A 65867-nucleotide genomic window follows, 5' to 3' on the forward strand; every position below is an offset into this window, starting at 1 on the left:
TCAGGGCTTTGATGCTGCAAGTAGCAGAGGAGGAGGAGGAGGGAGTCATGAGGATGGGGAAGAGAGCCATTGCAACCCTTGCTGGAACACAAGGGAGCACAGCTGCTCTGTGGCACTAGGCAGCTTCCATCGCTGTTCCCAATTCCCCTAGTGGCTGCTCGGATATGTGGCCTAGGAATACCAGGGTACCTGCTGGGCATGGATGACCCAGAGGTCCAGAGTGGCAGAAGAAGGACAGAGGGATGGTGGGGGAGGTGGGATACACCCTTGGGAAGGTCTGCAGCAGGATGGACACAGCTACCTTTGTTTCTCAAGTGACTTTTGCTGTTCCACGTGCAGTCAGACCATGGGATACACCTTGAGACTGATGGAAGAAGTTGCCCATGCCCGTGTCTTTATTATACACATGCACACACAAATCCTTGAGGCACCACCCGGTCTAGTATCTCCTGCAGGACCTCCTGTTTGTACCCACCTGCTAAAAGGGGAAACCCAGGCAAGAAGCAGCAGGGACAACTAAAGAGGCCTTTGTGAGCTCTGTATCACCCATGCCAAACAGGGGAAGGCTTAGAGACTTTTGCAAGGAACTACTCAGAGCTGCTGAACACCTGGCTGGAACCTGCCTCTCCTGCATGGAGGCTGAAGGGGTCCACGGTGACCCATTGCTGGACTGAGTGAGCAGGTCCAGGGCAGGCTCTGCTTGGACACACAGTGCTCATAGTGTCCCTTTCCATGCACCATGCTCAGCTTGCCAGGCAGGCACAAAAGGCCTGTCCTTGCCATTTCCCAGCAACTTGCCGTGGGAAGCTCATTCCTGCTGGCCCTGGGCTGGGAATGGAGCCACCACTGGGACCTGCAGGGCTCTTTCTGTAAGGAAACAAAGTCGTGCTCCTTGCACAGGAGCCTGGGGACTCCCCAGCAGCCAGCCATGGCCCAGGGCACTGCTGTGTGAAGAGCTGTAAATGCCAATAAGGATGTCTGCTGTCCCAAAATGCTCCCCACCAGAGCCGGCTTTTGGGGCCAGGGCAGTGAGGTGCCCGCCCTCTGTTAGTGCAGTGCCCTTGGAGGCATCATGGGAAGAGATTTCAACCCTCTCCAGGGAGTTTTAAGAGGGACAGATGCTGGGGGTGGGTGAAGAGGCATCTGGGGAGAAGGGAGCATGCAGAAATATTCAGAAAGAGCAAGCAAGCCCACAGCTGGAACTGATGCATCATTAAAGCAGAGTGGAGCCTTAAATAAAAAAAACCCAACGAAAACACGAACCCCCCCAAAACCTCCATCTGAACACGCTCAGACCGTCTTTGTGACCTGCTGGGACCTTGCCTGGGGATGTCTGGGCTCGGGGCTCCCTCTAGAGGGTTTTGCACAGCCAGCAAATGGCCACTCCGTGGCCTTGGGAAGAGGACGGAACGGGCTCCAGGGCTCAGCCCTTCCTTCCCTTGGGGTCCTGCTTTGCTTGGGGTGGCCTTAAGAGCGTCCCCAAACTGCCCTGGTCCAGCATGAGCGTCCTCAGCTCTGCCAAGGGGTGTGGCAGGGGCAGACACTCGGTATGATCGCAAGGAAGTGTTTACAGGGATTATTTCAGCCAAGCAGGGTTTGGGGGAAGGGGTATTGGAAGTGACTTTGTGCTGTAGGTTCAGAGCTGAATCCCACCTTGGAGATCCTGCTGAGGGGCTGGAACCATTCAGGGCCAAGCAGCATATCCTGAGATGAGAGCAGGACTGTGAGCAGGAGTTGGATGAAGGCAGCTGGCCCTCACCTCTGGGCGAGGAAGGGGCCAGTCTACACAGGCAACAGAGCTCGGAGCAGGAGCTGCCACCAGGAGACACGTCCCACCAGGAGGATCCCAATTACAGACACCAGGATGAACTCCTCATCAGAGCAGCGCTGCCGTGAAGGAGCAGCCTTGGAAGAAGACCCAGCCAGCAACCCATGGGGCAGCTCATCATGGGACAGGCTGCTCCTGGCTGGGGCTGTTGGCAAGGATTTGCTGTCATAGACTTGTCCTCAGACATCTGCGACTGCTCTGGCACCAAAAGGCATTTTCACTTTCTAACACACCTGCTTGACAGCTCTCTGAGAGCTTTTTTTGTCATAAAGGGTGATTGTAAATCTTTAGGTTTCCTTGATAATAACTTAATTACAGCCCAGACTGGCCAAAGCAATGAGGCACTTCAAACACATCCAAAGCCATGTTAACTCATCCTTGAGGTTTTAATTAGAGCAGCTGCAGGGGTTGGTTCTCAGGTGGGAAGCATCTCACAGCCTTTTTGAGGGGATCTTGGCTCTCCACCTCTCAGGCCAAAGTCACAAACAGACAGAGATGTCACACAACAAAAAAGACGGCCAGGAAAGAGGGTTTGGGTGCTTTTAAGATTTTCTGAAGCAATTTGAAACAAAACAATTTGAGGTTCAAACACATGAAGCTGTAGGGAACTTGAAATTCTCCCCAGGCCCTTTGACAAAGGGCTCTGCTCAGCTGTGGCGTCAATTCCCAGCTCAGCTGTGCTCAACTATGAGCACATTCTGTTTCTTGCCTGCAAACAAATTCCAGCTGCCCTGATCCCTCCAGAAGGGACAGGAGAAAGCTGGGAAAGCACCACAAGAAGTTGCACTTGCTTCTAATTTCCATTTTTTCTGCTGGTGAGACAAATACTCTTTGTGCAAGCCCTGGGAGAAGACCAGCAGGATCCTGGTCAGTGCCTACCTAAGGGTGCAAGCAGTTACATCCCTACAGTTAAAGACAGAAAGGGCTCTTGAAGGGAAAGTCACATCTTACTAAACTAATATTCCCCACTGAAAGGGTGGTCAGACACTGGAACAGGCTGCTCAGGGATCTGGTAGAATCACTATCCTTGGAAGTGTTCAAAAAATGCATTGATGCGGCGGTAAGGGACATGGTTTAGTGGTGGGCTTGGCAGCGCTGGGTTAATGGTCGGACTCGATGATCTCACAGGTCCTTTCCCACCCAAACAATTCCGTGATTCCATGATTCCAGGACGCAGCCGGTCTCAGCCCGGTCACAGCCGGTCCCCAGGCTGGCTGATGGTCCCCTTGTTCCCATTAGATGGTGCTCTACGCCCTCCCAAAAAATCCCTTTTTACAGCCGGAGTCCGTTCCTCTGGTGCTGCATTTCCAGCTGCAGCCTCAGGTGGGAGGAGAACGGATATTTTCCTATTCGGGGGATGTTTTCCACAGCGGCAAAGCAGGATGGGCAGGGGGGTTTGAAGAACCCCAGGCTGCGTTGAAATGCAGTGGGAAATGCAGGAAGGAGAGGAGGTTGAGAAGATGGAGCAAAAGGCACGGTCATTTTCCCCCTGCCTGGAAGGTCCTTTTTTGCACTCATTTCCCTCCACAGAGGAATCATGAAATGGCAGAGGATGTCCAAACTTTCCCTGGCCAGGACTGAAGGAGGACGCTTTTCCCCTCTCCAACCATGTGGGCGCAGGGTTTATGAGCAAACACTTCCAAAAGTGTCCTGGGAGCTTCAGCACCTGCGGGCACGGCAAGAGACCGGAGCTCTTGTATGGATGCTAACTATGAAGCAGGGAGCACAGTGCCTGTGGAACAGCAGGCTGCATAACTTTCTCAGTGTCCTCTGAGAAAGTGGCCTGAGAAATCATAAGAAGGAATTAAAACAACCCTCAGAGACAGAAGACAGTCTTGCAGGTGCTGTTTGTCAGTTTCTTGTTTTCTTACAAGAGAAAGTTGAAGAGTAGTGTACCCCACTGACCAATGATGGTGATGTGTTAGTTTACAAGATATAATATACAATAAGAGCTTTACTTTTCTGTGCTTTCACATATCAGTCTATAAAATCAGATCTGAAGTAATAAACCTTAGGAAGGGAGAGAGAGAAAGAACTCTCCTGTTCAACTCACAAGAGGGTCTGTCGTTCTTCTCGCCGTTCCCAACAGAGTGACATTCTTGCGCCTCCTCCATCACCCCTTCAAAAGCCAAGTGCCAGCCCCAGCCAGCCCTGCCCTCCCTTGGGCTCAGGCAGGTTGTACCATCAAGCAAAAGGCACCCTCAGCCAGAGCTTGTGGAGCTGCAGGGAGCTGAAGCTCTGGGTGGGCTGAGTGACAGATCTGGCTCTGGGGAGCACCAGACACACTCCAGCACCCTCCTGGCCTCGGGAGGGAGGATTCCTCTTTAGGACTCAGCAAACTAAGCTCTTAAGCGGCGCTTGTCAGCCAACAGATAAACACACTTAGAGTTAAAAGTGTGTTTATCACCCTCTGATGGGGAATATGGCATGTGTTTATGTACAGCATGGAAGTGGAGAGGCTTTCTAACTGTGCAAGAGAGCTACCCATGGACAGACGTGGGCTGCTTTGGCTGGAAAAAGGATTTTCATGGTTTTCTTGCCTGATTATCTTCTGTGTTTTCTTCTCAAAATGTTTGTGGGGGTCTAATCTTGAAGCCTCCAACCCATGAATCAGCTGATGGGTTTTTGCACTTGTTGCTCTTTATGAAGCCTGTTCAACCCCCTGTGGTGAAGACAGAAACCATTGCCCAACAAGCCTTTCCTGAAATCCAGTTTTGCAGGACAAATCCCCTAGAGAGGCTTGTACTCTGCGTGAGGGATAACTTCAGTGTACACAGCGTCTCCTTTGACAAGCTGTCAAGAGGTCTCAAGATGATCTTTATTGCTTTACACACCCTGGTTGGGAAAGCTTGAGCAAAGAGACTGGCTTTGCAGGAGTCAAAAGCCAGGCCTCTTCTCAGATGTGGCATTTTGGGCACTGCCACCCTTTCAAAACTTTGTTAGCATCATTTCAGTGTAATCCAGAGCATGGATAATGTCCGCTGGAGATGCTGCTCACAACAAGTGCTGTTCCAGAAGGTAAAAACCCAGCACTGCTTTGATTTGTGATCGATCAGTGTTGAAAGACACGAGATCCCATCCTGGCTGAGGAAAAGAGTTGCCTTTCTATGAGGAGAGGGAAAGGGGAAAAAAAGATTCTTGTTTCACCAGCTGAGTTGGAATCAATTCCCTGACCATCTCCATCCCAATGCCATTGAAGGCAGCGTACTGGCAGCTGCTCCAGCCCTGCCTCACACCAAATGTATTTGCCTTTTGAGAGATGTTTGAAGATGAAGAGGTTTATAGGAGGAGTGTGAGGAGATGAGTAATGAGGAAACAGCCTTTAGGAAGCTGCTGGGGCCAGTGAGGAAGCCCAACCCTTTATGCCAAGCCTTGCATCTCTCAAGAGGCTCAACTGCTTCTGCATCTGGACAACATCAGTGCAAGAGGGCAAGAAATGGAGGCTCCTTTTCCCCCATGGGCTTCTCTGATCGACACATCAAAAGCAACATCATAGGAAGCCCCACAAGTGGGTCTCATCCTAGAGATGCTTTAGGGCCTTCCCAGTGTGGACTCTCTTTATGCCAGCCCCAGGTCACAGCCTTGCTGTGAGTTGTTTTCCTGCCCTCAGGCACTGGATAGCCCCATCGGCTGGCTGAGCTGCTGAAGTTGTTGTCTGCCCATTCAGCAACACATCTGCAATCCCTGAGTGGGTGGGAGCAAAGCATTTTTTAAACTTAACACTGGAGCTTTGTGGTAGGACTGAAGTTCATCTCTCAAGAGCCTGAGTTTCGTGTAGTGTGAGGGCTGGTGTAAGGCAGCCCCAGGACACCTCGTGCTGCTCACTTCCTCCCATTTAACAGAATGAAACGTATAAGGGTTCATTAATATTGAAAAAAACCTATCTCACTGCGCCCTCATGCCAGCTGAAATCATCTCAGCTGACTGCAGCAAGCTCTCTGCACCCATGAGTGGATGCCTACGTGCAGGTTGCCCTCAGTACTGAGAGAGCAGATTAAAACTTGGCCGGGTTTTAGCGCAGGCTTTGTGCAGTGATGCTTCGGGCACACACCCCAGGGCCTGGGCTGCAATTCCTGACTGCTTAAGAAGCGCACATTTGTAACTTGTCAACGTCTCTGCCTGGTTTATACCCTCGGGGGAAGCCCCAGGGACAGGTTTTCAGGCAGAAAATGGGGTGGTGAGCAGGGCTGGCATCCCACACAGGGACATGGACACAGGGTCTGAGTGAGGTCACCAGGCACAGCAGCACAAAGGGCAGTATCACGGGCATTTTTGGGATGGCTTTTCACTTTGTTTCAGATCCTCCCTGCCCAAGCTGATAATGTGGAACTGATACTGCACTCAAAAACTTGCTACAGAGAGCAAAGAAATCCACAAGCAGCCGTGGCTGGCTCTGCAGGGTTTGGATTTGCTGCAGGATCAAGCAGCAGGTGCTGCCTAACATCAGTGTCCCCACTGCCACTGTAGGCTGGAGCAGCTCCAGCACTGGGGACCTGTCTGGCAGCAGCCACGAGACCAAATTTCCCAAAGGGCACCATGGATCCTCCCTGCCCTCAGCCTGGAATTTGGGCAGGAACATCACATTCCCCTCCTTCATGCCATGCCAGAGCTGGAAGAAGAGGGAAAAGGATCAGATGCTGCAGAAGTCCTGACCTCATTCCTACCCTGCCTGCATATGTTTTATGGTAATGCTGTGATAGTTCTCAAATGCTTCCTTTACATTTTCCCAGCCAGGCACCAACATCACTGCCATCACCCCGTCTCCTTGTCTCTGCAGGAGTGTCCTCAAGGAACACCTTTGCATTTGGCTGAACAAGATGTTCTTGTCTGAGGAACCACAACAGTGTTTTTCCTGGTTTTCCATCCATCCTATTAAACCACACTAGCAGCTTTTCTTCCTACAGTTTAGAGTAGGACTCCTGTGGCTAGTGTTATGTGGACAGTATGTCTGCCATTTCCTATTGTCTTTTGGTCAGGTGAGCTCCAGGTGGGGGAGATGGTCTTCCTGATGGAGTGATAATGTAAAGAGATATATAAATACAGTGTCCAAAATCAGATTGGGTTGTGTCTTTCCAAGGAGATGTCAGAAGCATCCAAGCAGTGGTTTGGTGCATCAGGGTAGGAATGTGCCTGGCATGACTGGTGTATAGGGCCTGTCCTGGGTGTCAAGGAGCCATCAGACAAAAATGCTTCATGGAACATCTCCACCTGCTCCAGAGTGATGGAGGACATGTGCAGCCCTAAGCCACAACTTTGACCTTGCTGCTGGTATCAGGCACACAATGGGTGTCTCCTCATGATTTCTGGTCATCCCTAAGTGCATCTGTGGTGAACTTCAGTCTGATGGGGCTTTTCTCACCAAATACATTTGCCACTCCTGGAGGGAACTAGGATTGGACAGAAATATATTTGCAGGGGGAAAGGCACCCCATAAACAAGGGGAAACACAGTGGGTCTCCCAGGAGGCTGCATTTTTGACCATTTCAGACCACAACCCAAAACAACAATGGCATGCAGATGTTTTGTCTGTGCCATTTTTAACGGGCTTAAGGTGAAGCATTAGGACAAGGAAACCCAGACTGGCTCCCAAGCTGGTCTGACATTGCTCTCAGATGTCTTTGCTCAATCCCTGTGCTCTTCTCTCAGCCCTGAGACCATTTCACAACAAAATATTCCTCTAATCTGTTCTTGTGAAATAGGTGGCAAAATATGCATTGCCACCAGGATAAGCAACGGCAACCACAGGCCCAAACACAATTATTTTATTTTACCTCTTGGATAAAAATATGTCATGGATCACTTACTTAAGCTAAATACTTTTCAGTAATGCCCATTTTTTTTTTAAGCTAATGTTTCTTTTACTAGAACAGTGTTGAGACAACCCAAGTTACCAGCTAATGTCACTGTCATTTCCAGCACTACCCAATCGGTCCCATCCTGAGCAGGCAACAGCCCTTCTTGATTGACTAAATATCACATTTTTCCAGTTTCTTGGCCAAAGGCCTTCAAGACCCTTGCTTCCCAAAGAGGAGGGAGAAAACACAGCGCCCTTGTGTGGCTATTCAAAGGTTTTGAGTCATATTTTCCAGCAGGGAAAGCCCATGGCGCTATCGCACAGCCAATCCATGTTCTGAGCAGTGTCCCAGCTCTGCTGGGAGCAGGGTCAGGCTCCGAGGCTGCTCCAGCATTTTTTCCCACAGGTTCAGTTCATGCATGAGTCCTGCCCCAGCCCATGTGTCTTTGCTGAGATGCCTTTGACAGAGGGAGGGAGTGAGCTGATCTCCTGACACGGGGCTGTCCCAGCAGATAAAATAAATATTTAGCTGGAAAACATCTAACAGTTTTCAAAGAGCCCAGGATGGCCCAGCGTGTTTAGACTGCGTGCATAGCAAAGGGCGCTGCTGTCTTTAATCATCCTCGTATGTATTCCACACTTTTATCTGGAGTTCTTCACAGTCCTCTGCAGAGAGGTTTGTCTTGTTCATCTCTGCATCACAGATAAGGAAATGGAGGTGCAGCCAGTGAGGGCTTGGCTTGGGGTGCTTGGGGTGCCACGTTTCGAGCCACCCTTCTTTGCGTTTCCTCTCCAAGGCTGGCACGCCTCCGACAAGATGACATGAGAAGTGTTTTCCTGTTTCCAGGTTTTCCTGCTGGTGGTGGTGGCCCTTGTGGCTGGTGCCACTTGTGCCCATATCTCAGCAACAGTCCCTGTATCCCACTGTGCCCCTTGCCCCTGGATGCAGCCAGGAGATGGGTTTGCAAACTGGCTCTGAATTGCAGAGGAAAAGCAATGCTGCTTTCTGTTCTGGCACTTTGCATCATGGAGTAACATCTCTTCTCTCCAGCAGACTCAGATTTATTTATTTATTACTCCATTTCACAGATGCTTTAATATAAAGTAATTAGTCCTGAGGGTAGCATTAAGCCAAGAACAAATTAGGTTGTAACACAGCGTCTCCTCTGCCTGGGTGCTCTGTTTTTTGGGAGCCCAGCAGGCGAGGCTCCTGCCTGGGCTCTGCCTGAGCTCTGTAACCAAAAGCATCACGAGGGGGTGCAGTGTTCTGGGGTTGTGGGCAGGATGAAGTCCAGGGAGCGTTGCTCAGAGCAAGCTGCTGCTGGTGGGAGGTGTCAAAGGGAAGCTGCCCCGATCCCAGCCTCCCAGCAGCCCTCACCATGGCTGAAGAGGAGCCAGCTGAGTCCTAAGGCAAGAAATGAGGCATGGTTTTCTCTGGAAGCTGTGTGGGCTTTAATGAAAGCCTGACCCAGGGTCTTATAACCTCCTTTTTTAAAAAGAATTCCTTTTAAATTAGCACATTTGCTTTCTCAGCTCAAATGCATATTTCCCTTGCCCCACAACTTCTCCCATACAACATTCCTTTGAATCAGATTTTCACAGAAACTTTTACTGAAAACAACAGCCTAGCAGCCTCAGAACTATCCAGCCCAGCCAATACATCCCTATGGGAAAATGGTGATAAACTGATGGGTCATTCTCAGATGGAGGCTGCCTGAGCAGGAGCTGGCCCCAGACTGGGGAAGGAGCATCCCCAGACATAGTAGTGAAATTGTCCACCCAGTGGTGTTTTATAGATCACTCTGCTTTTCCGTATTTCCCTATTTTCTTTAGCCACAGAGGGAATCTCTGAGAGGATGAGAAGTCTAAACCCAGTTTTTGTATCAGAAAGCAAAGTATACCTTTGTGTTCTGGGAACCTCGTCATGCCTGGCTTTGCCAGCCCCATCCATCTTCCAGCCCCATGGGTCTAGGGGACTTGGGTCACATCCCAGGCTGGCCTACAAGGCACATGAACCTTTTCAGAACCACATTTTCACAAACTAAACTAATTTTTCAGGCCTTGCATTCTTAAGGCCGCCAGCTTTCCAAGAAATTTTAAATCCTGTAAAATTCACCCAAATCCCATAATCCCTCATGGAAACAAAGGCTGGGCTGATTATTTTTTGCTAAAAGGTTGGCAGGCTTCCAGCTTTCTGAAATGCAGCTCTGCTGAAAGAAAAATCTTTTGTGGGCAGAATCATGCACTGGTGGTTTTGGAAAGACAAGTCAAAATAAGGCATTTCAGGGAAAAAAAGTTTAAAAATCTTTAAAAATAGTCTTGAAGCTATCTTTATCCCCAAGCCTGGAAGAAGAAGGGTCACACTTATTTTTCATCTGCTTTTCCCCCTGTCTACTGATAGAGAAAGGGGCAGGTGGTTTATTTTTAGGCTCCTGTTCCTGCTGCAGATGCAAGAAAAGCCATTTTTCCCAAAGCTGGCTGGAGCTTTGTGTGCTGGGACGGCTGTGGGAACCTCTGTCTACACCAGATATGGGAAAATAGGGCTTGGAGAGGGTTTTGGGGACCAGGAAATTATTTGTGGGTGGCCAGATGAGGGTTGAAGTAGCTCACCATTATCATTTCAGGGCAGTCATCAGGGGCTTTCTCACAGGGACATCAGCGAAGATTAAATTTGATACACCCCTGCAATGACTTCCGTCCTCTCTCAGTTCCATAACAGCTTTTTGCAATTCCCCAGTCTGCCCTCTCCTTTACCATCCTAAATAACTGGCCAGCATGAAGTAATCCCTTAATTTTTAGTGACCACCTTATCCAGCCCATGACACATGGTACCCACAACCCCCCTTCCTGGAGAAACACCCCCTCTGCTTCCCACCTTTAATCTCCAGCAGGAGGACTTTGATTTTTGTAACAAAAAAAATCTGTAGAAGCCAGTGGTTTATGAGACAGTCCACCCTTGACTGTGGTTTTTGAGCCCTTCAGAGGTTTATGAGACATAACTTCCCTTTGCAAAAGCCCTGTCAACCCTCCCCAGATAGTGAATTGCATTCTTTGATATGGGCATTTGATTCTGGTCATTTGGCCAGCACAGACATGAGGTACAGACACTAAGAAACCTCCTGAAGGCATTTTTTAAGGTCCTGTGGAAAATCAGTGCAGCTGCCCCAGTCCAGGAGCTGTTTGCAATTCTCTTGTTCAGGAGGATGCAACACCTTCCCATGCATTAACCGCTGCACAGCCTCACAGCAGCTTCTCACCTTGCCTGGACCCCTTAATCCCCATGCAAGTGGATTTAATACCTCTGTATTAAAGAAGGCAGCTTATGGAGAGGCTGCTGGGAATTTATTAGCTGGGCTCTTGGGAGGCAGAGCTTATAAAATAGAAACTTAATGAGCAGCGTGCTGGACAAAGGAGTTTAAATCATACCTAGCAGTCTACATCCTCCAACTCTTCATCTCTAAGCCTGATCATCAGTGGAAGCAGCTACATCCATGAGATCACGGCAAGGGACCAGAGTCACTCTGGAACCCTGGGCCTGAGTGAGGTGGGAGCCAGAACAGTTGCTTTAGACAATTTACAGAGTTAGTGGCAGTGGTGGAATTAGCTGATTTATTTGAAAATTAAAAAAAAAAACCACAGCAGAATGATGAGAGGAATTGCATTACACTGCTTTTGGTTTTTGCTAAATGTAAACAATAGCACATGTTATTTTAGAATTAAACGTTGTTAATAGTATTGCAAGATGCTCAACATCTGAAAGCACCTTCCTGGTGCAAAGACTTTCTAGACACCTGTGAGGCACCACCAACTCTTGATTAGGCACAGGAAGGAGAGGCAGTGGTCCAAAAATTCAGTCAATCCAGTTTTAGACTTCCTAATCCCAACTCAGAAGTGGTGAAGCCACATGAGAAAGCATGCTGAGGTTGAACTCGCTCTACCAGTTCAATTTTTTGTTTTTATTTTTTTAAAACAGGCTTCCTTTGAAGCATCAGGCTTCACCCCACATCAGGTACCAGCTCATCTGTACATCTAGCTGTACATCGAACCCTCCCCCAGTGAGAGATCCAGCCAGCCCAAGCAGTGCACAGGTCAGGGAAAAGCAACACACTTGTGTCAGAAATCTTCAGTCACTCCCCCTTCCCCCTTGAATATCAAACATCAGAGCTGAAACTGCAAAAGTAGATATCAAATTGTAGTATCTGTTCCTGTCACACTGAAGAGAAGCAGGAAAAGGAGCAGTGGCTGCCTGCAGGAGATCTGCTGACAGCACCAGGGCTTGAGGATGCTCAGCACTGATGGCCAATGGAGTGACAGACCTGCCACTGCTGCCCTGGAATTCCAGGGACAGTTCACTTGGATCTGCACTTCAAAGAAAGTGAGCTACCAAGGAAAGAACCAGAACTGTGTGTGCAAGCCTGCTGAGTGCCTGTTGGCAGCCCTCCTTGCACTGACAGGAGAAGAAAGCCACAGCGCAGCTGTCACAATGGTGCACAGGAGTGCACAGGACCTTTTCCTGAACTTTTCCAGCATAAAACCAAAGTAATTTAAGGCAGGGTTGTGAGTAGCTGATCCGAGAGGATGTGGGAACAAGACACATTTGCAGACATGCGATATCTGCATATGGAATGGAGAATAAGAGAGAAAAGCACAAGGAAATTGATGTAGGAAGGAGGGACCAGCACATGCCCAATTCTTTTTTCTCCCTTTCAAGTATTGGCTACAATGTGCCAGAGGTCTCAGGCCACTATGCCTGATGGACCTCGGGATGCTTCCAGTGGTCTCTTCCAGTGTCTCCATGTGACTAGTCCCAGCCGAACAGCAAACATCAAGCATGTCAGTGCCAGCAGAACAACTGGGGAAAAAACACAGAAGCATGTTGGAGCATAAAAAAGGCATTGCCTCTTGTCATACTTTAGCCCCCAGAACAGGGGGTATTCAGGGAAAGATTAAAAGAACCACAATCCCCCTGTACAGGATCCATTACCCCCAGGGCTGTCTCTCTCAGAGTTTTACTGCTATGCAATGAAACTTGTCCAGTGCTTCCAGGTCAAGGAATGTCTAAAAAGTTGGAGGCTTCCTGGACACAGGAGTTAAAATACATTACATTAACAAAATACTCCAAGAATAGTTGAACTATATAAAGAAACATGTACTAGTTTGGGAAAAGCACATTCTTGTCTTACCAGCCAAACAAGCTGAACCACTAAGAATGAAGTTTTGCTGGTAAGAAATGTACCTACTGCAGGAACAGAGCTGCCTGCCAGAGACCATGAACACCTCCACATTCCTGGTGGCCACAACCATCAGGAGACGAGCCTCCAGTGCCCCCATGGCTGTGGCAGACAAGCTTTGCCAAGTCCTGCTGAGTGCTTTCAGGCATGACCAGGCTCCAGCTGCACTTACAGCAAAGGGAACTGTACTGGAGCAGCTCCAATGGTGATGCCAGTCCAGAATTTAGCTTTAGCCACTGGTATTTGGCAGTGGGAAGGCTGGAGGGTGGGAACATGCTCCCTTCTGCTGACCCCTTGGTGGGAATACGCATCTCAAACTGTTCCAGCAGGATTCAGAGTTCACACAGCTCAGTCCCTTTCACGCCAGCATAAAACTGCTCATAATGGTACAGCTTCTGCCAGACTGTGATTGTACAGAATTTGGACAGCTTAAGCCCTTTTACCACGGATGACTACACTCAAGTCTGCTACAGTGGCTGGCAGCAACCAGATAATCCCAGGAAAACTTGTTAAGGCTAGCCTGAGCTCTGCACAGGAGAGGAGCATGTGCAGAGGTTTGCACTGTGAAGCCCTCTGTGGGTCAGATGCTCATGCCCTGCTCCAATATGCCCAACAGCACAGAGCCAATGGAAGTCCACAGCCTTCATCCCAGCCCTGCTTTTCCTTTGGCCTGCCCTACGTCAGATGGAGCTGCTGGAGGAGCCAAGTGGGTGATGGAGGATTGCAGGACAAACATATTGCACTGGGAAGTGAACTTGAGACAACACGAGGGTTGGGTTCAGCCCCAAGGCTCATGGGCAATGATTTCTGCTCTGCTCCTTCCTTAGCAAAATGAATACCTTCAAATATGTCCCTAGCTCTGCTTTTAACAAATAATGTTTTTCAATCTGCAAGTCTTTCTGACCTCAATACAGAGGAAGGATGTGAAGTGTTTACTACTGGCCTTCTTTTACAGGAGTTAGAAGGATTCACCTATAAAAGCATCGTTGGTTAGTGGGGACGAAAATGAGCCGTTCCTGAACGCGCTGCCCGTCAGAGCTGCTATGACCACTGGGTAGACTGTGAGGTTATAGCGGACATATTTGTCAAGCAAGTAGTTTTCTAGATAAAACCTGTGGAGAGAGAGAGAACAAAGTAAGAACTTTCTCTTTATTTTATTTCCATTCCCTAAGAAAGGAATTAGACAGAGAATGGAGGGTTTTGTGGGCCAACTGGGACAAGAGTCCAAAATTTTTCATTTACTAACATTCAAAAAATTAATAAGTAATTTATTTAAGGTAAGTTTAGGAAAAAATAAGGCCATATTTCATATGGTTTCTGTATCACACACTCACCTGTAAACCTAAAGCCGGTTGGGCTCATGCAAGTCACAAAAACATGTTCCTGGCCCACAATGCTTATTGGCATTGGATAAAAGCTCTGCCCAGACTCCCCGTTCATCTGCCATGAATTATAACAGAGGCCTTTCGGTGTTGGGACGGGGACCAAGTGATGAGTGAATTGGAACAGATGGCCACCATTGGTGGGAGGTGGAAGGGGCTTCTGAGGCTCAGTGGGGATCCTTGGGGTAGCTCACCATATCACCAGGCCGAGAGCCAGGATGCTCAGGGAAGCAGTGGTTGCTTTCTCATTGGGCACGTCCCACTTGTAGATCAGCACGACGGCAAAGTTCAGCAGCGTGGCGATGCTGGTCCACGTCACGTACAGTGCCAGCCCGTTCTGGACCTGCCACGCAGCACAGCAAGGGGACAAGAGTGACACACAGGTAATCTCTGTCTTTGGTGACATGTAGGTGCAGTTAAGCCAGCCTTCTGAACCTAGCTGCAGGAAAAGTCCCTCAACACAGAGAAAAGGTAAAGCCTTGGAGTCCCCAGGGGCTCTGGAAATCCAGCCCAGCAGTGTGTTATACTGGTGTTTCAGGAAGTGCAAAGAACAGAGCCCACTTCCAGTTTGTGCCAAGAGATGTAGATGCCATTCCAGAAGGGTTGTGAGGAACTTTTCTGTGCAGGGCAGAAATATTTCCTTAGCTATGTTCTGCCACTGGATCTTTCACTCTGATACCTCCAGCGCTGCACAGAGGTTGCTTTTTTTACCATTCACCCACAGAGCTTCTCAAAAGCCACCTACCAGAATGCGGATGAGCCAGAGCTCAGCTTTGTGACCCTTCACAAACCATGAGGAATGGATGCTCAAGGCTCGGTGGGAGACAAACAGGGAGGCACATGTGGTAAGAGAGAGGATTGCCAGGAACACCAGGGCTGGAAGGAGGAATCTAGGGCAAAGCACATGTACACACACAAAAGACATCACATTTTTCTCAGTGGTGTCACAATGCCCTAATTTGTAGCTTTAGTATTAGGTATTTACTGGCTTTAAGTCGATCAGCCTTTAATAAAGGTAATCACTACACGTAGCCCCTCATTTTGATATATTGCTCTTGCTGTTTTACTCTGTTAATCATGAGGTTGTTTTCCTGGCTGCAAGTGATTTCTTCACCTCTTGACAGTGGTGCTCTCATAAGCCCTTGATGTGACCATCATTATGGAAACAATCCATTTAGAAGAACAGTAGCTTTGAGGCAATCTTAGACTTCAGTGACCAATCTGGCTCATGGGCACGATGACAACATAATGCAAAACCCCCAAACTTTTATGAAGGCTACATTTTGTCCTGGCATAGAGTTTTACAGGTGTGATTAAGTATTCACACACAGAGGAAAAACCCAAAACAAAGGGGAAAAAAAAAGCACTGTGTTGACCCCATCAAGAGTGTTAGAAAGTATTTGTAACAAAAGACAACTTACTCTCGGTCCCACAAAAAGAGCCATCCAACATTGAGGCCATTATTCAGACACCACGCCACATAAAAAGGTATTGGCAGCAAGTCTGGCTTTATGAAGACATATCCAAGCTCATTCCTGCCAGGAAAAAGTGGATGTGGAGAAAGGAAAACAATACACGCATTGACCAAACAAACCTTTCTGGCCTCATTTTCCTTATATTAGGAGGGACTCTACATTGGAATTAAGCACTTTGGCTTAAACCAGACTATTTCTCTTCTGTGTCCTTCTGTGATACAATATAGATTTACCTGTGACTTTCCCTATCAGGCAGTTATTGATCTCATAGCCCCAGAAAAAGTTCCCAGTCCAGTTCAACAACCAAGAGACTCCCCAGTGCTGGTTGTTTGATCTCTAACAGAAAGTAAACTCAAAGAATTAGCTCAATAATCCATTAATTTTGCCCCTGTGGATTCTCAGCCTCTAGCAGTGAGTATGGGCAGGTAGTGGTTAAATCAGATTCCCCAAATTGTTGAAAATGTGGCCTCATAGAGGAGTTTACACACTTTGATACCTGTCCACACTTTAGAGGAGTTCATGTACCTCTCCAAACTGCTTCCCCACTTTGGATGCTGAACATAAGAGATGCTCCAGCCACAGAGCTTCATCATTTCAAGTCAAGATAAATGGCAATGAGTTTGCTCTTTCTAGAAACCCCTGAAAGGGAGGTAAGAGACTGAGCTACTCCAAAAGGGAAGAGTCACTGTCCCTTCTCATTTATACTGTAAACAGTAAATAGGGAAAATACCTTCGACAGATCCCTGACAGGGCGTAGAGAAGCCAGGCAAGCTGCCAGCCATAGATGACATTCCAGATGAGGAAAGTCCAACCAGCTGGTGTGAAATCAGTGCTGTACTTGGCTGAGATGTTTCCAGGGGTTGTCCTGAACAGACCTGTGGTGGTGAGTGTTATTGCAGGCAAAAGTGTTATTACATCCAGAGGATGGGGAAAGACTGCTGATTTTCCTCAACCTTTAGTCTTCCTCCCTTCCCAGTGGGTTCAGGGATGATGAGAGCCTGCCCTTGGTGTAACCCAGCCACAAGCTGCAGTTGGTTTAGACATCCATTATGGGATCACCATCCCCTAATGGGAACACCACACACCTTCCCTCTTACACAGAACCAGAAAAACCAGCTGTCTGTGTAATCCAGAGGGTAGCATGACGGCAGTTCCTGGCAGATTCAGCCAGGTAGTGCTCACACACAGCACCACTGTCATCTACAAACCCACAGCAGCAGCCTGAACACCTTCCACCAGGGATACCAGGGTGTGCAAAGACTGCTTTCCAGCCACCACTAGATCCAGGTTCAGTGGGAACATTTACTTGGATTCCAACAGGCTGGATAGAGTTCAGGCATTTGGCTGTAATACCTGGAGGATGGCCCAGCTACTTCCACCTTTCACAGAACGAGGTGTATTTGGAGAGTTGATGAGGTAGCAAACACATCTATCCCATCTAAGCCACCTCGTATCATTGCATGATATAAAGCGTGAAACCCATCTCTGAACAAAGAAAATTTGCTTGCATTACCTTTGAAAGTTCCAGTGGCATTTCCAGCATTCATTATCACCATGATCGTGAAAGTAGCCAGAGACAGAAACATCACCAAAATCTTCAACTTATGTAGAGCATCCATCTTACTCTGGAACACATTAGAGATATTGTTGGTTTATCCTAAAGGAAGCCTGGGTTGGTTCCACATCCTAGAGACTGTTTTAGAAATGATGTTGTAAATTCACAAACTTTAACTGCCAACTTTTATTTGTGGAGTTTTCATTAGAACTAAGGTGGCCGTTGCATGGGTTAGGAGCATGTCCATTTGAAGAGGTCTCATGAGGTTGCAGAATGGAAATGGGAAGCTTTGGCTCTGCCATCCTCCATTGCAATAGTGATAGCTTAGGTTTGCCTAAGGTTTTCACAAAGGCCTAAATAATTAGCCCACAAAATTAGTTTAGCTGGCATCACTGTTGCAGTTTCACTGAAGCAAACAAACTTATCAATTTTTCCCACTCTAGGAAGCATATATGAAAATGTTGAAGTCTTTGCTTTGCAGCCAAGTGCCTTTTAGTTCAACTTAACTTCTCACATTTACCTCTCTAATCCTATAACTCCGACAAATTAACATCCTTACATGGTGGTATTACCTCCTCATCTACTGGCTGCAAATAAGCTTTAAATGCTTTAGCACGTCTCAAGAACTTTACAGACTATAAAACCCACATTCTTCAATTTTTCAAGGTTAGTAAGTAGTGACTTGAGCTTTCCCAAGTGATCTCCGTTAGTCCAGCATTTATTCTATCCCAGAAAATTCAGTGCTATGAGTAAGCACACATGCACCCAACTACAGGCAACAGCTTTATTTCTCCTCACAGCTCAGCACTTGAGCTGCTTTCTCTCTACAGTGGCACTTCAATGCTTTCCAGGGTTGGCAGGAGCAACGATTGAGTTGTTTCACATTTCTCAGTCTTGAACAATAAATTCCAGTTCCCACTTCAGTGGATTGTTTTATAGTTCCAGGCTTTGTTCACAGAAAGTGCTCCATCCAGACACGTCAAAAGGAAGTGGGAAAGGAAATTCTGTTTTCTGTGAATCTATACATGTTGTTTTTTTCCTTTTCATTTCTATCTTAACAGAAAAAAACACCCTTTTAAAAAATAGAAATTAAAATCCTATGTGGAAGAATGCAAGATATGAAATCCCAACTAAATTTATGTCAGCCAAATCACAGAACAACGTGTTGTCTTCAACAGATACACTGGATTAGCAAATTCTGAAAAGAAAAATCCACTATTGTACTATTGTGTTGTGCTATTGCATTGTAATATCAGACATATATAATTCCTGGCTCAGGAAATAACTGACATGCAGATTTCTGAAAGCCATGAAAATGTAGGAGAAAAATATCACTGTACACTTGTCAGTGATCAAGGAAAGAATACAAGAATAGGACATTTGTCTGCTCCAAACCAGTACACTGGACTAGATGGTCCTGTGATCTCCTTGTCAGGCCAAAACTCTGTCCTCCCACAGTCCTGTAGTTGACTTCAGCACCACACTTCTTTTTCACTAGCATATTTGGAAGAACCTTGGTTGCACAGCTTCAAAGAAACCCATGCTTGCTTATGGAAGTCTAGGAGGAAAGCCTTATTAAACAGGTCAATAGTTTCACTAGTGTCTCTCACCTCCTGCCTCCAACCTACTGCTTGCAATAAACGTCTGCAACATTTCCTGCCTGCAGTCTCCAGTCACAAACACCCATTAGAAGAATCAGAAATATTACTCACAGCAATCCACACAGGCTTTATGGCAGCGTTTTACAGCTGTGGTTCAGCTACAAGCAGCTCTGGGGAGTCTCCGCCTCCTAACCTTATCTAAAGAGATTTCATACAACTCTCAGCAGATTAATAATCACTTATTATTAAAAGAAAAATAAAAATTCACAGAGGTTAGACATACTTTCTGCCTGTGTGCTGCTGCTGCAGCCTCCAATTAGCTAAAGCCTCCCAAAAACAAGCACTTATGCAAGAGAAATGTGATTACTTAACCAAAGCCTTTTATAACAGCCAGACATTTCGTATAACATTGCATGTTTCCAACTTGTTGGCAGACAGAAGCTGATGAGTGCATGCTCTGGGCTTTTGCCTGCTTTGTCCTTCCCTATGCCTGCCAAGAGGGGGGAAACTGAGCACTTGATGCAAAACACTGCATCTCAAAATCCTAGTGCTCCCCAGTGGGAGAGGCTGGCAGGGGGTGCTGGAGAAACAGATTGGATTTGGGGTAAATGGAGATAAAAATGGTTTGAATTGGAAAGGACCTGAAAGATCCTGTGGCTCCAACAACCCCCCCTGCCATGGGCAGGGACACCTTCCACTAGACCAAGTCACTCAAAGCCCCATCCTGCCTGGCCTTGAACATTTCCAGGGATAGACACAGATGTAATACACAGAACAGTTTAGGTTGGAAAAGAACTCAAAGAACCCATAAATAACATAGATCCATAACCTGGATCCCATGAGCATCTTCAGATCTTCCTATTGCCCCAGATGAAGATTGAGTCACAAGTAAATTTTTTGTTCTTTGATATAGAAAAGGCTCCTGTCCCCCAATGCAAGCCCACCCCACAGAAGCAGTGCAAGCTGAGCAGTCTCCACCTGTACCTCTGTCTGCTACTGAACCACAATCTCACCACATCCATTCCTTCCATTTTATATTTCTGCTTGTTTCCTCTCAAATTTAAACTCCTATAGCCAATCTAAAATATTCTTCAGCATTGAAATGTTATTTACCTTGTGCAGCCACAGTGGTTACCAAGCAGACAGTCTGGCTGGGAACTGCCCCATGTGAAATATAAAGGCAGTGAATTAACTAGCACCTATCTTCACCCATTGGAAACAACATCATGGGACTGGGAATTAACCCAGCTGGAGCTTCCTTGGCCATTGAGATAGGGGTGGAAAGCCTATATGAACATGGATTTGCCAGCTGTGGGAAGTGCAAGGCATCCAGCCAGTACTGTTGCTGTCTATTTATCAGTGTAGGTGTGAGGTCCACCCTTTGAAGGCATTCTCAGGTCCACCCTGTGGAGGTATTCTGATGTGGAAACCGGTGGTTTAAGTACAATTATTTCTTATTAGCCAGATGATATGTTGTGCTCAACACATGGATCAAAAACAAGAGCTGTTTGTGAATAGCATATTCCTTGAAGAGGATAAAGGCCTGAGCTCACAGCATGGTGGCATTGGCATTTTTCTCTCTGTTTTTCATATTGTGAATCCCCTAGATATGTTCACAGTGACTCTGCCCATGTCCTAGAAGCTGCTTTCAAGTCACAAGTTTATAAGCACTTGTTGCAGCAAGCATGGGCTGACATACAGGCAGAACCATTACAAACATTGAATGGCCTCTCCTCCTAGTAGATTAAAATCTACAATGCACCTTTTCCCACCCTAGACCACGTCTTATTTACAGCCCTCTTATATATACCTAGTGTGTATAGCCATATATATGTCTTTACTCATTACACAGCCCAAATTACCTCAGCATGAGGTCAGACACTACATTTTCATCCCACAAATGAGTGGCCTGAAATTCTTCACTGAATACAGGCCACTTTGTCATACATGTGCCTGTTAGGCACAGCTGGTCAGCCAGGTCCATGCTGGCCTAAATCTAGGGAAAGTTCTGCATGCAGGAAACACTGGACAAAAGGAAAAAACAAAATACATTCACCTCCCCTCCTCCACACACCTTGCTGTCCCATGCTCTTGCTGGGTATTCCACAATGCATCTCTTGTTGCAGTGAAACAACTGGAAGCAATGCCACCACAGTGGTGGCCTTGTCCTCTGGCCACACTGTAATCCAGGCAGAAACTTTAAGCCCACCTTCTGGTTTCAGAAGGTTTTGGGTTTTTTTAGAATAAATCACAACACAGGCCTTGGATAAAATATTCAAAATTATTTTATCATGCAGCAAAAATCCCTGCAAATACATTCGTAAAACACAGAGCAATGTACTTGGTGCTTGTAAAGTTATTAAAATTGAACATCTCTTGCTTCACTAGGCTGCACAGCATTCCCAAAAGTGGGAATGCTCAGGACAGCTATAGCTTTAAGATACCAGAGTTAAACTCAAGGGAAGCTTTTATGGAAAGCCCCTACCTTTCTACAGTGTAACTTCTCTGAGAGAACTTTTAGGCTTATTTCTTTGACACAGGTTTGAATATCTTTGCTGGCCTGCTGAGGAAATAAAATTATATTTTCAGAGGGGTGGCAAATGCAGTTGTATTAATTTCCAACAAGAAATGGTTGCTAATGTTTGTATGCACTAAGAAGCACGATACAATCCATGTTTACAAGAGGATGTGTCTTGAAATCCAGATATGCTGCCGGATGAAATCACTGGAACCAATTCCATGACACAGAGAGAGCTTGGTACTTTTCAAGACAAGTTGTTTTGAATCAAATATAAGTTTGTATTCATCTGGCTCATGATAGAGAAAAAGTTTCCAACTAACAGTTATTTTACCATCAGGGCAGTTTTCCACTGATAAACAGAGGAAAATACAGGCTCCTCCTGTATTACCAAAAATCTTTAAAGGGTCTATCTTTAGACTCTTCAGAGCCCTAATTTCTTTTAACAGAAGAAGAAAATAAATAGGAATAAAAGGTGCTTTTCAAGAAGGAGATCTACCATGCCTATCCCTCCCCATGCACACTCCCTGCAGCACCAAGACATGTTCCACCAGGAGCAGGGCACCTCAGACACCAGCGCACACAGCACAGCAGGACTGGTTGCACCGGGACCACAGCTCCACTGGAAAGCCATGTAAGCATTTACAAGGTGATGAGCTAGCATGAGGGGACTTTGTGCTGGTATTAATGCCCTGCTGACAAGAGGAAGATCCTATATTTTTTTAAAAAACCCTCAACATGAATCCTCTTGCTAGTAGCTGAAATAAAACATGAGCACAGACAGCTTGAGTCCCAGAACAGAAAGCGGAAGCCAATTGCTTTCTACCTAGAGATGTCCCTGTGGAGACCCTGTCCTCAAAATAAACTCATTTTGCACTGTGCAGGAACTGAGAAAAGTTCATCTGTGGGCAGCTCACCCACCTAATGGCACGCACCAACATCAGCAGGAAACTCCAGAAAGCAAAGCCCCAGAAACACCTCCCCAGCAAGGCAGGAGCTCAGATATTATTATCAGTCTGCCAGAGCCTTTTGTTCCCGCCAGCAGCAAAGACAGGTTTAAATCCTAAAGATATTCTGCACACTCAGTGCTCCAGTTTAATCCTTACAGCCACTTGCTTTAACTCCAGGCTTTCCCAGCGTGCTGGGCAAACTGGCACCCACGAGTCAGCGACCTCATTGGAAATCATTTCCAGGCCAAGTTCAGCAAGTGTTGACAACCAAATATACTAATCTTCTAACAACAGCTCAAGCATCCTAATCCTGCAGTGGGTTAATCTGGGTGCCCTCAATGCCAGGGATTTGCCTTTCCTTGCTGCTAGAAGGGATGGGATTTGGCTGTGCACATTAGGATGGGCACACAGTGGAGAGGATCTGTGTTTAGCAATCCCCTTTGGGCATTTTAGGAAGGAAAATCATCTGCTTTTTATTGTTGGAGAGCAAAACAGATCCACCCTTCGGCAGCAGAGAAATATCCCTACATTTGAAGGAATAAGAAGAGTAAGGAACTCACTACCCTCATATTTTCAACTAGACTTTAAATTGCTATGCTAAAAAATCAATGACTGATCTCCAAGTCTTTTCATTGAACTCTAGATTAAGGATATTATTGCAAACATTTAAGTAACTCAGACTAAGCCCTGCCAAGTCTTCTGAGAGAAAGAGGGTAAAAGACAATGCACTTCTTTCTCTGAGCTGAACTTCTAAGAAGTAATAAAAAACATTATCCCCAGATGTTCTCACTTACTGGTTAAGGACTGGCAAGCTTGCCTTCTTCAAAGGCAGCCCAAGAGGCTGCCTGCAGCAGTGTCCAGTGTCTGGCAGACAACATCCACAGCATCAGATCAGCAGCAGCAGGAAGGCACAATGAACTAAAAACTCATCTGCGCTGAACCCACCCCTTCGAACAGGATGGCTGTGAAGAGATGAGGAAAACAGCAGAGCCGAGCAGCAATGAACAAAGACACATTTATATGGCTGGATATCTCCAATTTATAAACTTCTTCACTGCATAAAGGTTATTTTATTCAATCCCATGGCATTACTATCATTCACAGGACTCTTCCATGTCCTCCTCCACCACTGAAGGAATGACAAAACCAAGAGCACTCATTCAGTGCTCTGCTCAGTGTCACTTCTCTGTACTTACTGATTTTAAGAACACAGACATATTATTATCCTGGATACCTCATCACTATCACCTGGGAATGCTTCACAAGCATTTAATTGTTTCTCTCCCTACAATTCCACGTCAAAAGCAAAAGCCAGCCCCTTGCATTGGCAGCAGTGGAGTTGTCTCTAAGCCCTCTCTGGCTACAGGTGGCTGTTTTGCAGAGCTCACATGGCTACCAACATGGCCAGGAACAGATAGGAAGGGAGGAAAGGCACCTGGATGGTGGTCACAGCACAAGTTTTTCTTACTTCTGTGGGAGCAGAGAGCTGCCTTCATTTATAGCTGCAGCATCCAGGTCAGCCAGAACCTCTCATGCAGAAAGCCTGCTTGAGAGGAACTCGGGTGGCCTGATTTTCTTTGTGGTGTTTTTTTTGTGGCACTTTATATGCTTCAATGCAGTAGTGTCACCTATAATTGGCAGCATTCAATGCATCTCTCAAGATGAGCATTTAGGAAATGAGAAACATTTGGATGGCAGCAGCTTACCTACAAGAGGGCAGCATGAAGATTAAACAGATGACTTCTATTCACAGCAGCTGAGTGCCTCACTTTAGTAGGAATACTACTTTAACATAGCAACTTTGCAATCTAATTATCTAGGTATTTTTTAAAGGCAATTGGGGTTTACATGAAATATCATAGTATGGCTATATAGCACCTCCTACATGAACTATTAGCAGGACTAGAATATTCAGTCTCATTACTGTGGGAAATTAATGGAACAAAACTCATTACAAGACCTTAGAGATAGGGAAGGTGATTTTTTATTAAGAAGATACTAGTAAGTTGGTCCTACCCACTCCCACTCTCCCATCAACATACTCACATGCACAGGATTGTATGCATCAATGTGCTCAGGATCAGCCAAGTACAGCAGGAAGCACCGAGGATAACACCACCACTCCCCTGCAACTCTGGATGGGCTCTTCTTCATTTTTGTATGCATCTTTTATACCCTTCAGCAGTGGATATGATCATCTTGTGTCTCACCCTTCATGAGTTTCAGGCAAAACTGAGTCTTTTGTTACCTTTCTTCTAGGCACTTCACAGTCTCTCTGCTGTGGGTCATCATCTTGTCACCTTATCTCTAAAGGCTCTGGTTTGGATTTTTGTCCTCTGCTTATTTATTTGCATGAAACACATGGTGTGGTTCTGCAGCAATTAATACATGCCACACCTTTAACCCTTCATCTGCTGTTTTTCTGTTGTCTTCAGCCAGGTGGTTCCATTCACATCAGTACTGGTATTTCTGCTGAAAACCTCCACATCAAGCAGGTCTCAACCACGTGAGATCCTGGCACAATTTGGAAGCCGTCAACTTCCTGTGAACCAGGGCAGGGAACAACATGGCAACAAATTACACAGCTTCTGGCTGGCCATACAGAAATGCAGAGGTTGAAAATGTCTGTGTATTGTGGCAAATTTTAGGTAGCACTCCCTTGAAGTGATTCTCTTGTTTATTTGCTACCACACAAGCTTCATTCACTTTCCTTCCCACTTCCCTTATCCTTGCTTCTCCATCTGCTCATCTGTCTCAATCTCAGTATTCCATACAATTGCTCCCATCCCCTTTTCCTTAGAGGAAATACCACTTCCAAAGGCTGGTTTCTGCCAATGTCTACCCTCTCCTCTTCTGCAAGGATGTGCAAAAGTTCTTTCAGACCTATAACTCAACAGAATCATTTGGCTACTTCCTGAACACAAAAAAAGCACACCCTTTACTCCATGTTCATCTTCCAGACAAATTTCCAGGCTGCCTCTCTGAACATGGAAGTGTTCAAATAATGAAAAAATTCAGACAAATTTAAGATAAAACATCAGTTCCCTTCTAAATTTAGTCAAAACCATTGAGACCTCTTGTACTGTCACTTGGCAGAAACAAACTAAGCCTGAGGCAAGAAAAAAAGACAATGGAAAATTTCAGCAACAAGGGAAAACTATAGCCAAAGTGGGAATTTTGGTGAAGTCAGAAGAGAAAAAAGGGAGCTCTAGCAGGAAGAATAAGGAAGTCATAACTGCAAACAATGGTGTAGTTTTTGCCTACAGTAAATGCACATGTTACTGAAGACATGCACACCCATATATCCAGATTCTCACTTTGCAGCCTCCCCAGAGTCATGCAGTAGGTGTTTTTATTCCTCCAAGCTGGAGACCAGCTATGTCCATGGAAAGCCAGCTGAACACAAGGGCTTTACATCTCAAGAAGGTGAAATGCAGTTTCTCACAGAAGCCTTTTTCAACACACAAATGTTCCCAGGCCCTGCCACCCACCACTGGAGCCTGCCTGCTCCTGCAGATGTAGGTGAGGACCTATCCCCAGTGCACCCCAGTGCAGCTGGTGATTTGTGCTAAGCTGTGTTTTGGACCTGAGGTGCCTTATCTTGTCCTTTGGCTTGTTCTTTGAAGGGACTGGAATCCTTCCCTTGGGCAATGTAGAATATTAGAATTGTTTAAGCTGGAAAAGACTGCTAAGATCATGGAGCCCAAATGTTAACCCAGCACTAAACCGCGTTTCCAAGTGCCAAATCTACACAACTTTTAAATACATCCAGGGATGGTGACTCCAGCACTTCTCTGGGCAGGCTATGCCAGGGCTGGGCAATGCTTTCAATGAAGAAATGTTTCCAAATATCCAATCTAAACCTCAGAACATCACAAGCATCCAGAAAGCTCGAAATCACGATCAGCCACCTCTTTCAAAAACAATTAGCTGCAGATTGATGAGGACTGAGACCCCACAAGTGTCAGAAAAAACCAGTAAGAGTCCAAACCCTGTGCAAACTGGAGAGGCGTCTCTTAACATATTTTCCACATATTTCCAAACCTTATGCAGTCTTAGCCCAAACATCCTTCAGGTTTATCATGGTGTTACTTTTTGCAATTCAATCATCAAAGCAGTGTCCGCCCTTCCTCCTTTTCCTCCTTCCTACTAATTAATTTTTAAGCGAAACTTATGGTGTTAGCAGTTTTGATCTGGTTATTCTGTTGAGGCTTGTCTACAGTCAGAATCCACAAAACCTCAGTAGTGCCATCACTGCGAGCTCACTGTCATGTCCGGGAAGCCAGATGAACTATCAGCTCTCCAGATAATAGGACAATATCCTTCTCTCCTGCATTCCAGCTTCCAAATCAGCCATCAGCACAGGGCTTTGGCAGTCTCACAGACTAAGGCACCTAACTGGCACATAAAGTGGGCCATGTAAGATGCAGAGGGCTGACCAGTCAGTCCCCACCCCTCTCTCATCAGCTTGAGAAGCTCAGACACAAGTTGAGGCATATCATGACTCATTTTGTTTGAAAGTTTGTAGAAGTGATAGAGTCAGGTCCTAGAGATAAACACAAGACCATTCTCACCAAGTGTATTTTTTTTTTAAGGACACTAGTTATTACTGCTAAAGAGGTTATTTATAGGCTACATAACCTGCCTGTTTGCCACATGGTCCTGAAAAGCTCCTGTGTTAAAACACCAGCAAACCTAAAACCCACCTTGAAAAACTCAGCTGCTGCAAATCAAGGAGAATCAGGGCTTGTGCCAATTGCTGAAAGACTTGCTCTGACCACGAATACTTCCATAGAGAATTCACCAACAATGTGAGAAAATGAACATAGGAATTCCACTTTCAAAAATTAGGAAATGCACACTGAAAAGAGCAAACTCAAGCAGCAAAGGTTTGGGGTTTTTCTTTTGGGTTTTTTTCACCAACATGAAACTGTCCACACTTTACATGCAGGGTGTTTTTTCCATATTGGGTTTGGACCACAACAACTCCAGCATTGTCCTTCCTAACACATTCATCCTTTGCGGCAAGTGTAGATCAAACCTACCTGCTACAGTAGTAAAACAGAGTAATAACAACAAGATCCATAATTCATTATGATGAAAGGACTGCCATGGCTGGATCACATTATATCAGTGGAGGCTATAAATCTCCTCCTATTTTACTCCCCACAAAAAGAGCACTTTCGCAATCAGAGAAAGCTGCTGAGCCAGAGATGTGCTCTCAAGGCATGTGAGTGTTCTGCAGGAAAACATCTGTCACTTGGCAGTGTTCACCTGAAAGGAGAGCCCTGGGTGATATGGCACAGAAGTGAAAGCTTTTTTCTGCAACATGCCGTACAACAGAAAGTGAAAGTGTCTGAAAGAAGAGAATTTCAGCTTTACTGGGGGAAGAACCATTATGATCACTTCATAAAACTCCAAATATTAAAAGCCATTATGCTGTTCTCACACCCTAAGTACACCATACTGAAGAAGCTCCACTTCTAAAGACTGCTCCACATGCCTGATAAATATTTTATATATCAACTTCCACATCCAACATAAAAGGAAATAAATATGTAAAACAAAACAAAACCCATCAAAGTCCCAGTAGCCTCCCCTACCTGCCCATGAGGAGGAGGCTTTCCAGAGATGCCAGCAGGATCTCTGCAGGTGTGGATGGTTTACTCAGACCATTGGATGCACAGCAGCAGAACAGTCCTGTTCAGTCACATTTCTGCCCTCTCAACCATCAGTGTAAATCAGATTTACACCCAGAAGTTAACTGGTCTCTTGAAATAAAAGCCTGGAAAAGAGCTCAGACCATTCCAGAAGGATGAGTGTGAAGCCAAGGCCTCCCAACCAGACTATCTAGGGATCTTTGTGTCTTGGATAAGGCTAGAGGTCGTTGCTCAAAACTACTCATTCATGGCAGTCACAGACAGCAAGGTTTCACCATCATTCAACACAGTGACTTTCAGAGGAACTATTTCATTCACAGGACTTAGTAAAAGAAACTTTTGGAGACCATCCTGAGAACAGAAGAGAACTATAGAAATACAGAAAATTTTTTTAAAAATTATATAAAAATTATATATATATATATATATATATATATATATATATATATATATATATATATAATGCAATGGGAGGACCTTCTGTTGAAAAAATCCTGGAGGAGATAGTTACCCGTGTGACAAGAAATAGAAGAGTACCAGTAGCATTTATCTATGTCAGGGAGCAGCACTGCCATGAAGGGGGACAAGGAGACCCAGCACAGGCTGTGCTCTCACCCACAACAGAGTCCCTGAGCAGAGCTGGGTGCTGGTAGAATCTTCCATCAACAGCCCCAGACACAGCAAAGGGGTGGCTCAAGCCCAGGGGTCACCTGGGGTTGCAATCATTGAAGGGGGCTGAAGACAAGCTACAAGACATCCCCTCAAGGGCCCATCCAGACAGCAAAACCAGACACCAACCCACTTGTGAGGCAGCCAGGGCTGGGCTCAGATAAAGCTGCTGAGTAGAGGGTTGGGTGGAGGTCCCAACTGAGGTTGCTCAGAGCACTTGGGACCCTCCGGGTGCTTTGGGAGTTTGTTGGGGCTTTTTCACCGGAACCTCAAAGCTGCAGAGGTCACAGCTGGGAAGCTGGAGGAGCAGCAGGACAGTGTCTCCATGAGGAGAATGGCAGCTGGGAGGTTTATTCCCATGACACATTGGAGCAGCAGCATACAGAGCTCTGCCTGCTGTGTCAATGAAGACCACTGACCACTATGGGCCTTTGTTCTTTGCTTTGGTCTGGCTGTCAGGACTGTCAGGGATTATAAACATCAGCACTGCAGATTTTGGTGTTGGTGCCAAAAAGCAGAGCAATCAGAAGTTGTGCCTCCTCTTCCTTTCCAACTTAAAGCATTTCAGCTAAAAACTAAAAAGATGTTGGGCATTTTTTAATCACTGCCATTCAAACTTAATTTGAAAAAGCAAATTCATGGACTTAAATGCTACTTTTTAAGGGCCATCTAAACTAATGCTTGATGGAAGACCTCATTTATCCCCCACTAGTGCCTGCAGACTTTTTTCTCTCTCCTTGTTTCTTTCACCTGCATACATCCTCATCGCTTCTTTTATCATCGGCATCCCCTTGCCAGGTCCCACTTCACAAGTACTCCCCTTACATAATTGGACTTTTTACAGGGCCTCAGGGCAACCTCTCTCCAAAAAATCCAAGAAGGACATTCACTGAAAAGGACTGAAAAAGTCGACTTTCTCTCTTTGCTTCCGAGCTTGGGATGCAACCACAGAACAGTTTATCTCCAGGGTAGTTAACAGGAAAAATGCCAGCAGGTGGCATTCCAGAATAGCTTCTGGGATCAGCGATGACAGCAAAACCTAAGCTACACCCAGGGCTCCTCTTACAGCTGTTGACATCTGCAGAGTGGAAGGGGATGCAGGAGAGCTGCAGCAGCATCTCCACCCACAGCACCTTTAGGTGATGGCTGCTGCTGCTCCTCTCTCCCTCCCTCCTCCTTCCCTCCAGTCTTCAGGTTGTTTCTCACAAATAAGCACTTTAATGACATTTGTTTTGAAATTTCTCCTTGGAAGAAAGTATCTGGGTGATGGATGAGGCTGCCATCCGTACACTGAGTCAGACTCTCCACTTCTCTCTTCAAGCACTTGAGTATCTCTAAGTGCCATCTGAGCTGAAAGCCCTGAATATAAAGTCACACAGACAGGAGAGCCTTCAGTACAAGATACATACACGTACATGCATGCATTTGCATGTAGCATCCAGTGGCTAGTAACCACTTTGGCTCAACCTAGTTAAGACAGCAAGTTTTCAAAGCTTTCTTTGCTCACCCTTAAGCTTTAGTGGGATAAAAATAACATTGATCAAAGTCACCCCTTGCCACAGTTGTAGCTACTTCCACTCTCAGAAAAGCAGGTATTGCCCAGGCTGTGAGCAGCAAGACACCTGCTGGCTGTGCTAAAGCCTGTTATTTCAGCCTGAAGTAGAAATACCCTCTTGTCTTGAAAGCCTCACTGCTGCAACATAATAAGTCATGAGTAAAATACAGAAAAAGCTTGTTCTGAGCATTTTAACTTGATTTGCCTCCTGGAGTTGGATAAATGGCTTCATGCACACACCAGCATGCCTCGGGAAGCATCAGGAAGCCACAGCCAGTGTAATCTGAAAGCTCTAGGTTACATTTTGACCCAAACAGGAAAGTGATCTCAGTTGTGCAGCAATGAATTCTCCTCATTTGCTGAAACAACTTCTATCACCACCACAGGAAAAGAAAACCATAAGAAAAACAGGTGGATAAACCTCTGGAGAGCCTGTGGAGATGCCATGAGCACCCTGACTTCCAGAGTTGTTACGACAGCTGGCGGTGCCTAGGGAGGATGCAGCACCCAGGTTGTGTAGGCATTGAGGAAAAAGAGAGTTTGAATATTCCTGCCCCAAAGTCAACAAGAAGGGTGAAAGAAAGATCCCCTCCTCTGCTTTGGAACTGTTTATTCAGAACAGAACACTTTAAAGCTATCCTTCTCCGTCATCAGCCTTTTGGGAAAACAACGGCTAAATGTTGCCTTTGAGGAATCAGTGCCTGGCTTATCTCATCTCTGCACCTCCTAGTACAGCCTCTTCTTCCAGGAGCATAGCTCAGTTTTCTGGAACAAGGAGTCTCCCAGTGAGTGGCTCAGTGGCCACAGTTCCTGTCTGAGCCTGCATGAACATTCCTGCCATTGGAACAAAAGCGACAGAGGTTGGAAACCAAGAACTCTGTGGATGGTGGAGGGTGTGTGTCACTGTGGCTGCATCCTAAACCACCGACTTGGATAAAGCCAGGAGTCCCTGGTTAGCACGGCTGGAGTGGTGGAGCTGCAGAGAGCAGCCAGGTGGGAGATGCCTCAGCAGGTAACTCTTTCCCACAAGAGAACTTTAGGATTATTGGGAAGACAACATTATGACAGTCAAACTGGTCTCTCACCCATAGAGCATGCAGGCACCTCATGCCAGGTTGCATTCACTAAATGCCAGACCACAGGCAATAGGTGTATCCCAGAGACACTTCAGCTGGACTTGGGACTGTCTGTGATCTTTGCTTTGACCAGTGGTACTTTGGTCTTAATTATTGCACTGTGGTGTGTACCTGATAGAGGTGGCACTGGGATTCAGGTTCCAGAGGAAGTCAGGAAAACTGGTTTCTGTTCTCATCTCTGCTACTCATTTGCTGTATATCCACGAGTAGTTAATTAAGCCTCATCTTTCCCCACTTTAGAACTGTGAAAATTACATTTATCTCTCTTTGTGAAGAGAAAGGGCTTGGAGACATTTGAATAAATGCCCTCAAAGAGCCAAGAGTTGTTATAGTTAGTTATATTAATCTTGGTCCTCCCTGAATTTTTAAAAGCTCTCCTGTTCTGGTGATTCTGCTTCATAGACAAGGCAGAAAAAACTGGAGTAAAATTACAGAGTGACTCTGTATTCTGCTGTGGGCTCCTTGTGTTCATTTGGCTGAATCCAGCTCACCTCCAGCCTTCTTGTTACCTTGCACAGGTCCCAAGGGAACTGTCAGTATTGCAATGATATGACCATCACTGCAAAGTAAATAGGATTTTTTGTCATGCTGTCATGGTGATTAAAAAGCAGCATCATAGCTTTTAACTCCTGAAATAATTCTGGAAATTACTAAGCTACAGGAATTCTGGCCTTGCATAAGTAACCTTTTTTCAGAACAAGGGGAAAAATAAGATCTTACTCTACAAAGGTGTTTAGCACCTTATTTTTTCTTTAGATGCCTAAATTTCAAATGAAATTGTGAGCTCTAATAAGCAAATAGTTCAAGCATTGCTGATGTTTACAGTGAGGAGCCACTCCAAGATTCATGAGAGACTTCATTTATGATGCCAATGGGGAAATCCTACCCCTTATACTCTGTATGAGCTTGTTTTCCAGACTTGCAAGGTCCAGGCTTAATTTACTGCCTAAGAATACTCCTGAGGGCTTACAAAGTCTGAGGTAGAACTCACTTCTTTTGCTGCTAATAGATAGTAAAATGAGAGTAAGCTATAACCTTTATATCAGCAGCAATATTTAATAAATCAAACAACACTGAGGAACAATCCTGGGCACAGGAAGATGACCAGTGTTGTTTAATTCCTTAGAAAAATGGTTGGTTTGACCCAGGCCAAGCAGCAGCCTCCCAGATGGAGTCTGAAATTACCACTCCTGCAGGAGTTAGCACGAGGCACAGATCTTCCTTGCTGTTTGCATGTGCCTGTTCAGTGCAGGAAGCTAAAGAAGGTGTGGACAAAAGCCTATAGGATGAGCCCTACCAACCTCAAAAGCTCTGTCTTGCTTTTAGACATAAATAAAGGAGATACATAGCAGAAAGGGTTAATTGTACAGGTCAGATGTGCTGCTCCAGAACTTAAAAGCTCCAAAAGAAGAGGGGAGTGTCTGCATTTGCAAATGTGTGTGAGTCTGTGTGGGTGTGAGTGTAAACATGCACATTCAGGGGGAAAAATCTTTCAAGAAAATCACAGAATATCCGCCACCTTTTTTTACAAGGAAAAGAGATGCCAAGATCTTTGAATTAATTATTCTCTGTGAATCACTCTTGCAGTTAAAAGCCATACCAGCATTTCCAGAAAAACTTTCAGTTCGGTATATGTAAACAAATTTAAAGAAAACAAACAAACAGACAAGAAAATGTGAAGATAAAAGGCTTGAGATAATAAGATTAAAGATGTTAATTGGAGACTGTGGCTTCTACAGACTCTGACAGTGGTAGCTGAGTTCCTACAAAAGACTCCAGCTCTACCCTGCCGGTCCCAATCACTGTGAGCCTGTATCCCAGCAATGCTCTCGCCAAACCCACCTCAGTGTGCAGGCTTTGACTCAGAAAAGCACACAGGCACATGTTGAGGTGACAGGTTTAGACTTTCGGATTTGTGCATGTATTTAAAATCTTCAGGTCTGCGTTTAAATACATGATTACAGGCAAGTGCCTGCATAAGTGCTTTGAACTTGGGCAGGGATCCCCAAACAACGCATGTACCCCCAGCCTACTGCTTCCTGGCTCACTTCATTCCTCACCAAGGATGCCAACATTTCCCACCCCAGCTTCAAATCAAGACCTCAGTGTCCTCTGCCTGCACATCATACTTGGTCCTCATGTATAAAATCATGTATAGCCCATTATTTTAAAGTCTTGAGCTTATAAGCTTTCCAAAAGAGATGAATCGTCTAAAGAACAGGTGGGAAAAAAACAGGGCAGTTTTATGATGTGTTTGTTTTACTTTACACCCTGGATTTACAGCTGATGAACTCACAAGGAGTCATCTATTGTTCTTACTCTGGCTGAATGGTTTTACTTGAAAAGGGAACTGATGAATTAAAGCATTTAATTATCCCACAGTTTTAAGTGTTGTTAGAAAATGCCTATCAGTTTTAAGCCTCTATTTTCCAGGAAACCACTGTGTGAGTGTTTCTACAAGGAAAGCACGCTCATGGGATAGGCAATGACCACATCAGGAGTCGGAAAGCACGTCAGTATGATTCTTCCCCCTTCAAACAATCATGTTTACATGCACCAAGCCATTGTAAGCGTATTGCTGCATTACTGCTGTTGCAATACTGTGCCTGCAAGAGACAGTGTCAGCCAGAACAACAAGCCAAGAAAGACACTAAGTCTTTCCAATTAAGCTTTTTTACCTAACAAGTGTTTATTCAGGTTCACTCCAAATGCTAGAAAAGATTAAAGATTCCCTGAAAAAGGTTCATAGCTGCTGATATGGTCCAAGCAGACGAGGGGGAAAGGAAAAGTTTGTGCAATAATAGAGATGGGCTAATGCATTGCAACAAAAACATTTCAGCCTGAGAAGCTGCTACTGTGACTGTGGGCTGCCAGCAGGGCAACGTGCCAAAACACTTCTGAAATGTGACTGCGGTTATAGAGAGCAATAAGAAAATGTCTCACATGCCGGCGCAAACCTCTGCTATCCCAACAGAAAGCACAGAGGAAATGGGAATGCAAACAGAAGCCTGGTAGTCAGCTGCAAGACCAGCTCTCTCTCCCTGACATACTTGCCACCCAGCAAGGTGCGAGACAGGAGGCGATGGAAGTGCACTCATCCCCCTGCTCATAAGTAGCGACAAAATCTGTCTATAATTCCTGTAGTTCTTCTGAAACTGTTGCTCCAAAAGTGGGAATCTGGCCTGGTTACATAAAGGCTTCTGCTGTGTCAGACCAACTCTGCTTCAGATGAAGCAGGACATGACTGTGCCTCCAGCCAGAATGCCAGGGGTTTAATTACTGCCTCTGCCACCGACGTCCCCACCAACCTCATACCAGTCATGACGTCAGCTGCTGAAATCTGTTTTGAGTCTGTAAAATTAAGCTGAGTACGTGCTGTCTCCCACCACTTCTCCTGCCTGTGTGGATGCTACATCTCCCTGGGCAGAGCTGCTCTCCTACGTGGTGTGTATCTACAGCGCAAAGCAAAGGGGGAGAGCGACAGGCTGAAATAAAACCCTCACTGGAGAACATTAATTGCTTGGGTCTTCTTCCCCTGTTTGGTTTCATGTTTTTCTCTTGCAGGTTTTCCATGCTGCCTTAGCCTTGAAGACCTCTTCTGAAACTGGCGCCCACACCAGTCAGCAGTGCCTGAAAGGGAACTTTCTGAGGCAGAGCATTTCTGGCATATTTTCTAGTTGCCATCTGTCTGCAGGGAAACATCCTCAGGGCAAGAGCCTTCTGTGTCACAGGTTATATTCTGTTAGTCCCTATCAGATAATAAAGCTGTTATTAATTAAGACAGGCTGAGCAGGGACTGGTGCTGTATATATACAGTGTGCACTGCACCCAGGTGAGTGGGAGGTAAGACTGGGAGCCTGGAGACCTGCTGAGTATCTCAGGGGTCAAACACAGGATTTATCTAGGCTGATACTGGGTATTTACACTGTAAGTGGCAGTTCTGGGCTCCTTCAAAACCCTGTGGATAGAAATAGATAATTGTAGACCTCGTGTTTCCACAGGAGCCATGATGGTTCATTCCATCCTAAATTCCTTTATATAGAGTCTCAGCATCAAGCTGATGGTGCTGAAGTTGGACAGCTGAAGGTGGTGAGATGAGTCTGACTCCAACGCACTTGACTTCTCACAGTTGTCCTTGTTGATATGGTGATGGTGAGAACATTTCTCAATTGGGTACCCTGTGAGTGAAAAATAGTACCCAGCTTATTTTTGTTTAGAGTTATATTCAATGGCAGAACTGGCTTTCCCAACATATGGACAAAACCCATGTTCTTGCCAACAAAATTTCTACTGATTCCCAGAACCCTGCACAAACATGCATTTTTGTGCTAGGAAAAACACATGTACCTTTGCTAGGAAAAGACTCTAAGATTTGAACATCATAAAACTGTAATTAAAATTAACTTTTTTCCCCAAGTAAAGCTCTTCCAGAAAAAAAAAACACTTCTAAATGAGATGTACCCTCAGCAAAGAGGACTAGATACATACCCCTGTCAGAACACATGGAAGAAACCTGAATTAATACCACACAGACACTTTCATGCTGTAAAAGTCTGCCACATTAAGAAGTGGATTTACAGAGAGAAAAGCTCCTCAGTTATTCTCTGGCACAAATCAATGTCACAGAGCTACTCTGATGGAATGGAAGCTTCATACAGCACCACTGTTATTACATATTGATTCAGAGTGTCCTCAGGGTCTGTCCATTTAACTGGTGCACTACTTTCAGAACGGGTTTTGGTGTGTCCCATCATGCTGCATTCCTGCTTTTGGAAAGACCTGATGGAATGACTGAATTGTTTTCTGTAAGGATGCTGAAACCATGGCAATTTCTGAAACAGGTGGCAGGAAACATGGGCACCTGAGGACCAGCCACCCTAATAGGACACCAAGTTGCAATATAGGTCACGGGTTCTGGGAAAATACGGCAACCTTGGCTTTGAAGGACAAATGGAAAGGTCAATTCTTCTGCAGATGGTTTGATCATTAAATGCCCTTGCCCTCCAGCTCCGCTTGTTTAAAAGGCATGGCGCTTCTTTAGGGATAGGAGTGGCTGCTGACCTCGATATTTAACTAATAATTAAATGTGATCATTGCAAAAAGGCAAAATCATCATCACTTTTTAACACGGATGATTTTGGAAAGGGGGTTGTATGGTGACATTTGGGACATTCAGGTTGCGCTTGGAAAGCCCTCTCTCACCCTGGGAATTGCCCACCAGAGCTAAAACAGGAGAAAGTCACAGAAAAGATGGGGAGATTAGGAAAAGGGAGTGATGTGGGGAAGTTGGAAGGAGCTGGGAGAGACTTGGAGGAGGAAACAGTTGGAAAATATGCCTTATTTATTCAGAGGACAAACAATGCAGATCCTCCATCATTAACAATTAATCACCCTAGGCGCTCTGGCCCAAGACTGACAAAGAGTTTAGGTGTGGTGACAGAAACTCCTACACCTCCCTTCTGTGTGCCTGGATCCAGCAGGGAAATACTTAAACCCCAGCTACTCACCTATACTTCCAATATGAGGTGCCATAATTGCTGAGTAATTGCAATTAACACCTAAAATGGCCAACACCAAACACTAAAGAAATGCACCTCCTGCCTCCTCCATCTGGATTTTGAATCCCACTGGTACATGGGAACAAAGAAGGATTTTTCCTTGTTTTATCTCTCATGTTGTTGTGCCCAGATTCGGTGCAGCAACTAAGGGCACTGTGACACTCATCAAAGGCAAGGCAGACATGGAAATGTCACCTTCAGTCTGAGATCAATCCAGCACATCCTGTCAAAGCACCCACACTGGCTGGAGGGAAGGAAAGATGTCTTGGCTCCTTTCTCTTGAAATCAGACCACTGGGCAGCCAATGAGGAATGTTAGCTTCATGACACAGAAGAGATGGAGGACCAAGACCATCTAGCCCAGTAAAAAGAATATTCTTCTGGTAAGGTGTGAAGAAGAGGGATCTTCATGCACCTCTCCCTCACCACCATTTGTGTATGTTGTCCAAATAATTGTTTTTGAACAATAAGAAATAAAGCCTTACTAGTCCAAGGAACATATTGATAATCAGCAAAAAGTCTTGGTATTAAGGGAAGAAGATTACTTAAGCACCTGGGGATGTAAAACATTCAGTAGACAACCCAGTGGACTAGAAGCTAATGGGTGAGGGCCTTCCTCTCCAGATAAACCATCCTGCCAGAGTAACCAGACACACAGGGATCCCACCCACTGCAGCACCCACTGGAAGTGTCACTTACAGCACTTGGAGGGAGTAAAAATTCTGTTTAGCCGACTTACTTTCACTTGTAAACTCCCATTGATTTTGCTGCTTCCTACAAGATGAGTAGAGTGGGACAATCTCCCAAATTGTGTCTGTGTTTCAGAGGCAAATCCCTTTATGGAGAACACTCCAAGACCTTTAATTAACTTATGGCCATATCACACCATGAAACTCATGCTACTCATCCAGCAGCTGTCATCTAGTCCTCAGAGAGCACGATGCTCTCTTCTGAGCTATTAGAAGCACTCCTAAAATACCAAGAGCGTTCTTTGGAGCAAGTGCCTTCAGTTTTTGATCAGCAGACCTGTGGCATCCATGGCCTACCTTTAACAGGTCTGTTAAAGTTAAGAAAACCAACCTCTTAACAGCAGGTTTCAATTTACCATCAAGGAAGCTGAACAGGCCCCCCAGAGCATTTCCAGAGTTTACAAATCAGGACAGCTTACAGTCCACCACGTTAGATCTTCCCATCAAAATTCCCATTGAACTTCTTAGGCTAACAAGATGTGAGAGGACCATGACCCAAGGGGGCATGGCTGCAGGCATGAAGAAGACTTCTCACTCAAGTTATTCATCAAATGAATAACATGAATGAGTCTTACTGTGTTGTGAGCCTCCCAGGGCTAAAAGAAGTTGAAGCTACAGAGCTGGAAGTCCAATTTTGTCTCCCCTTGGGAAACATTTTCCCCTAAGTGCTAACTGAACCAACGTTGTGAACATCCTTACTGTGCCACCCTTTATCCACTTCCAGAACTCTGTTATAGAATAGAAAATGTTCAAAGCCACAGATAGGCAGTATTTAAGTGCTGACTGATTGAGTAGTTCCATAGGATAAGGCAACCCCCAATTGCAACGCCAAGACAAACATGCCTGTGTGTACATGCAAGGATGTGTTCTTTGTGGCTCCACTGCCTCAGTGATCTCAGACAACAGGAAGGCTCAAAAATTCTCAAGTACCCCAAAGTTTTGGGAAAGCAGGCAATAAAGCTGAGAAGCCAGTCTCCCCCAGTGCCCTTGGTGAGAGAAAGACAAGTGGAACCCCATTATTGTGACATCAAAGGCCAACAGCAGACAACCCTGGACTGCTGGACCAGACACAAAGCTGGAAGAAACCAGGCTTTGCTGGCTCTATGGCTTGTGGCATGATTGGGTGCTTTCCCTGCAGTGTCACTGTGCCTTCACTGCACTTGGCACTCAGCTGTCCTGATTAGGCGAGGACAGGTTTGTTCTCTGCTCCCTCACCTCTGCCTGCAGTACAGGCTCAGGGGACTCCTGCCCTGCTTTGTCACTGACCTGCTAAGCCACTTTCTCTCTTGCCACCTCTGTTTCCTCATCTTTGAAATGAGGATTACGACCTCTATGAGACACTTTGATGTCCACAGATGAAGTGTGCTGCGGCACATATGAGCATTTTCTCTATTTTAAATGCTAGGCGATATATCGCTGCAGGGCTTTTTTCTTTTGTTTATTAACTTTTATTATTAAAAATGGAAATCAATGAACCACCCTAAAATATATATATTAAAAAAAAAGAAAAAGGGAAACATTTTTGGATCAGCTTTCTCTTTTGAATATAATTATGGGAGAGAAAGCAATTTTGAAACAAAAGTGGCAAAGTGCAATGCTCAGAAACTGAGAGGCAGAATGTATTTGTCCACCCAGCAGTTTGCTGTTGCAATATTCCTCTTCTCTTCCATTTTCTAAGTCATGTAGAAAACATTCTTCCTAGATAAATAATTTAGCTCTGAACTGCTGCAATGCACAGCAGGATGCCTGTAAGAGCAAAGTGCTGCTCATGGAGGGTACCTCGCATGACCCAGACAGGAGGAGGAGTTCAGACTGCAACAAGTGCTGGGTGGGAATGCAGCACCCGAAACCCACGTGCACAGGCTGGGAAACCTGGCTGGATCAGCCACTCAGTGCAGTTCCCATCTCTCCTTTTCCTCACAGGAATGGCCTTGTTCCCAGCCTGGGCAGATGTGCTGATGGAATAGGGTGTTCTGAAGGCACTGTTGGATGATAAAGAGAAGTTGTGAGTCTCACACTGTACCTGCAGATGTTCAGTCAGATGCTGGCTCTGTTCCTAATGCACCAAAACCAGCAAACCACTTTGGGCAAACCAGTGGTGTCCAGGAAATCCAGCAGGGACTGCACTGCCCACATATGACTAAGTGCAGAATTTGCTCTGCATATAACTTGAGCTGCTGGGGCCACCAATTAAAAGGTAAAGATGAGATTTCCATGTTCCACATTTCATTAGCAGAAAGTACTTTAAAAGCAAGAATATTAAGGCAGGTTTTTTAAATTACAGGCGAAGAATATTCCCCGTAGAGCTTTTCAAAATAGTGAACAGCCCCCACCCTATCCTGCAGACAGTGAAAAGCTATGGGAAGCCTCTTCTGGACTGAGCAGTGTCATGGTATGTTTGGATACCTCATCTTTGCAGGACAAGGTACTTCATAAATTCAGCTATATTTTACGAACTCATTAGGAAAGCAAACAGAAAACTCTGGAAAATAAAGGCTCAATTCCCTTTGTACATAGGAATCTAACATGCCATTTCACTCGTTCACCACTTAATTCATTCGGTTTCAAACACCCAGGTTTTCTAAACCATAACAGCCTTCCTGACACCATGCCCTGCCTGTGTCCTGCCCTCACTCTGACCAAGTAGCCCTGCTCTGAGGAGATCCCCTAAACTCACCAGGACATGGTTCTGGCCAGCCTGCTCTAGGGAATCCTGCTGGGGCAGATATTGGACCAGAAGAGCTCCACAGGTCCCTTACCCTCCACACTTGGGTGGGATACTCTGCTTTGGTTTGTCTCCTAAAGCACCTCAACTCAGACCAGCTGCCTGTTAGGAAGGATGCTAGGACAAGGAATGATCCCAAATTCAATCCTCTCTCAAGATCCATCCCCAAACAACAGCTCTCCACTCCAGAAAATCCTGTGGCAACACGGTCAGAAGAGAGAAAAGAGCATTTTACTGTGGAGATGGACTGCGGGGAGGGCAGGAGTCACAGTGCTTCAGCTGATGAACATGAATCAGCACCTGCAGCAACAGTCACAGAACTCTGAGAAAACCAGAAAGGCAGAAGGAGGCAGGATTTTGTTCCCTTTGGGAGAGCAGCCCCTTAGCACAAAGCACCACTGCTGAGTTGTCACCTGGCACCAGCAGACTGAACGTGGCAGAGTTGGGACTCTGTGCTCCCAGACCCCCTGTCCTGCATGACAGATTTTCTCCCAGTAGTGCCAGTGAGCACATAGCAGTGCTCCCCAGACCTCTCCATCTCCCTGACTGGCACTGTGGGACTCCCCTTCCCTCCCTCCCACACAAGCTCACTCCACTGGCTGCACATCCCTGCACCACAGCACAGCCAGAGGCAGCTGAAAGTCTCCCACTGTCATCTCTGCTGGCCTCCACCAGTTTCTCCAGATTCCCAGCACTGGCTGGACTCCACTGGGAAAAAAAGGAGTAGGAGAAAGTGTGCAGTACTGCTCAGCAGGAGCACCAGCACTCAGTGACTGAGACCAGAGCAGACTCTCAATGACATAGAGGCAGCTCAACTCCAGGTGGGTCTCCCAGGCTCTCTCAGTTCCTTGTGCTGTCCTGTGCAGCAGGAATGGACATGGAGTGAGCTGACCTCCAAGCCATCTCTTCTCTCTTGTCGGGCAACTCTGCTCAAGTCCTGCTGCAGCCACGGGGAGACCTCTCCCCATGTGGGGAGCTGGGTTCCCCTACACAGCTGTGCCTGGAGCATCCCCCAGCTTACCCCAGCAGTGTGTCCACCCACAGCTCTTTCCTCTGCAGAAAGAGAGCAGAAACAGCCTTAGGCCCTGCTGCCCCCAGAAGGAGAACAGAGAAGGATCTTTGCACTCATGGGGAAGGACACGGTGGCAGAACAGAGGTGCTGCCCAAGCTCTGGTTCCCTCTGCCCTCTGTGTGGCATGAGCACAGTTGGGAACCTCTCCTGCCTGCCTCTTAGGTGTGGGAACCACAACTGACCTGAAACTGGCAATGCAGGAGCCAGTGGGAAAGAGGCAGGGAATGAATGTTATGTCTTCATGGTGACCTTCCTGCTCTTCTTCTTCCCCAGCCAGCTCCTTCCTCCCACCCAGCACCCACAGCTGCTCCAGGGGACAGAGGGAGCTGTGGGTGCAGTTTGGTGCCCTGTTTGCTATAAGGAGAGGCAAGCAGTAAGCTTGAGGTGACTTCCACTGTGTCTGACATGCATTTATGTACATGCCTTCAGATCCTGCGGCAAACTTCAGTAAACAGTCCTCAAGACAGATATTTCTGATACACACGTGTTCTGCACCAGATGTGCAGCAGTTCTGTGTGCGACCAAGAGACACAGCCAGCAGGACCATCTCCATAAACACCAGTTTACACAATGTGTTACTGGGAGTCCCAGAAAACCGACTTCTCCAAGAGGCTCACGCACAGCCAGAGCTCAAACCCTAAGGGCAAAACCCTTGACCTCAATAATTCAGGGGGCGACAAGAAGCAGTGAAGCCACATGAAATAAATGTCAAGAAAGGGGTGCTGCTCCTCACCCTGGGTTTCCTCCTCTGTCCACAGGGATGTGACAGCACAAGCCTGTGAAAGCACACAGGCTGCTAAACACTCCCTCCACGCTGTCCGTACTGATAACTGTCACTTGTCTTTCCCACGGGTGAGCGTGGGAGGGCAGGCTCAGGGACATCTCCACCAGAACACAGCACCCCTCGCTCGTTCTGCCTCGATGCACAGTGCCAGAGGAACCTGTCCTCGGAACACTTTGAAGCCACACAGCAAGAGTGCATACACAACATCTCCTGCTCTGCTCTCCAGTCCCCTGCCCCTTCCAAACCCCTGTAATTGTCAGTACTGTTCTCTACCAAGTCCTGCTCTGGACACCCCACCCAGGGTAAATTTATACTTGAAAAAAAACTCTCTAACTGAGGATTTGCAGTGGCAAAGCCACAAAGGTAAAAAAAAACCCACCATACAACCTAAGTAATTGTTTATCAGCACTGCCATTCAGGTGTAATTCTGAAATAGTTCCTCTGAACTATTAAACACTTGGCTCCAACCACTGAATCACATTTATTCCCAGACATTCTCCTTTATTGTATTACTCAGCTTTTTCCGAGTCTTACAAAAACGAGGAGTGGGGTGCCTTGCCACCCAGAAACCAAAGGAAGCTTCCATGAAACCAGCAAACACCTCCCATCCCCTCAACATTGTCATTAAAAAAGCAAAACAAACCAGAGAGGTTCTACAAGTCAGCCTATAAACCCAGGCATGAGGAGGGTAATGTCAGTGGTAATGGGGCAAGAAAGGCAGGGTAATTATACCACACCAAATTTGCAATCGTGCTGCATTCCTTACCAGTGAAGGCCAGCTAAGAATTAGATACACCTTTTTAAATCATCAAAGGGAGTGGCTGCAAGATACAAGGTGCTGGGATTAAGATGAAGTTCTGGGTTTGCCAGTTCTCAGCAATGGCTTTGGTGGCGGGGCTGGGCATGTCATTAACTGCTCCCAAATGGTGTTCACGCCATGCCACTTCTTTTTAATCTTTATATGATTCTCTGCATTTCAAGAGTCCAAGCCTCCCACTGAGAAAAAGGCTGGTACAAACCCAGAAGTGGAAGACAATACCTATCCACAAGGTTTTTTGCACGTGGTCCACCAGACAAGTTTGGTAGCTTGTACATCAGCACCATTTCAGTGGTGCACAAATATTTATCATGTTGCTCTAGCTACTACCACAAGGTCTGCAAGCTCAGGCCCTCAAGTATGATAACTCAAGGGCTTTCCTGCCAAGAAAGCTGTTAAAAATACTGAAGGGGGGCTATTTTGTACAGATGATTTAACAAGCACTACATGGGTGAGGGAACAGACTTGGCTCAGACCTCTCCTTTTTCAGAAGGACAAGTAGAGGAGCTTAGGTGTAGCACTTACCCTGCAGCTCTTTGCAGAGGGGAACCTTTTGGGAACCTGGGTCCCAAGGAAGCCCCTCCATGGGTGAGAGGCACAGTGCTACCCAGACATGGAATCCTGCTCCATGGACTGCTGGGCAGTGCAGGGAATCTTCTGCTGGAGAACACCTCCCTCGGAGAAACTACAGAAGTGACCATCACACAGGCAGGACAGCAGCACAGAGAGGCAGAGCTCCTCTCTGGCTGCCTCACATTGTTCATGGTATACAGAGGATTTCAGTGTCCCCCTGGACTGTTACAGGCTAAGAGGATAACATGCACAAAAACAGACAGGCAGAGGCCACCAGAGCTTTAAAACATCATGAATGTCTTTTTCCATCAAAATTTCATAGTGCGGGTTGTTCCAGTCAATCCACGGCCAGCAAAACAAATGCTGCATTTATGCTAGTTTTGGGAAAACACGCCAAAAAGACAAGCACAAGGCAAAGCAGCTAGCCAAATGGACAACTCTTGCTATTTAATTATTTTGAAATGAAAAAGTTCATTTAAAACCAGCGACAAAACAAATACATAATGATGGCCTCTCCCTTCATAAAACACCATGCTTTGGCACAAACAACTGGCTGGCCTGATTTTATGTCCAATGAGTTTAATTTTATCCAACAAAGTGTCTCTCTGTACAGCAGAGGAGACAAAGAGTTCTGAAAAGAGCTCTCTGGACAATGTGTAACACCATACAACTCAATTGAAAAAAAAAAAAATGTTTAGGATGATTTCTTTCGTCTCTTAGGCCAGCAGAAAAAGAAAACATAATGCAGTTAGTATCATCACCATGGTGAGGTGAGCAGCATACAAGAGCTGAAATACATCAAGCTAATTCCAGTTCCACTTTGTGGTAAACTTGTGAATGCACTCACCTGACCACTGTAAAGCCAGCTGTTTCTGATGTGTGATGGGTTCATGTTACTGCACTATTTACAAATTCATTCACCGGCAAGATGCTTTCCCGTGTGGTGGTGAGACAGTGTTTTGGCAAGAAGAACAGTCCAGTGGTTGTCCCATGCTGAGACCTGGGTCACAGGGATGCTCACTGCCTCTGTGCCCAGCTGTGCTGGTACACCCTGAAGAAGCCATGACTACAGTATTTGACTTCCAAACATGAACTTCTATGAGCCATCTCCAGCTGGGCATCCAGAGAGGAAAACATGCCCAAATTAGTGGGCACTACTGAAAAAAATAGCCAAGCGTCAAAACACTTGCACAATCTCTTCTTACACTCAGTACCTCTTGATTTCTTAAATGGCATCACCTACTGATTGCAAGTGTTTCCCAACGGACACTATCATATTGAAACCCTAAATATTGCAGTGACTTTGCTTCTCCCACTCCACTTTACTCAATGTAATTAATCCTCACAGTGCCTCGGAGGAGGAAGGACAGGGACATTCACCAACCCAGCCCAGTGTGTAAGCAAGAAGCCCAGGCAGCGTGTGAGGTCCTGCAGAGCACAGGCCAAATCCAGTTGCTGTGTCACGTTCCCAAAGGGATGCTCATGCCATCAAATCCCAGCGGTGAAGAAGCGACAAGAAAGCCTTCCTCAATTCCCCCCACCCAAGACCCTGAACTCATCCAAAGGACCATGGCAGCACGTTTGAGTCGCTCCTGCTGTGGTACAGGCCGGTGGCCTCGGCCGGAGGTGGCCGTGTTCCCGCAGAGCGGGACACCCGCAGACACCGCCGCGTTGCGTAACTACGGCCACTGCATGTCAATGGCAGCTCCCCGGCACGGGCCGGCTTATGCAATTACCGCACCTCGCCGGAGGCTGCGGGCACGGCGGGCCCAGCGGGGCTGCGGCCGCACTCGGCCGGGAGACTCCCCTCACCCTCAGGCCGGAGCTCTGCCCACCGACCCTGCCCGAGGCCCCAGCCCCCTGAGGGTGCTGGCAACGGGTACGGAGAGGGGAGGGGTGGAGGTTCATTTCGGAAGGGCCGAGCAGTGTCCCCACCTCTGGAGGAAGGGAGTCACTCAGGACGCCCGGCTCGGCACATCCTCTTCGCCGAGGTGTGCGGGCTCTGACATAAAGGTGATCCCTGACACGATGGGTGCGGGGCTGCTGTGGCCCCTCCCCGGGCGCCCATCACCTGCAGGCGCCAGGTGAGGGGCCGGGCCCACCGCCGGCCCCCGGCCCAGCGGAGCTGCGCTCTCGCCGCTCGCCGAGGGACGGCCCCGCCGCGGGGCTGCGGAGCGGAGGAAGCGGCAGCAGCCCCCGCCCCGCCCTGCCCGGCTCCCCCTCGGGCCAAGGGCTGGGCTCCCCGCCGGGCGAGGCAGTGCCAGCCGGCCACCTCCCCTCCTCCTCTTCCTCCTCCTCCTCCTCGCCTTCCTACTTCTGCACCGGCTCCGCTCCGGCTCCGCCGCTACCCCTCCGCCGCCGGGGCTGCCACAGACCCCCCTCCCTCCATCCCTCCCTCCCTCTCCCCCGCCCTCCGCCCTGTCCCCAGCGCCGCCGCCACCGCTTCCACAAGATGGCGGGGACCGTGGCCGAGCGGGACGCGCTGGTGAGTGCGGCTGTGGGCACCGGGACCGGGCACCGGGACCGGGCTGGGGGGCCGGACAGGGCACCTGCGGAGCGGGGCGGGCTGGGGGGCTCCGCCCGGCCCTGCCTCAGCGCTCTCCTTTTTACCTGCAGAAAATAGAGGACGGGCATTTAAACAACTCCCTGGGATCTCCGGTGCAGGCTGATGTGTACTTCCCTCGCCTGGTAAAAATCACCTTTGTGGGGTTGTTGGGGTTTTTTTTGGTGGGGGTGGTGGTGTGTTTTATTTTGTCAACCCCTTTACTCTCCCCCGCCCCCGCTCAGCTCCGGCTGCACAAGGGCGGTCGCTGCTGATGCCGAGCTGACCCTCGCCACCTTCCCGCTGTCCTTTCCAGATCGTCCCCTTCTGTGGGCACATCAAAGGAGGAATGAGACCGGGAAAGAAGATCTTAGTTATGGGCATAGTGGACCTCAACCCCGAGAGGTAACACCTGGGCAGGGCTGTCCGTGCCGGGGGCACCGGGCCCGGGGAGGGGGCGAAGGGGGACGGCCACCCGCACGTACACACACACACACACACATCCGCACGGATCCCTCCTTTCTGGAAAGGATTATTTTTATCATTTTAAATATAGCATGCTGATTTCTCCTTTGACCCATAGAGGGGGCATTTCTTCAAGGGATTCCGTTTTCACTTGGGAGTGAAGGAGCATATCAAGCATGTATATCTGCATGTATGTACAGATATATGCACAACGCCATGCACACACACATATATATTCCATTACCATGTTCTTGTCCCTGTTGAGCTTTCAGAGAACTGAAAGCTCTGAGCTGTCTTCCAGCTTGTGCCGCTATATGGCTCTAATAAGCTGAGAAATAAGACTGGTGGCATTTGGGGCTTACTTGCTTTTTTTTTCTGGCTGAATGAGATCTGTTCTGTTTGTGTTGCAGCTTTGGCATCAGTCTGACTTGTGGGGAGTCAGAAGATCCTCCTGCAGATGTAGCCATAGAACTGAAAGCTGTGTTTACAGAGAGACAGTTTGTCAGAAACTCTTGTGTAGCCGGAGAATGGGGGGAAGAGCAGTCGTCTATTCCTTACTTTCCATTTATACCGGACCAGCCTTTTAGGGTGAGTACCAGGATGGCAGTGGCTTATACCATGTCTGATAAAGTGTCATTTGATATGAGTTGCAGCAGAACCTGACATGCCTTTCATGAAATCACAGTGTAGCTTGCACTGCTCCCCTTGAGACACCAGTTGCTGGTTTGTTTGTATCCATTGATTTGTTTGGAGATCCCGCTGCTACATGCAGCTGCAGGCAGTTCAGAAGGGGCTGTGAACACCTCACCTGGGCACTATGACAAGTCAGAGGTTGTAATACTGTGTGATGAAGCGCAACTTCCTGAGCTTAGTTTTATAACCATAAATTAAGAAGTACCTCTATGTTATTAGTGCATTACAAGTTATTACTGGAGAATGTTAATATTCAGTGGGACTGCTGTATGTATTGATGGTTTTTTTAATGGACATACTGTTTGTAATTTAGTGCAGCTAATAAGGATCATGTTCATCCTTTGTCTCCAGGGATGTTACATTAAGGTTGACCGTAGCTCTTCGTGTTAGCAGATTAAACAGCTAAGCAATAGTGGTATTCTTTTCTGAACTCTGGGATTAAACCTTCCATGAAATTTAAATCAGTAGTCACTTGAAAATGGTATACATGGAAGTGCTGTGGTGCTGTGGATGGACTGGGTTGACCTAGAAGCAGATTCCCATCTGTAGTGTTTATGGTTATGTGAAGATGTCTTTGCAAATCAGGAATAACAAAGTATGCGGCTGCAGAGGGCTGCTTCCCTCTCACTACATTGAGGAAAAAAGACTGCATGCCTCTTCCATGCAGCTGACCCAGAAAACCCCTCCTCCTCCTCATCCCTGTCCCTCTTACAAAACCTCACTGGCCCCTCTTCTAAATGCCAGTGCTATGACCAGCTGCCAAACTCTCTTAATCCTTCTTGCCCCCAAGATAATCTCCCCCAACCCCAAAAGCTCACCATCTCCCCAGATGCTTGGTGTTAAGAGGGTGTTTATGACTGGTTTTGCTGCAAATTGGTTGCGCTCTACTTGCTTCTACAAACTCACCCTCCCATCAGAACTGGCAACACCCTTTGGTGGTGTGGGAAATGTACTTGAAAAGGCTTGGAGGCTGGGTCCTGCTCCATCTGAGAGGGTTCCACTGCTTTCTGCACTGAGTGGTGACTGGGCCCTCAGACGGGCCAGACAAATTATCCAGAGCTAGTTTTGTGTGTGTCCCACTAATGACAGGTGACGTTACAGGACAGCAATATTGCACATCTAGCATAGGAGGCTAGAAAGGGATTTGTTATTTTGCCTTTTTTTCCCTCCTTTTTTCCCAAATGCCCAAATAGAATTGAGGCTCCCAATTGACTTTGTACCTTTGATGGTCTCCCTCTCAGTGAATAAATTAGACTATTAAGTGTTCTTGCCAATTACTTGTGATCCAGTCCAATTAGCACTGTGGCGTGGCCGCGGGTGATGTGAAAAGCGGACCGTGAGCAGTGTTAACCATATCTTTTACATAACAAGGCCTCAGGCAGGCACTGCTGCAGTGACACAGGAGCTCCATAGCAGCACAGCCATTTCCCTGGTACCTGGTGCACTACCAGGGATCCAGGAGTTCCAGCTCTTCTGGACTGCCTGCTGCCACTTCTCCCAGTGCAACGTGCTCTAAGTCACTTGGGCTTTGGCACAGTCAGTTTGTCACGGGCCTTGTTCCCATTTTTATACACTGTAATAGCAGCAGAGTCGAGTGCCTGGTAGTAGCACTTCACTCTGGACTTCCAGCTTCTGGAAATGACCCAGGATTTACATGTGGCTTCCCTGAAGATTTTCCCCTTAGTGTGTCTAGACCTGAAGGTCTTCAAGGGCCTGTAAAAGTGCACATTCTGTGCCCTCATGTCTCAGATTCCTGCTGGGGCAGTTCCAGCAAAGCTTAACAGGGCACCCTCTCAAGCCACCCGAAACATCAGGATTCTCCCAGCATGTCCAAGCTTGTTCAGCTTCAGGCTTTGTTGCTTTTCCAGAGCAATTCTGCAGGTCTCTCGGGGAGGAATGAGCTGTGTCCCTCTGAACAGTCTAGCTGAATTCCCAGCAATCCTGCACTGCATTTCCTTCACTGCAGCCCCAGGATGGAGTCTAGTGACAAGGACTGTCTGCAGCCACAGGAGTGAAGGGTTGTTACTTCTGCAGCAGCTGTGTGTGTGTGGGAGGGGAGGACAAACTTATACCCCCTTTCCGTGTTTACTCCCTTTCAGTAAGTTAAAAGTAGTGTGGAAAGCATTGCAGAGGGAACTGCCTCCTTAAGCAGCAAAAAAAACAACTCACCCAAACCACTGAAGCCAACAACTTTGTAGCAAGGAATGTAAGGTTTGGGTTGGAGGTGAAATTTCCTCCTGCTGTGATTAGCAGTTTGAGTCTGTTTCTGGCATTATTCCAAGACACAAAAGCTCCCAGTAGCCAGTGGGTTGCAGGGTGCTTACTGCTAGGACAACGTGAGATTGGATTAACGTCCCTGTGCAGTAAGAGCAGATCCATCGTAGTGTAGCTGGTGTCAAGGGGACAAACTGGTCTCACCTTTGTCTCTTGCATGGCACATAAGCAGCACAATGTGCAGCTGCACCAACGCTATTTGAGGTGCTCTTTGTGTGCTGTGAAACAACTTCCCAGTTACACTCTGAACAACATGCTTCAACATTTTATCTTTTACAGGTTGAGATACTTTGCGAGCATCCCCGTTTTAGAATATTTGTGGATGGACATCAGCTCTTTGATTTTTACCACCGTATTGAAACACTGTCAGCAATTGACACAATAAAGATAAATGGAGATCTTCAGCTTACAAAACTGGGCTGAGCTTGTTAGGACTGCAGATTCCAAACCAGCTCAGGTGCCATCGTCCGTTGGGAGCAGTGACAGCCAGCTCTGGACACAGCTATGGTAGGAAGGCTGCCCTGTTCCTTTTCCGCATGCAGTTCTTCACTCCTGTGCCGATGAACCGGGCTGTTTTTTATCCTAACGAAGAGCACTGTTGGTTTATAGACTTTGAGCCGTTTTTCTTGGATCAAAATAGCCCACCTGTGCTGGATAATCAAATTGGAATGGATTCAGAAAGACTTGCAGTCTCGTTTCAAATCTCACAGAAAAGGCAATCTCTGAAATGCAGCGCTAAAACCGGTTACTGAACAGTAGTGACGACAAAAACAAGTTTTTCTTTTGCAAATATTGTTTCTGCACTGAAGTGGAGTAGTGTAGCACAACATAGGGCCACGTGCTGACGTCCTTACCCAGGGCCTGAGCCTGGTTCCATGGAAATCAATGGCAAAGCTCCCACTCACTTTAATGGGGTACAATCAAACTGTCTAGTCCTTAGTCAAGCACAATTCCCACTGATTTCTATGGCATTTTGCACACACCTTGGGGCCTGCCCTTCTGCTGGTGTAAATCAGCATTACCTCCATAGCTTGTGATGGAATTTTGCTGATTGCCCTCAGCCACTGGTTTGGCCCAAGGACTGTGCAAAAACTGACTGAGGGTGTGTGGACACAGCCTGTGTATTTTAGTCAGGGTATTTGCATAGAATGTAGATCGTTATGAGTTTTTGCACAACGTATTGTTAATGCAATTTTTAAAACTTATCTGTAGTTTATTTATTTATACTCATTGTATGTATTATTAGTAAAAATGAACAATCTTACTGAAGTTTAAGAACAGCAAAAGTGTAAACATTTTGAATGTACAAAATGTTTTAGGTTCTTCGGGTAAACTTTACATATCGTTCTTGAAAAACCATGTTTCCTATCACACATTTAGTTACATTTTAATGGAGCCCTCTAGGCCCTGGGAAAACGTGGGCATGGTAGTTGGTGGGGGGGAACTCTGCATATTCACTAGCTAGAATCTGTTTTTCAGGGCTTACTAACTTTGCTGCACAGGATAGGTTTGAGTTGAAGTCGATTAATTTTAAAAATTTAAACAGCAAATTTGTGGGTTTTACTGTGCTTTCATAACCTGAGAAAAAGTTAAATTTGGCAATCTCTTACTTCAGAAAGGGAACCAGCCTCTTTCCAAGGGAGATGGGAGATTCTTTACACTTGTTTGAGAACATATTTGGCCTTTGATATGGCAATTAAAACTTGTCTAGACAGCCAAGTTATTAATGCTTGAAAATCAGCTACTGCACATGAATAATAACTTTTCAAGTAGCTTTTAAAATAGTAGGTATAGCTGTATAAACACAGTCAGTGTGCTACACTATAAATGAACACAGCCACTTTTCTTGACTTCTTTAGGACTAAATATACTTTTTTCCTTGGCTGCTCACAGTGGACTTTAGTGGGTCTTTCTGAGTAGCTATAATCATGGTATAAACATACATTTAGGCAATTTTGAAAACTCATAATATAGGGACTAAAACACAGACTATAAAAACATCCTTTGTAGCACAGTATTTAAGAGGGAAAAAAAAGTATCTCACAAACGGAACTATGTTAAACCTGCAATAAAAGTGTGGTTTAAAGCAACCAGAACTGGAATATCCAAAGTTAAGGGTAGAATGCCAATGCAAAGCCTCATTTTGTGCTAATTTGGCCTGCAGTTAAGAAGCCTTAGACTGCAAGCTGAAATTCCAACTGTGGCTCTAGTCCAAAGCCTGTTGAGGTCAATCAGAGTCCTCCGAGCATAGAAGCCTGATTCTTATTTCTTGCAAGTGCAAATCTCTTTGTAAAGCAGGGGGGGTTGTTGCTGCTGCTGCAAATGAATTAAGAATCAGGCTGCCACCTATAAAAAGCAAGTTAAAATTTTAATTTTTAGCCTTAACATTTGATGTTCCCTGACTTTCCTTCTTACTTCCAAAATGAAAGAGAACCTATTGTTTTCCAGATGAACTTTTTATCTGGTGTGTGGCTTTTAAGCTGTACATCAGATCCTATTTGTACTCCAGATTGAACTGAAATGTTCCTGTCTTGCTCTGTTTTTACTCTTTTACATGATACATAATGACTGTGTCATTTTCCATTGTATAAAGAATGCTGACAGTGTTTCGGTACAAAATATATTCTTAAAAATTATGATAATAAAAATCCGAGGGAAAGGTGCTTTTACATGAGGTATTTTGGATTTTTCTCCAGCTTGGAAATTCCCTGTGGTTCCAAAGCTGATGCAGGCAGAAAATGAATTCTGTTTGGAGAGAAATTTAGCACCCTCTGTGCCTAGTGCTTTCTCCAGCTGGACATCCAAAGCCAGATTTGCCAATGCAGGGCCAGTGGGAAGTGTAAGTAGCACCATGACCCTACATTAGCACAAATGCAAAGGGAATCTCCCTGACAGCCCACCAGCAGAGATTCCCCCTCCATGCCTTTACTGCATCCTAGAAAAAGCATTTTGGCTGCCTTGGATTTTCACAGCCCCCACACGTTCGCTCTCCCGCGGGGGCCTGGCACAGCACAGTGCCTACACCAGGGATGCCAAGGTGAACTCAGTGCAGTGTCAGGGGCATCTCTGGTGGGAGCCAGGGCCTGGTGATCCTGCCTTGCTCCTGTTCCCGCCTGCTGTGCTGGGCACTCCCATTTGTTCCTGCTCCAGGAGTTTGCTCTCTGGGGAAAATGCTCTTTTGACCCTGATTCTTGTTTTGCCTTTGCATAACTACACCACCTGATCCTGCCCTGTTGTGGTTTCAGAGCCAGGCTTCGAGGTAAGAATGGCTGTGAATCCTCTTCTGATGGGTAATGGCTTGGCTGGGAGCTCAAGAAAGGGCATAAAGTCACAGTTAAAGAAAGCTTCCACATCTGTCTGTCTATCCATCTATCACCTGATTGAAAGTCTTTTTATTTTCCTTTTACTCTTGGCACTACTGGGCGATAGCAGACAAAAAAAGGATGATGTCTGTGTAACCAAGGGCTGCTCCACTCGTGCTTGACTTACACTGGCTGGTCATGTTGAGAAGCAACTGCAGAGCACTTGCACATGCAGTGTAAATAAGAGAAAACTGAGGCCTTAATTGTTTCTACCGCGTTTGACTTTGGGTCAAATCGAAATGTTTCAAATGGGAGACTGCGCTGCAAAAATTTATACCTGAATTTTTCAGTCTCCACAATTTTGGGGTTATTCATATCTTCATTTTGGATGTAAGCCCTAATAGACATGAAATAAAGACTGTTTCCAAATTAGGCCACATTTATAAAATGCTTTTCAGTAGGGACAGGTAGTCTGTGAGCCTCTTGGAAGCTACAATTCTTCAGGACTTCAGGAGTGAATGAACCAGCCTTTAAAATCTTATGCTAAAATTTATTAGCTGAATGTTTCTGTGGTTTCCTCTGAATGAGGAAGTTGATTCTGCAGTGAAAGAAGTCTTGAATGGGTAAAACCCATGTGAAGTGGAAACACTCGGCATAGCTTTATTTTTCCGAAGAGGAAAAAGAAAAAAAAATACAACTAACCAAAAAAAAAATCACAACCAAATTATTTAGTTATGTTTGGGATTGGCTGTGATAAAGCTGATTTGATTTTAAAAAAACCAAAACTAGGTTATTGCCTGCTCAGAAAGAGCCTTGAAATATTTCAGTGTCATGTGAGGTAGTCTGTCTAAACATATTTCACACAAACGCTTTTTCACAGGCAACTTGTTAAAACTGTTACAAAATACCTTCTTTTTGTGTCACAATTAGAAATGTTTGCCCCACCTTGAAAGAACATTTTGTACTAAATATTCATATGTTGTCCATGAGAACTTGCACTAACATATTATATTCTCCCTCCCCTCCCTGGCTAGTTTGAGCAGAAATAGGCGTAATATTGCTAAACCGGTTGAATGTGACATGTGCTTGAGGCCTAGCATCTTTCTCAAAGGCTGTTTTGAGTAAACAGCCTGAAAACCAAAGGGAGAGCCTGAATCATCATTCTGCTGTGCCAGCTTTCCACCCTTGTCACTCTCCTGCTGTGAGGCTGAGACTGAAGCCCAGAGATTTTCACGCAGAGAACAGCGCTGAGATTTTTATCTTCAGCTTTGAAATTATTCACTGTGGGGGAAACAAGGCCAGAGTAGCCAAAGCGCTCATCAGCTTGGTAGTGAGGTTGGGGTGACATGTGCTGTAGCCCCAACAGAGTAGGAGTTCAGAGGGCATTAGGGGGCATTTCAGAGCCAGACAAGGACACAGGCTATGGAGATGCAGGGCAGCTTCCCAGGGATGGGCTTTTTCCACAGTTTTAGCTGCCACCTTCTGCAACCCCCTACCAGGACTTGTGGCCAAAAACCAGCATTGCTTGCAAGCTTGGACAGCATGGATTGGTTCATGTTCCTACTCACCTGATGTAAAAGAAGCTCCCAAATAAATAACAGGAGAATATAGGAGTAGCCATGCCACTAAGTCATTTTTTCCCCACACATATTCAAGCAGTCTATCTGATGTGGGGTTCATTTGGCCTCCTAGCCACAGGAAACACTCCCCCCAGAGAACTCCAGCACTGTTTTCTGCACTCATGCTACACAGAGACCTTTCCATGCAGAAAACTGCAGAACAACAATTCTGCTGAGCCAGTTAGCACCCTCACAGCACCCCTGGAGTTGACATGACAAGGTAAGGAACAAGAGTGGAGGGCTGAAGGCAGCCTCAAATGCCTGCTGTGATAAGCACAGAAGCAAGGAAGAAAAGCTTACACCAATGTAGGAACAGTAAATGACCTGATGAGGGGTTTTGTAATCATGGTATTGTTCTGATTTTCTCATGTGGATCAGAAAGCGCACAGGTGAAAGTCACTTTGCAATGAATGGTGTGCAGGGTTAGAACTAAGGCCAACCCAAACAGGGAGGGAAAAAAATGAGCTGCAGACGCCCTATCTGGCTTTGATACACCCTCCCAGCTCCTCCCAGCAATCACTGCTGTAATGAACATAGACAATTACTACAACAAGGAGATTCAGCAGCATGTGCGAGATCAAAATAATAAACTCCTACTCTGCCACAGGTCCTCCCTAGCTGCTGTTGCTAGGCCTATCCATCTCTCTGTCAACAAATAACTATGTCCTTCTGCTTTCAAAATCCATGTCAAAAATCCCTTTGACTTTCATGGAAATAGGTCCCTAAGAGAAGAGTTATTTCTAGCTCTCACTCTCCAGTTATTTTCAGCTGGGGCATACTCTAAAACTGAGTTTATTTTTAAGTGTGAATAGAGGACTATTTCTGACTGCATTATACATTGGATAGAGTCAACAGGAAGCACAGCCTCTCTCTGCTGCAGGAACACTGGTTTCACAGTTTGCTGGTGAAATGTCTTGTATTCATTATCTTCTGATTTTAAATAGTGAGAGTGTGCACAAAATGACCGGGCAATAACAGTAATATGTATCATTCACCACAGATCTATTTTTATGTCTTGTGCTGATTTCATAATGAACTTTTAATACCAATAAAACATGAAATCTTCACTAGGTTGTTCTGTCTTTTATCTGAACTGTCAATGCTCATTACATACCCTCCTGACTTCTTTAACTTCTGGCTTTTTTATCTCCTGACTGTTTTTCAGACTCTTTCCCTCATTAGACTGTAGGGTGAAACTTTAGAATGAGATGTGCAGCTTTGGTAGCAGCTTGTGTAAAACTGCTTTTACAGTTTAAATGCACCATGCAGAACAATCACATAACTTCATTAGAGGAAAAAACAGCTTGCTGACTCTTGCAAGACTCCTGGTGGCATCACTGGGCAGTGGAAGCCTCAGGAGTTAACAGGCACAACTCAGACCTCAGAGCTGGGCTATGAGGCACAGGTCACTGATCACTTCTGCCCAGGGTAAAACAGCAGTGTAACTCACATGTGTGAGTTACTCACTGTGTTTCAGCTCACCCTGGTGGGGCTGGATTCACAGGTGAGTGTTACAGGGTGAGTAAAACCACCAGATCAGCTCCAGAGGCACATTAATGTGAGATCCAGTGTTTCACTGTTTGGTGTCACCATAAGTAAAGTTCACATTGGCCTGACTGAGTGCAAGAGGAAACTTTTAGGTCTCAGCTTCTCCCAGTAAAAGTTATTGGAAAAATTCTGCATGACCCAAGTGGGTAAAGGGTTATGCCCTACACCCTCTTGTGGCTGTAAAACACATGGGAAGTTTTCTGAGGGAAACCTCAAAATTCAAACAGTACTAAAGCAGCAGATGAACAGGATTTGACTACAGCTAGTTCTGTGGTTTTCTCCCAATAAAATGACTAATTCAAATGCTGCACAGGAAGTTCATTCTAGCTGTAAACCATAAGTATTAATCTGTGGCCATCCCTGCTCAAAGCCAGAGATTGGCCCTTTGCTTACTGGACACAACCCTAAGAAGGAGTATGTTGACATCTGGAGATTCTGAGATAAAACATGGCATTGGGTAACCTCAATACAGACCAGAAATGGCTGTGAATGGTATAAAAGCACACCAGACAGCAGAAGCACAGCTCCTGCAGAAGTGCCTGGGGGGATATATGTTAGATTTCACCACTTGCATGGACCAACTCCTGCAGAGGCCCTTGGAAGGCTCTCGTTTGTCCTGTAACACTAAAGTAAACCACAGGCATGTTCTGGGGGAAAGAGAAGGGGCGAGGAGGACACCTGGTGTGGCAAGAGCCATGTGTACTCTCCCGTTCAGATCAGTACTACAGACATCTCTCAGCTGGGCCTTATTTTGGTGGAATGTTTCTGAGCTTCAAGTGAAGCCAATTTATGTTGAAGGATTTACTCACAGGAACACCACCAATATGACTGATAGCACTGCACTGGAGTTTCTTTCTAAATTATGGACTTTCACCACTTTTCTAAGAATAGAGTCTGGCTCTGAAACATCACATCGGCTCCAGCATTCTTCAGAAGTTACACATTTCTTATCCTGTTGAAGTTTTGAGGCTTCAGTTTCCTCACTGGTGCCTTGCTAGACCAGGGCTGTGATCCAGAAGGGGTCATTCTGTGAAAGACCTCAAGAAGGAGGTGTCTTTCAGCAGCTTTCTTCCCAGCAGGCTGAAGGCGACCTGCTGCTCTCTCTCAGGAGTAAGAAGCAACAGCAAACCAGAGCTATGCTGACTCCTGGTTGGCAGAGCAGGGCTTCCTTGTGCCTCTGAAAGGCAGGAACAAAAGCCTGGTTAATCAGAGAAACTCCACTGAAGCTGAACAGTAGATCTAAGCAGCAGAGAAAAGCAGGATTTCAGTAGTAAGCAATCTGATACTAACAGCAGAGCCACGAGCTGGAGCTGCTTCGATGGAGCAGAGAAGTAAAGCTCCGTCCTTGTGGAGCAGCCTCTTGCCAAGCATGGATGGGAATTGCTGGAGGTTTCTGACAGTGCTCTGTGTCTCTGCCTTTGCCTGGCTTCAAAAAGCCCTCTGATGGGCAAAAAGCCAGTGCTGACAATATTGTAATGTATGACAAGCTCCAGTAGCAGCTCCAGGACTGCATGCTCCAGGAGGCAGAGAGGATTCTTTCCTGGCTGCTCTCTAAGAAATTTTCTGTTCAGTGGGAAAGATAATGGCTGTCTAAGAGAGATCTAGACCAGAACAAAGGACAGAATATGGCTCTAGGTAGAAAAAAACACTCTCAAGAATATAACAGATTCACTCCAATCTTCAGGGGAAAACAAAGTACTTAAATTTAAAAGTACAAGGCCTGCAGCAAAGATAGAGGGGTTCCTTTTGCACCCCATTTTTTGTAGGAAAGATACAGTGAGCTGCAGTGGCTATTAAACAGACTCTGAGGGGCAAAACCGAGAGCAGCTTTGGATTATTGCATGAGTGCTTCCACATGCATTCCCCTCCATTTCCACTGCCTTTCCTCAGGGGTGGCCAGTCCCCTCCCCGTGAGAGAACATGGTTGGAAACCCCACTGCCAGAGGAGCTCTTCTGTGTCTTCAGACCTTTATGTGTCTTCTAACAGACACCGACCAAGCCGTACTTTATTTAGCGCCTCCCACTGAACAACTTCAAAGCACTGACAAAATCTAAAATTAGCACTGATTTGTGAATGCCCCTTGCCATTTCTAACAATATTGATCTTATTCCATGGGCAGGGAGAGGGAAGAACAGAGATGCAACAGCCATTACTCAGCAGTCAGTGCTGTAATTTGGAGTTTGGGCACTGATTTCCACACAGTGTCCCATCACTGTGACTTTCGGCCACAACACTGAAGTTCAGGCTCCCAAGCCCCCTCCTTTGCTCACCAGGCAGACATTATTTGGACAAAATATACAGTGGTAAGGTTGAGTAAGGCTATACACTGAGTAGCTCCTCTGGAATGAGAGGCACGATTTGTAATGCAAAATCCTTCCAAAATACGGCTTTTTATAACAGTAAAAATGAATGGCATTCTGTCAACTTTTTTCACAGCCTCCACTGACTCACAGTGCTTTTAACTGCCATTTAAATAATGCAGAAGAGGAGATAGAACAAGATCAGGGAGTTTGCTGCACCTTAAATTTAAAAGATGGTGTGCACATGTGTTTCCCTAGACAAAATACAGCAATCACAACCTGAGTGATGCAAAATCTCTCTCAGTTCTGGTGGAAGTACACTGATAGCAACAAAGCACCTGCTGGAGTAGGAGCTGGTTTAAAGGTTCCCATAATAAACCTTACCACTTTGAGCTACTCCAAAGATGCTCTCAATCAAAATAACAGGACTTTATTTAGCAAAGAGAAGCCCATGATTGTTTTAATGCATTGTAAAGCTGAAGCTGTGATAACACAGGCTAGAAGATGATGTTTTTAAGTGAAAGGGAAATTAGTTGTAATTATAACTGTTGCAGTATTTATGTATTGCCAGCTGTATTGATTGCCTTCTTCCTCTGTGTGACTGGCAACTAGGGAACATGATCCATTACCTCATGCTAGTGCTGGAGAGCAGCAGAGATTGGTGTATTTTTAGAAACAAGATTCCCACAGTGTAATTGTAGGAACTGGGTGATCATACACACACACATTAAAATACCAACAGATGAATTCCTGGACAGAACCAGCAAACATTTCACTGTTTGGGGTAGGAGGAAAGGACGAGAATGCACAGCTCAGAAAATCAACAACTGCAAGCACAGCAGTTTTACCTCTGAGAGTCTCCTCTGAGTGAAGCTGTGAAAAGACTGAATCTTTTCCTTTCTAGGATGAAAAGATTTGAGGTCAGAGAGCCTATATGTCTCCTGTTTTACCTGATTCCATAACACATGAAATTATCTCTGTACCAGTAGAGAGAACTGATGCCCATCCCTAGGCATCCTTCAAGGGCTCAGTCCTGGGTTCAGCTACCAGTGGGCAGTGTTTGGGGTGCCCATGTCACACAGCCAAGCATGGTGCAGAGCTCCCTGACTCACTAAACCTCACCAGGACTGCAGAAGTACAAGTCTTATTCCTGGGAAGAAAACTGTACAGATGTGGGCAGACAGCTGGGAGGGCCAGGTTGACTGTAAGCAAAGTTGGTTGTGAGGCAACCAGGAGCTGCCTGTGCAGTGCCAAAGTGTAGCAACATCTGTCAGGAAGTTAGAGGTCTCATAAAGCATTTATATATCTCATGTCAGAGAAGTAGTTCCAGACTCTGGGAATTATATCAACCAGGTTAACAGTCCTGCCATTGTGCTGGTTTAGACAGGACTTGTACAGGACTAGAAGAGGTCTGAAACTTTCCACTAAGAGCCAACACAAGCATCTGTAAGTAGAGCAGAATATGAGTTCACTTGTGGAAGAAATAACTAAGTACACTTAAAGCATTCAGTAGTCACTCAGGTAGTGTCAGAATGCCAGAATCCCAGCAGACTGCAGTTGTACCCAATATAAATAAACTGATGGTCACAGACCATCACAGGAGCATGGTAACTATTACACTTGATAAAACTGGCAGAGCAAATAGCTCCCAGGCTTTGGTTGTGTTAACTGGAATGTGTTTCAGAGGGCAGCACAAGGAATGCTGTGACAGACATCAGACAGGTCACAGCTGACCTCAGAAGCCCATTCAATAATCTTGAAATCTATATTTTTATCACTGCTATTCCAATTAGTGTTGGAGGCTATTTAATGCCTGACCTTTTGCAGGATCCTGTTACATTTATATATGTGGATATTGTTCAGGAATGGCAACGTACTAGATGCAAAGAAAATCCCTGTCTGCCTTCGATGTACCACTCTGCTGTCTCATGATATGACCTTTCATCCTCTAATAGGTGGATGAATAAAGAGAAGACCATAACCTAAGTTCTTAGTATCACTTAGCTTTCTTTACACTTTCATCCTGTTTATTATCACCTTTTTCAAGGTGCACAGACCTTTTCAACTTAATGACCAAATAACAAACTGGAAACTTTTCTAAAAGATGTCTTCAATCCACGCTGTAAGAATTAACAGTCACCAGAATCAAAGTAAATTGCAGGTGGTGGTGCATTGCCTAACATCCTGATGTAAAGGTGAGATAAAGGCCAAATCTGGGGGTGTAGCGCAACACAAAAACCAAATGTACAGGCTTTGCATATCAAGTTTTATCTTCATGTCAGAAAAGCCTCTAATTATGCTGAAATGTGTGCTTTCAAGCTTTCCTACACCTGGCCTTAAGAAAACTTCCCCCACCCCAAACTGACTGCAGCCAATGACTCCTTCCATGTCTTTCTCTCCCCAGAAGGGATTTTAGACAGTGAATCTACATAGCCATGTCACCGAACCAAACAGATCTCCACCTTCTCAGCCTGTTCCCACCTGCCTCTGGCCAGCCTCCAGATAATTTTTGTGTCTTCCTTTATGTTAAACCCATCTTCTACTACCTGCAGTGCTGGAAGGGAGTAGCCAGAGTTGGGCTCTCAGAGCACACTGCTCCACAGAGAATGTCTTGTTCTGGAGAGGGCATGGCAGGAAGAAACATCCTTCATAACATTTGGGGTGATGTGAGCCAGGTTTCAAACAGGAGGTCACAGCTTTTACTGCCAGAGACTGCCACCCATCTCAGGCATGTAGCAGCTCCATTTGACATCTTCTAAACTGCTTAGTTTAGACCTCAAAGAGGTTGAGAGGAAGATCTTGGTTACCTTCACAGGTGAGCAGCCGTATAGGGCCATGAAGCCACAGGCTGTGCTGCTTGGCTTGCATGCCTGGATCAGCATGCCAACACCTCCACAGCAACGTGTAACCACAGACACAAATACAGTTACAGACACATTTATTGGGAGAAGGTGGTAGAGTGACTCCAACATGTGTCAACAGCTTCCTGGGGAGAGGATTTAAAAGTGCTGTTTGGTGCAATAAAGACTGGTGCTTAATACACAATTTTCTGCAAAGACGTTTGGTTGTTTTTTTTAATTTTTTGCTTAGGTGAGCAGAGTGACTACATTAATGGGAAAACTGGAAGCCTTTCAAGCCTTTCAGTGGGTGAGTAGCAGCTCAGACAGCAGGGGTGTTTATGCCAACTCCAGCAGCATCTTATTTCAGCTGTGGTAATTCAGTCTGGTCTCTGTGGGTTCCCTATACAGGCAGTGGAAAGGGAGATGCTTCTCCAGAGGATGATTTACCAGGGATGATTTTGATGTCCTGAGTGGTTTTCCAAAGGCCTTAGCTCCAGTGATTATAAAGGAACCTTGAAAGCACTCACTTCCTACCAAACACGTGAATCTAGATGCCTGATCTTTTCACACACATACACATCCCGTGTTTGAAGTTAAAAAAATAAATAAACCAGATATGGAAAGAGTAGACCAGAGACAGGTGACTTCAGGTATTTCCTTAAGTACCTATTAGGAAAGAAACTACCACCCTAAGAAAGTGAAAACCAGCAAAAGCTTTCAGTGCTTTTGAAGGGTTATGCATAACCTTCAGAGGTTTATGCATAGAGGCAGAGGGAGGGTTATGCATAACTAACAAAATAAAGAAGACACTTGCAATTTTACTTCCACAGAGGTTCACCTGTCCTGCCAGGCTTGGAAAAAGATCTGAATAAAAGGCCCTTGAAGAAGTCAAGGAACTTAGGGGGCACCTGCACAACATCCCTTGTTAAAATTCCACAGGCAGTGTGAGCATCTTCTACACACAGGAGTGAGAAACAATACACTCTATCAACTAGAAATGCTAATGATGTGGGAAGGGCTCTGTAAACATGTCACCTTTATTTACTTTTAGTTCTTTTTCCATATTGCTGAGAGCAGAGTTTCTTATTAGCAAGACCCAAAGTAATTATTGGTTACGGGAACTTTAAGTGGCTTACAGGCAGGTCCTGTGTTGCCAGGTGGCAATGGGAAAACACTGTGTGTCTCCCCTTCCACTGAAAGTAAAGCCAGATGAAGCAGAACTGTTTCAAGAGTTTCAACTGTTTCAACTGTGTTTTAAAAGAATAGATGTATCACTTTTCTTAGACTGAACCGGGCAAATTTTTTTCACTGTCCTTGTTGAACTGTTCAACCCTGGCATGTGTAGGAAGACACAGAACATTGCCTTCTTGGAATTCAAAATGTGCAGTAGCTCTTGGCTGGGGAGTTTATTTACAAACAGCACCAGAAATTACAAATGTCTCAGTATTGAGTCTTCATTCCTTGGTGGTCTCCTACACGTGAATGCAGACGAAACAATGCTGGCACTCCACAGATACTGAGGGGGTTACAGCAGCAAACAAACCTGACCTAAGCTGCTTTGGGTTGCCATTTTTGTGTGTAGCTGACCATTTTGTCATAGAACCATGGAATCACAGAATATGCTGAGTTGGAAGGGACACATCTGGATCATCGAGTCCAACTCCTGTCCCTGGACGGGTCACCCCAAGAGTCACATCCTGTTGATGCCTTGAGAGACTACCTGGAACAGAAGCTAGACAGTGTTAAGGGAATAAAGCAGGTATTTATTAAAAGGGCCTTCCAAGAATATGCCTTGGGAGGTACAAGAGCCCAGCTGAGGCTACACCCAAGATGGACGATGGATCACAAGTTTTCACACTTTTATAAGTTTTGGCCCATTTATATATTGGAGTTAATTACAGCTTCAGGTTATGAAGTCCCATCCTCCCAGATCTCTCTCCTTAATTCACTGTTGTTTATACTTTCGGGGCCTGAAGCTATAATGGTTTCCTTGGTTCTCAGGCTGGAAAAGGATTATTTTTCCTAGCTACACTATGAGGAGAACTTGCTAACACTTCATATGAAGTTCAGAGTTATACACCAATGCAGTACAGAATCTGAAAAATATGAAAGCTGAAACTTAAGGCATCCCTGTGCTTGAGAGCATTGTACAAATACTTCTTGAACTCTGTCAGGCTTGGTGCTTTGACCATTGCCCTGGGGAGCCTGTTCCAGTGCCCAACTACTCTCTGGATGAAGAACCTTTTCCTAAACCTCTCCTGACTCAGCTTCATGTCATTTCCTCAAGTCACTGGTCATGAGAATGAAGAAGTCAGTGCCTGCCCCTCCACTTCTCCTTGTGATGATTTTGAAGATCCTGGCGAGGTCTCCCCTCAGTCTCCTCCAGGCTGAACAGACCAAATAACCTCAGTCATTCCTCATATGGCTTCCCCTCTAGGCCCTTCATAGCCCTCCTTTGGACACACTCTAATAGATTAATATCTTTTTTTATATTGTAGTGCCCCCAATTGCACACAGGGCTCGAGGTGAGGCCGCACCAGCTGGACAATCCCCTCCCTTGATTCCAAAAGGGTTGAGTGCCAGGGATGGGTGGGTTATCTTCATGTACATCATTACCTGCACAAAGTCTGATTCAGCCTGACAGGTGTTTCAGAGTGCTTTGCCAAAATATACATAAGTCAGAGATTAAGTGCCGAGCTCTGGGGGAGTGGGACAGAAAGCACTTGCTGGGCTCAGTCTCAGGTCACACCAATGCTGTCACCCTCCTGAAAGGCTGGAGCCTTTACAAAGGATGGGGAACAGGCAGAGATCCTGCAAACAGAAGGGGACAGGCCTGTGGCTCTGCACAGAGACAGCACCCCTCCAGCTGTTTATTTAGCTGTAGTCAGAATGCATCCTATTTTGTAAACCTGACAGCACAGAGGAAAATAACATGGGATTGAAACCCCTTGCTCAGCAGATGCAGGACACAGCCTTTTTATTTTCTGAAACAATATTATTTTTATATGCAGTCTCAGTTAGACTCAGGAGTCCTGATGTGTTCTAACCCACTCTAAGTTCCTTGTCCACTTTGTCCAGCTAAAGACTGAGCAAAGATTTGGGACTATGGACTCTCAACAGAGAGACAATGACATTATGTTAAACCTGAAGACTTCAGACATAAAACACTTTGCATTTTCAAACATTTTTTTATTGCTGATGAGGTTCAGGATGGTGAGGTCTTTGGCACATAGACAATCAGTGCTTGAATTTATTTATATGTTTGTTTGTTTGTTTGTTTGTTTTACCTATTTTATAGTCTCCATATCAGGATAATTAATTTTAACACTCCCCAGTGAAATGAGGAGAAAACCCTCAGATTCCTAATCAGGTTAGTGCTATACTAAACCATGGGGAAAGATCTAGGCAAGAGTGATCCTACTCTGACAGTGTGACAGCACTAAAGATGCAATTTAAAGATAATGGAAGTCAAACAATTAGAAGTCAAAGGACTTGGACACAGTCTTCTCAGTTTTAATTGCAGCTGGCTTCTCTGCAGTATCCTCTGGAAGAACCTTCCAGGGGAGCAGCCCAGTAGCTTTAAAAGACCATGCAACAAGGCCTCAGAGAAAACAATCTTCATGCAGACAAACAATAATAATCGTTTATTTTATGATGATTAATTAATATTAATAATTAAAAAAAAAATCTCTTTTCTTTTTGTCCTTTGCAAGAAAAGTGTAAATACATACAGGCAGTCACACACAGATTTATTCCTGATCTTCAAAATTGTTTTAACACCAATGAGTCTAAAGCCTATATGTGTGTTAGGCAGATATCAAGACAGTTTGTTGCTTTCTACCAATAGAGCAACTTGCCACCTGCAATCCCTTGGGAGACCCCTCTCTTCTAGCAAGCATCTTCTCGTTAAAAGCAGTGGTTCTGGTTTTTCATAGCTAGGCATTACCAGTGCAATGGGAAGCACAATGAGCATCTTTGTGCACCAGTGAAAGTTCTGTGGTGGTCATGCTTCCTTCTTGGGAGGTGAGATGGTTGAATTCAACATCAGGGTGTTAGATCAGCCTAAAAGAATTCACAGGAGTACAACTAGTACTCAAAAGTTCACACAAATGCTGCTTTCCCACACACTAGCTGCCACAGCTACGGAGACTATTCCCTGATCTTCATGGAACTCACTCATTCAGTATCATAATTTTTGACTTCCAAGAGAAACTTGGAGACCCCTGCAGAGGCTCACCCAGGCCCAGCATTAGACTGGGGTCCAGTACATCTCTGACCTACTCCTATCTGCTCCCTCTTCCCAGTTCTAGTGCAGAAAAACAGCAAGATGCAGCTCAGGGTGTAACAGCCCACCCTATCCCACAAGGAACCTGACAATTTTCACACATGAAGCTGTCCCATAGGCAAGTATGAGCTTTGAAAAGCTGTAGGGATGAGTTTATAAAGCAGCAATGGTTCCTTCCATACAATCAAGAGAGCAAAACACACCACAGACACTTAACTGCACCAGACCCTGGGGCACGCTTGCAGCTGTGCAATGCAACCAGAACACTTCAGAAAGCAGAGCAATAACAAGATAATAATTGTGAAAGGGAAGAAACCTATCTGTTCCACTCTTAAAATGAATTAAAGGCACCACAATAGTGTGCCTA

At 45.8% G+C, this 65867-nt stretch overlaps 2 protein-coding genes across 4 annotated transcripts; one reads left to right on the top strand and one right to left on the bottom strand.

The window, feature by feature from the left end:
- Positions 1 to 11673: 11673 nt before the first annotated feature.
- LOC131577530 (uncharacterized) lies at positions 11674 to 23278 on the bottom strand. Of its 3 annotated transcripts, XM_058835482.1 has the most exons (10): positions 23129 to 23278; positions 21352 to 21429; positions 18978 to 19064; positions 17224 to 17335; positions 16441 to 16585; positions 15657 to 15770; positions 14981 to 15125; positions 14430 to 14578; positions 13826 to 13965; positions 11674 to 12474 (listed from the first exon to the last, which is right to left on the bottom strand). In XM_058835482.1, the coding sequence occupies exons 4-10, from the start codon at positions 17327 to 17329 to the stop codon at positions 12359 to 12361; spliced, it is 915 nt and encodes a 304-aa protein (XP_058691465.1). In that variant the 5' UTR covers positions 17330 to 17335; positions 18978 to 19064; positions 21352 to 21429; positions 23129 to 23278; the 3' UTR covers positions 11674 to 12358. The 3 variants fall into 3 exon arrangements, with proteins under 3 accessions (XP_058691465.1, XP_058691466.1, XP_058691464.1); XM_058835483.1 differs by lacking the exons at positions 18978 to 19064; positions 21352 to 21429; XM_058835481.1 differs by lacking the exons at positions 21352 to 21429; positions 23129 to 23278 and having other exon boundaries at positions 18978 to 19164.
- A 22142-nt stretch (positions 23279 to 45420) lies between these two features.
- Positions 45421 to 55593, top strand: LGALSL (galectin like). Its single transcript, XM_058835431.1, has 5 exons — positions 45421 to 46116; positions 46248 to 46319; positions 46490 to 46578; positions 47049 to 47226; positions 49885 to 55593. Exons 1-5 carry the CDS (start codon positions 46084 to 46086, stop codon positions 50026 to 50028), a joined length of 516 nt encoding a protein of 171 aa, XP_058691414.1. The 5' UTR covers positions 45421 to 46083; the 3' UTR covers positions 50029 to 55593.
- Positions 55594 to 65867: the final 10274 nt, after the last annotated feature.

Source organism: Poecile atricapillus, chromosome 3 (genome assembly GCF_030490865.1).
Source record: "Poecile atricapillus isolate bPoeAtr1 chromosome 3, bPoeAtr1.hap1, whole genome shotgun sequence".
NCBI classification, from domain to species: domain Eukaryota; kingdom Metazoa; phylum Chordata; class Aves; order Passeriformes; family Paridae; genus Poecile; species Poecile atricapillus.

Coding starts and splice junctions, on each gene's coding strand:
- LGALSL (XM_058835431.1), top strand. CDS start 46,084: ATGGCGGGGACCGTGGCCGAGCGGGACGCGCTG. Junction 46,320..46,489: donor ATGTGTACTTCCCTCGCCTG/GTAAAAATCACC, acceptor TGTCCTTTCCAG/ATCGTCCCCTTCTGTGGGCA. Junction 46,579..47,048: donor GTGGACCTCAACCCCGAGAG/GTAACACCTGGG, acceptor TTTGTGTTGCAG/CTTTGGCATCAGTCTGACTT.
- LOC131577530 (XM_058835483.1), bottom strand. CDS start 17,329: ATGGATGCTCTACATAAGTTGAAGATTTTGGTGATGTTTCTGTCTCTG. Junction 16,586..17,223: donor TGCCACTGGAACTTTCAAAG/GTAATGCAAGCA, acceptor TCACCACCACAG/GTCTGTTCAGGACAACCCCT. Junction 12,475..13,825: donor AACCAACGATGCTTTTATAG/GTGAATCCTTCT, acceptor TTTTTTCCCCAG/TTGTTCTGCTGGCACTGACA.